Source organism: Capsicum annuum, chromosome 12 (genome assembly GCF_002878395.1).
Source record: "Capsicum annuum cultivar UCD-10X-F1 chromosome 12, UCD10Xv1.1, whole genome shotgun sequence".
Classification (NCBI taxonomy): Eukaryota; Viridiplantae; Streptophyta; class Magnoliopsida; order Solanales; family Solanaceae; genus Capsicum; species Capsicum annuum.
The window spans coordinates 82,592,346-82,664,434 of record NC_061122.1 but is presented as its reverse complement, the minus strand read 5'-3'; the positions used below and the strand labels follow the sequence as shown (position 1 = coordinate 82,664,434).

Sequence of the window (72,089 nt, the reverse complement as noted above, 5' to 3'; positions counted from 1 at the left end):
TAAACAATAACACTAGTATCAGTCCAGTTAATCAGTATCAGTTCAGCTAATCAGTTCAATTCAGTTATTCAGTTCAGCTTAGTTATTCAGTTCAGTGTCCTTCAGATCGGAGTAGAGATTAGCACTGAGTGAATCTAAGGATGGGAACTCACCCGCCAGTTCAGGGTGTGATTCTTAGTAGCAATCCTTGTGTTCCAGAACTACGTAGCCAGCGTAGGTTGAGACATCTTAACCTATCAGATTAGGGTTGATAAGGTGGCTTAACCTGTCAGTTTAGGGTTCCCACCATTCTCACTTGATTACCTGCCAGTATAGGGTTCTCACAGCTGTCCTTACTAGTGGCAAGGTATTGACACCCCTCTAGTTGGGGTAGAGCTTGGACCCCAGCTTAGCTATTATAGCGTATTTGGGGCATGTCGGTTAGATAACTACTTTCTATAGTTTCAGTTACAGATTTTAGGACTGTCAGCTATAGCTACCCAGTCTCAGTAAAGAACTCAGATAGTTCTTCAGATTTTAGTATATTAGGACTGTCAGATACAGTCAACCCAAAATAGAATTAAACTCAGATAGTTTCCTTCAGATTTATGGACTGTCAGATACAGTCACTTATGCTATCAATTACAAAATTTATCAGAACTCATGCTATCAGTACTCAGCTTCAGGACTGTCAGATACAGTCAATCAGACCAGTTCTTCAAAATTTGAACTGTTAGAAACAATCATTTCTTTATCAGTAATATAGTATCAGTCTCTCAGTATTCAGTAATACAGTATCAGATCCATCACTTATTAGTGATTTACATATTAATATCAGTAAACTCAGTCTTTCAGAATCTCATTATCAGTACACTCATGTTATCAGTATTCAGACTCGATAGTCAGTATCTCCACGAGTTCAGTTACAATTACGTATGCATGTATGTACTCTCACGTTTATATCAGTCAGTATTTTTCTACATATAAACCTTTGTATTTAGCCTACCTCACTCATATACTCAATACATTCAGACGTACTGATGAATTTGTGCTATGGTTCTTTTTCTTATGTTACACTATAGGTTCAGAGGCATAAGCTCCAAATCAGTAGTAGATTCCAGGATCAGCAGTCAAAGTTAGACGTGATTTCTCATCCTTCTAGGACATGATGATTTCATTTCTATTTCAGTTTTCACTTTATTTTAGTAGTTGGAGTTAGTTGGGGACATGTCCCATCAACTCCTTATTCAGTTTAGTTAGAGGCTTTCAGACTAGATGTCAGATTAGATGTTCAAACTTTAGTATTTATGTTTTTTTTGGTATTGATATACCATATGTTTCAAATATTTATTAGTATTGAACCTTATGGCCGTACAGTTCATGTTTTTGCATATTTTATGAGATATTATGCAGTTTACAGGTACAAATATCAGTCATGGGTTAGCTTGTGGTCCTTCGGGGTCATGAGCACCGTGTAGCATTTTGGTTCAGAAAATTGGGGCGTTACAAACTTGGTATCAGAGCCTAAGGTTCAACAGTGTCCCAGGAAGTCTGAAAGCTGCATCAAGTAGAGTCTTGTACATAGGCGTGTTGCGCACCGCACTTATGTCCAAGAGGCTATGAGATGTTTTAGGAATAGTTTCCCTTCTTTCATGTCTTAAGATGGTGCTATAGCAAGTTTTTTTAAGGAAACCATGTAGATTCATATCATCCACCCTTCATGTTCAGTTTACCTTACTTTCAAGGTAATAGAAACAATGAAGTTCAAAGTCCTAAAGACAGGACTTTCTCAGACAGTCCCTACGGTTAGTTATGAGATTAGCAATAGACTCAAACAGTATTCCATCAATTCATTATTGTTCTAACATCGGGTAGATTTTATTCATGATCATCAGAACTCATTCTTAAACCCAGAAGTTTAGCAGTAGTAGAGTTGGGATAGTATTATTCTATTTGATCACATTATGTATTCATGGGGAATAGATCAGTAGGCTTGAACAGTACGAGCTAAACACTTAAGTTTATTGACTCAAAATTAAGCATGAAGGTGTGAATGTGATATTAGTAGTATATGAGGAAACAGAATCAGATGAAGTGTTTAGTAAGATAGACAGGTGTTGAACATAATGTAGGTATGTGATGGTAGATCAAGTACCTAAGCCAGGCCCTCAAATTTCAGTAGTAGAGCCAGTATGTATAGAAAGTAGTAAGGGAAGATAATTCCAAACCCATTCTCATATCAGTGCAGAGTTTTTCACTTCAGCTATCATGAAACCAACTCAGGCATTGCATACCAACTCTATGGCCACGAACTATCATCATGTATGAATTCAATTTCCAGCATGAGGAGTCCCTTTAACTCCGCAGTACGAGTCATGTTCCATGAGCACAATCTACTTTCACACACTTTCCATGGGATTATGTGCGCCTTCAGTTCCCAGTATAAGGGGTTCAGTTCCAGCTCCCTCAGTATTCAAATCATGTCCTACGAGTACAGAAAACTCTAGACTTAGTTCATGCAGCTCATGACTCATGTACACATATCATTCTTTCCAGTATACTTAGCTTCCATGACTCATGCTATTCCCCTACAGATCAGATACATTAGACTATGTCATGTATATCCTCAGTTCAGACCTTATTGGTAAATCCAAACTATTGATATTTTATTCCTCAAGTTTCAGTCATGTGTCAAGTTTAGTTTGTATTTATTCATATTTCAGGTCCTCCTGATTTACTCCTCCAGTTAGCTCTCCTTATGGAACAGTGTAGTGATGAGAAGTTGTTTAGATAAGAGAAGATTGTTGCATGTTTACTTTGCACGAGGGTGTGGTTGTGAAGATAGGCTTGAATGTCATGATAAATGTGCAAGTAAACATCTAGCAAGGGGTCATATTTAGAAGTTAGGAAAGTACAAAGTGTAAGTGTACATTTAGATCCTTAACTTATGTCAGTCCCCAGCATGTAGCCATCAAAAACTCAGTTGCCAACTCAATTATAGTTTCAGTATCCAGAACTCTGTGATCAGTGTTTAGTCCTTGAATTCAGTACTTTTGTACTATCTATAGGCTTAGTTATAATGTCATCTTCAGTCCAGTAACCAGATTTGAAACTCAGTTCAGTTCCAGACATGCTTTACCATACTATTCAGGTATTTAGTACTCAGTTATCATGTTTCAGTACCCCAGTTTATAAAATACCTCAGAGCCATGTCGTACGCTTGGTATTGCATTCGCTAATAATACAGACTTTATGAATCCATGCTCAGATACCTCATTCTACTCAGTTAGTCCTTATCTCATATGCATAAAACTCAAAAATCTCAGACAAGCTATTCAGACTAAGTATAGTTTAGCTTTGCAGATCCAGTATTCAGCTATCAGTTATTCAGTTAATCAGATAAGTTAGTATATTTATGCACTCGTGTTCAGCTCAATTCATGTATCATGTCTCAGTTTCAGATCCTAGCTAATCAGTCATGACTTAGTTCCTAGGTGTCTTACGTATCGCCTTAACTTCCCTCAATAGCTCATCTAAGTCAGTATCCTTTGAGGGACATAGTGTCCCAAGGGGGAGATACATCATACCCCCAAAATTTCATGACATAAATATGCTGCTCTATTTTCTTTTGATGAATCTAGTTTGGAGAAGGGGTACTCATAAGTTAACCCTCAAACTCCAACTTCAGTCGTATGCCATGTTTTCAAGATTTAGTTCAGATTATGATATTTAGTATATCTACCGCATCCCAGACTTAGTTATGTTCTCATGTTTGTAACTATTCATATGGAGTAATTAATCTCAAACTTATTGGTATTATCAGTTCAAGGTAACAATTTTCCTAAAACTTACTCATTCTCATGTTCATATTTCAGTTCCCAACTTGGTATTCAGTTCAATGCTCAGTTTTTAGTTCAAACTTGATACCTTTACCATTGCATGTTCATGAGTAAGTTTAGCCATGAATTCACGCATCAGATATGTGTGATCAGCTCATTAGTACTTTCAGTCATGCATTCATGTATTATGTTAGTCATATAATCATGCATCAGATATGCATGGATTCAGCCTTTCAGTTGTGCGTAAGATATGCATTCTCATTTTGAGAAAACTTACTTTATTAGAATCGTCAGTCTTATATTTATGAATCAGCATCCCATGCATCAGATATGCATGTTCAGTAGGTTGTGCTCAGCTTTCAGTCATGCCAGTCATGAACCCATGTTTCAGTAGTGTATGTCTTGTACGTACTTCATCTTATCATCTCTCCCACCTCAGTTAATTTTCATTCGAGGACGAATGTTCCCAAGGGGGAAATATTGTAATACCCCATATGTTTCTAAGCTAGGAGATGAACCATTTTTCCTACGTATGAAACCTCCTATCCAGTGAGTAGTATTTTAGTGCTTAACTTACAATAAGTATCCTATTGATAAGATAGCTTATGATACATTAAGCATGTTCATATGAGCCACTTAAGGTAATAAAAGCTAAGAGTTTTTGAATCCATCAAGTTTTAGTGCTCGATTTTGCAAGGGTCATCTTTGAATGAGTATAACTCGATGTTAATTAGGTATTTCTACATATTTATATCCACCAAATTGTATATAATTGAATTAGCTTTCCAACGATACCAATTTTTCCTTAATCCAATACCTGTGCGAAAAGTTATGCCCATTTTTGTGAGAGACAGTAAGGATAGACGATTGGTTAGGCACCGCCCAACCAAACTTAGGCGATTGGTTAGGCGCCGCCTAAGTCAGTTCCAATGCCAAAAACACTCCGTTTTGAGTTATTTTGAGGGTAATTAAGTCTTTTAACACTCCTTACACGTCTCTAAACTTAACCCTACGAAATATATAGCTTCTAAACACATTACAACCCTATTACCATCTCAAAGATAATCATCCAAGAGCACTAAAAGAGAAAAATAACTAGGGTTGCATAATTAAGCTTGAAGATCAAATTTCAAGGAAATTTCTCCGTCAATCATCAAGAACCTCCCTTTCAAGGTATGCATAGTGTTCATCCATGGATTCCTTTCATTCGTGGAGTTCAAGAATCAATCTCTAAAATTAAAAAGCTTGGTTGATTATGGTGATATGATCATACCCATGTTGATGCTTGTTTGTTTTGCTATATAATAGTATCGTGACTGTATATCTCATGAAAGTTATGTTGTTAGTTGAAAAACATGATCTTTAGATGGATTGGTAGAATGCAAGTATGAAATCCACCTATGCCTTAATGAATGCATGCAAGGTGTTCGATAAAATGCCTAGTATGATAGAACTTCATATTTACATGATTTCATGATATCTAAATAACAAGTTCATGATAGTATACACTCCAATATGAATTTCTATGTAAATTATGTGTTGTTATTGTTGTGGTATAAAGCATGTATGATAATGGAGATATAAATTATGTACACAAAATATATCCATGCTTTCCCTACCATGTTTGAGATGTTGAATAAATACATGAAGCATAATATCCCCAAATCATTACAATATGAACTAAATGTTACATGTTGTCGTTCCCTTATGCTTGAATGGTTTACATGTGATTTCTATGAATAGTATATATTGTCGGAATGCCCATGATATTAGAAAATGAGATTTATGACTTGATTATAAGCATTACTATTCATGATAGATATTATGATGACCATGTACTTCATGAAATCCCCCACTCATGTATTATGGATTTTTATTAATGGTCGTGTACTCAAGAAATTCAAGTTGTGTCAGTTTCCTTCCATCGAGTCCTGGGGGTACTTGCACCCAAAAAATATAGCTGTGTGCCTAGAGCCATGTCATGTTTTCACGATACTCTCAGTCAAGCCATGATTTATAGAATTCAGTCGGTCATGTGACTCAGGAAAACTCAGAAATCTCAGTTATCTCAGTAGTCTAGTAATCTCAGTAATCTCAGTGCTGAGTAACTTCAGTAACCTCAGTATTCACAGTCAATCTCAGTAACTTCAGTACTCTCAACCAGTCCTCAGAACTCAGTACATTTCATCAGTCATTGGAATCCAGTAAACTTAGTTTAGCTCTGCTAAACAATACCACTAGTATCAGTCTAGTTAATCTGTATCAATTCAGCTAATTAGTTTAGTTCAGTTATTCAGTTCAGCTTAGTTATTCAGTTCAGTGTCCTTCAGATGGGAGTAGTGTTTAGCACCGAGTAAACCCAAGGATTGGAACTCACCCACCAGTTCAAGTTGTGATTCTTAGTAGCAATCCTTGTATTCCAGAACTACGTAGCCAATATAGGATGAGACATCTTAACCCATCAGATTAGGGTTGATGAGGTGGCTTAACCCGTCAGTTTAGGGTTCCCACCGTTCTCACTTGAGTACCTACCAGTTTAGGGTTCTCACAGTTGTCCTTACCAGTGGCACGGTATTGACACCCCTCCAGTCGGGGCAGAGATTGGACCCCAGCTTAGATATTATAGCGTATTTGGGGCATGTCAGTTAGATAACTACTTCCCACAGTTTCAGTTATAAATTTTAGGACTGTCAGCTATAGCTACACATTCTCAATAAAGAACTCAGATAATTCTTCAGATTTCAGTAAATCAGGACTGTCAGATATAGTCAACTCAAAAATAGAATTGAACTCAGATAATTTCCTTCAGATTTATGGAATGTCAGCTACAATCACTTATGTTATCAATCACAAAAGTTATCAAACTCATGTTATCAGTACTCAGCTTTAGGACTGTCAGATACAGTGAATCAGACCAGTTCTTCAGAATTTGAACTGTCAGAAACATCATTCCTTTATCAGTAATATAGTATCAGTCTCCCAGTATTCAGTAATACAATATCAGATCCATCACTTATTAGTGATTTACATATCAATATCAGTAAACTCAATTTTTCAAAATCTCATTATCAGTACACTCATGTTGTCAGTATTCAGACTCAGTACTCAGTATCTCCACGAGTTCAGTTACAGTTACGTATGCATGTTTGTACACTCACGGTTATATTAGTCAGTATTTTTCATGCATATAACCCTTTGCATTTATCCTACCTCACTCATATACTCAGTACATTCAGACGTACTGACGTATTTGCGCTATGGTGCTTTCTCTTATGTTATCCATAGGTTCATAGGCATGAGCTCCAAATCAGCAGTAGATTCCAGGATCAGCAGTCAGAGTTAGACGTGAGTCCTCATCCTTTGAGGACATGATGATTTCATTTCTATTTTAGTTTTCACTTTATTTCAGTAGTTGGAGTTAGTTGGGGACATGTCCCATCAACTCCTTATTCAGTTCAGTTAGAGGCTTTCAAACTAGATGTCAGATTAGATGTTCAGACTTTAGTATTTATGTTTCTTTTTGGTATTGATATACCATATTTTTCAAATATCTATTAGTATTGAACCTTATGGCCTTACAGTTCATGTTTTTGCATATTTTATGAGATATTATGCAGTTTACAGGTACAGATATCGGTCATGGGTTAGCTTGTGGTCCTTTGGGGTCATGAGCACCGTGTAGCATTTCAGTTCAGAAAATTAGGGCATTACAGGTTGTTGGTGCATTTACTAAACCCCTTAGAGGCTTCTTCTTTGGTTATTTTAATTATTCTTCCAGTTTTGAGTTTGGATCCTTCTGCTGCACCTACTTCTAGTTTGGGAAACCCTCAGACCTCAAGTCCTATTCTTATTTCAGCACCAATATTGAAGTATGGTATCCCATGTTGGGAAAGTAGCCTTCATCTATGTTACCTCCTCAAATGGGATCTCAGTCTGCCAGATTCACTATGCCTCCTCTTGCTACAAATACTGTTATAACTTTTGGGGCTTAGAAGATATTCGAAATGTTTACTCTTTTGGGTCCTCCTAGATTAAGTAGTGCTATGGATGAGGATGCATATGAGTTCCTGATTGATTGCTGTTACAAATGGAATAATATGGGTTATCTTGAGTCACATAGAGTTGTTTATACTACCTATCAGTTGAGAGATACTAGAGATTCATGGAGGTCACTGGTTAGTTGCAGATCTCTTGATTTTTCTGATATGACTTGGGATCAGTTGTTGATGTATTTTTGGAGAGGTTTGTTCCTTACAGTTTGAGGGATCAGATGTATGAGGAGTTTAATTGCCTGGAGTAGCGCTCTATGACTGCAGTAAAGTATGAGGTACGTTTCTATTCCTTGTACAAATATTTCTATGTGTTGTGACTCGATCGGGGCCTTATCGTAATAGGCATCCCAAGTTCGATCAGGACCGAAGACCACCCCCATTACCCAACCCAACCTCCAACTGCCTGTCTTGAGTTGGCTGAATTTTGAGCATGTAACAAGATAGTGCAACAGCTTACGTGAAGACTATGGGATAAGATCATAACCGTGACTGACCCAACTAAGTCCAACTATCCCATATTAACCATCCAACCGTATTAAACCATACCAAATCCATAAACTCGGCCATAATCAAATAAGTTTGAAAACATAATATAATTAATCCCAAAATGAAATATGATAGAACAACCAACATTATTGTCCAATGATGTCAGGCCTACAGCTTATTCCAATGCCAAGGACAACACCAATACCGATTCTGCCCATTCCAACCCATAGAAGTACTACAAAGCCTCTAACCAAAAGAGTAATAAAATTCGGTTAGGACATGTCCCCAACCATGGCCCAAACCAATATCCAAAATAAAATCAGTGCATCTATAAATATCCATAACATGAAATAGAGTCTTCTGAAAGGACGAAAGCTAACCACTTCAGTCCAAATGCTGATTTCTGAGTCAATCACTATGTAGGAGGAGTAGAATGGTCAGTTCCTGCATAGCGTGGGTATACAGCATCCCAAAGATAGGTTAGCAGTGATTGCTAACATGAACTCGGGATAAGGATAAAATAATGTCATTTATAAAACCAAGTAAAACCATCCATATGCACACAACCATGCATGTATATATATAACCATGTCGAGAAAAGGGACCGAGTTTAGTACTCCCTTAAAACCTTTACCTGGGCTAGCTTTGCCGTCCTAAACCACTCGAGGGCTAGATGGATTTAGCTCCCCCTATTGAAAGTTCCCCAGTGCGTGAAGCCTTATGACCAGGGAATAAAACCTGGGATGACTAGTACATGCCCAAAATATAAAGTGTGACATCATGCACACAGTCACCAAGACCAACCTCACATCGGCAAATATGAGTTTTCAGTTTTGGTCCCCCTTAGGACCTCCATCTTCCACAACTTATCTACACAGCCCGCCATTATTTATCAATTAAAACTATCACCAAGCAATGATAACACTCAACTTACACGTCAATTAAGTGCAAGGCGATCGTCGTTAATACATTTACCCAACTTTGGAGTCGGGGTCGAATCCACAGGGAATAATGTGAGTGGCGATTAAAATAGTTTAAAACTAAAGCTACAAGTTAAATTCAAACAAATGATACAAAAAGATAAAATGGGGGCTTTCAATGATCAAACAAATGTTAAAGTTTTAATTTGCTTCTGAGCTAAAAACTAAAATTCCAATGGTTTAAATCAATGATAGAAAGGAACTAGGGTTGTGATCACTATGATTAGTAATCCTCCATTGAATAATAGTTGTAGTGTTAGATTCTCATGACTTATGGGAAACACCAAATTTTCAGTTTCGACAGTCCATCTAAGTGTTTCTCTACCTACCTAGATGTTGAACTCCCTAATTCTCTCGAACTTAGAAAAGCATTCTATTCATACTGATTTTATCTTGAGTTGATCAATCTTATTACAGCATTAATCATTAGATGAGAACTTAAACTTCCTAAATCCTCATTGATAATTCACTTCTTACTAGGGTTGATTTCTTATCTCAAGCAAATAAAAGTAATCAAGGCCTATTATTTACAACCAACAAAAAATAATTAATATAAAAGAATTATCAAGATGTTCCCACAATCACTCGAACCCTAACCAAATATTAAATCCATGGAGAAATAATCATAGATCCCACAACCCTAGTTGTGGGTTTTAGTTCCACATGAGAAATAAAGAGATAGCAATAATTATATTCATCATTCAAAGTAACTAAACTTACAAAAGATGAAGTATGAAGTTGATTCTCTTCCAAGTTCAAGAGAAAATTCCCACAACTAAATCAAAGAGTTAAAAATTGAATTCTAAGTTTAGAGCCCCCAAAGAGAGGTGAACTCCCTTGCAATATGTTTTTTTCTGCCCCCCGATATGTTTAGCCTCCTTTTATAATTAGAAAACCTTAACATATGCTTTAACTACTTCATCCTAATTATGGAAACAAAATCACAGAGTTTAGTAATTTCTCGAACAGGTGATGACATTTTGTGATGCCTTATCAGGAGCCTAATGACTTATCACAGATGTCGTTAGCTTTTCTCTACTTTTTATAGTTGCTGCCTAAGGTTAACAATGAAACATGATGGCTTATCAGATCTTTGATGACTTATCACAGATGTCGTCGATGATTTACTTCAGCCCTCATGTTCTGCCTTAGGCTAACGATGATCTTGACGGATTATCACAACTCTAACGGCTTATCACATGTCATCGTCACTTCTTCTAGCTGAATCCCAATCTTTATTTTAGGCTAAAGATGAAGCTTATAACTTATCAGAGTACTGACGACTTATCAAGAATGTCGTCAGCCAGACTGTTCTTCTATTTGCTTCAGATTTCAAATATTTTACTTTCATCATTGTTGGTTCTCTTGCATCTTGACTTCCACTACAAAATCAAAGATAAAACAATCAAAAATGACAAAATTTACTTAAGACTTTGCAATTATTCTCAGTTAAAAGCCTCAAATATGTTAGCATCTGCTCACACATCAAGCAACCAATTAATCTATTGACCATTTATTAAACAAGGCAATTAATAGTGGTATGGTCATACCAACAATAACTTGTAAGTATTATCCTTAGCCAAACCTTAGGGGATTCCATGTACCCACATGATTTTTAATTAACCAAAACCATGGCCACCAAGGCTTTTCCAATCCATTTAAAACCATTCAAACCAATTTTATAATTTAGGATTCCATTACCAAGTTTAAACCATGCATAATTTCCATTGAAAAACTAATATTTTAATGAAAACATTGGTAAAGGCATTTTATCAAATACATTGGGGGCATAGTATTTCCAAAACCAAAAAACCAAACCCATGCAACTAATTATCTAAAACTACCATTAATTCATATAAAATTATAATTAAAATATGGGAAATCCATAACCAATCATTTATAACTAAAACACTCAAATCATAGTTAAACCCCCAAAATCATACAATAATGAAATCAAGAAAACCATTCATAAAAACCATGCCTTTAATTGGAACTAACAATGAGGGAAGAGTACATGCCTTACACCAAGGTGATGATGGAAAGAAATCACTAAGACAAGCCCCAAATCAATCCTCTAGTTGAAACCCTAGCTTTCCATGTCCAAAAGCTTTTGAGAGAATTATAGAGTGTTTAGAAGAGTTTCTACGTGTTAATGAATGGAATAATAAGGTAAATAACCTTACAAGTATGTTATAAGTCGTGGAACCTTATTAGGATAAGTGGAGAAATATTTAGAATACCCTCACTTAAGTTGCACCAAAATCCAGTCACAGGGATACCATTGACCCTCACGAGTCGTACCCTTCCAATGCGAGTGATACCCTCCAATTATTTTTTATCCTCGACCTTTGGATTAAACACTGTCCAGAAAATGACTCATACAACCAAGTCGTATCCAAAACATACGATCTGTACCCTTCATCCGTACCCTGGAAGATTTAATCCCAAGGAAGATTTAGACACTTTCCACCATACGAGTCCATGGTATGACTCGTACCCTGGCTTACAGCTCATGGTGAGACATTCGTACTCAGATACAACCTAAGTAACCAAGTCTAAGATTAAGTTAAGGAACCAAATAATCCATAACCACCAATACTACTTGTACCCTAAAGTCGTATCTATTCCAGTAGACAAAATCCATCCCACCAACCGACACTAGTTAGCATACGACTGGACCTTACCATTAGTACCCTAACATACGGCTCATACCCATGAGTCATACTGGGTCCAGAGACTAGAAATCTAGGAAATTTTTTAAGGTCTAGAAACTAAGGTGTTTTGGTTTCCCCTACTAGGGAATTCATCCCCGAATGACAGATAAGGTAGGGGTAACCACACACATGAGTCATTTACATTATCGAACATATTTCCATTCTTTAACAAAGTTTGAAAACAAAGAGGAAAAGATATTAATCTTTTCTTTAACAAACTTTGAAAATAAAGATGTGTTGAGACACATTATTTTCGCATGAATCACAAGAGCAGAAACCAAATGCAGATATTTCAACTTCATGTCATCCTCTACTTACCATGTAGCTTATTCCACCTTATGGTTCTACCAAATAACCTTAAACAAAGCCACATACTTAGTCCACAACTGACAAACCTGCCTATCCAAGATCTCAACAGGGACCTCTTCATAAGATAAAGAATCCAAATACCCGATCCTTCCTAAGAAACAACCGAAGAAGGATCACCAATGCACTTCCTCAACATGGAAACATGAAAGACTATATGAACCAATATCAATCTAGAAGGAAACTCCAGCTCATAAGTAACATTACCAATTCTCCATAATACCTCATATGGACCAACATACCGTGGACTCGGTTGAAGCACTCAAGGATGTGGCCTTGCAAAATATTTCGTTAATTGGCAGTGATCATGATATGTATGTCGTTTTGTAGCCTTATAGTGTGTTTTTTCTTACTTGAGTAAAGATTTATTTGGTATATGTTGAGATGTTAACTTGTATCTATTCTTACCTATCAAAGTGGGATAGAATTGAGACACCTAGAACTTGGACCATTTGGAAAAATAACATCCTTTTTATGACTCAGTGGATACGATTGGGGTGCTTTAGTTGTAACCTAGGTCATGACTCATACCCCTCTTTCCTTCCCTTTAGTATCCTAGCCATTATGTAAGGGTAATGTATTGTCCTCTATATGACAATAACATTCCTTGGTTGTAACCAAATCATATGAGTCATAGACTACTCAACTGTATTGAGTAAAGTTTGAGACTATGTGGACTATTTTGGTCATGAGTAGAGCTCACGATTGAGGCATGAGTCTTACCCTTGGTTACGACTCAAGGGTGCCCTTTCGTACATATAATAGTGTGGTTTACCTAGGGGAAGCCTAGGGTATGACCTAGGATACCAATTTTACCCTATTTTATGATTGCCAAGTGAACCATAAGGAGGATTCATACCCCTGCACTTGTAGGCTTTTCAGCTTTTAACCAAGGACCTTTACGTTATTTCCCATGCCTAAAACCCTAAAACCTCTAACTATATAAGGCAGTGTATCCTCTTAAGTATTCATTTTACAATACTCAAACATTCTAAATACTCTAAAGTCTCTTGAAAAAAGATTAGAGGCCAGGGTTTGAAGGTGTTCATCTTGTGGCAAGAAGGAAGAGTCAAGATTATTGGTGTGTCATTTTTTTAAGGCATGTATCTCTTGTCCTCTTTAAATAACTCTAAACCCATGTATTTCACACTTGTATTTGTAAGTGTACATGGTGGTTTTGAATCAAATGAAAAAGGTCTTGTTACCTAACAATAAATAATGATGATTCTTGCTTATATTTGTGTTGATACATGTTATTGATGATAGATTGTATATATTGGTGCTCGTTGTATGTTTTTTAACATAAGGGTCCATAGTAAACCTAGTCTTGATGGTTTCTACCATTAAAATGACCTTGTCAAAGATATGAACACAAGTATGTGTGAAAACGTCTAAGTAAAATGACTAATGTTATGATTGACAGTGTGTTAAGCCAGGGCAATGGACTAAATGAGTATTAATGATTGTTGAATGATATTGTGAAAGCATTATGAATCATGTATTGTGAAATTCATAACTTTGTTTGTTGATGGCTAATGAGAGGGTAAACCCCTAGACATAAAAATGAACTTGAATTGTGTATGGAACCAAGTGTGGTAAAAATATGATAAAATATTATTAGTGACATGTGAATGGCTTGTGTGGGTCTTGAGGACCTTAAATTAAATTGTATAATGATTTGAATAAAGGAATTACCTATTGAGATAGTTGAGCAATGAAGGCTCCCATGAGGACCATGTGGTCATGTATAATGTTGAATTGGCTAAATGAGCCAAGGCTCTAAATGTGATATGAATCATTTGAATGTAAGTGCATGAACCAATGGATCAACATTCAAATGTCAACTAATAATGGCGAGTGATTTGAGTTCCTTATTTAATGAAATAACTTGTGATTCAAGTTCCTAGTCTAATGAACAATAGGTGATTCGAGCTCCTCATCTAATAACACGGTTAGTAATTCGAGTTCCTAGAGCGGTGATATGGCTAGTGATTTGAGTTCCTAATCTAAAGAGATCTCTTGAGGTTAGAATACCTCGCCAAATGACACAGCTTGTAATTTGAGTTCCTAGACAGGTGACAAGACTAAAGATTCAAGTTCCTAGTTTAATGAAATTAGATGGCTACTGATTTAAGTTCCTAGACCGGTGAAACAATTAGCGATTTAAGTTCCTAGTTTAATAAAATGGCAATGAGATTGACCTAATGGGATAACTCGATTGGAAGTTTTTCACTCCATGTCTTATGAATGAATGATTTGAAAATACATGCTAAGTCTTGTACCCATCATATTTTAATATGAATATATTGTGTATATCTATGTGTAGAGTCTATGTTCAAGAATGATGTTGATCCTTGATATCTTGTTTAGCATTTGGGACACTTATGTTTAAGGATAAGTATATGAATAGGAATGATGATATACCTATATTGACTTATGGTTGAGAGATGATGATACATTAGTTTATTGTTAAGTGATGATGTTATTTTATCCTTACCCTTGAGTTACATGCTACCATTCCAATCGCTAACCATCTTTAAACGCTACATCCCCACACGACATAGAGGTCGGAGAATCTTTTTCTTTACCTACACAATGATTAGATGATCAAGTGATTCGTGCATTGACTTGAAGGGGTAAGCTTTCTTACATCTGGAAGACATTCATTTTAGTCCTTATCTTTAGCCTTAGTCTCTTTAAGACCTAGTTTGGCTATAGTTAGGGGCTTTTCCTGACATATATACTTATTCACTTCGGTTTGTATAGAGGTATTGTGAGCAACTGTGCACGTGGGCGTAGTTGTTATAATGTATCTAATGTTTTCTCATGATATTATTGCAAAATATTAAATTGTTCATTGGAGTTCCCTCAACTTCCATGATATGATGAGGTGTTTAGGTTGGGTTACAGAGAGACCTCTGATACATGTATGCTTGAGGTGCCCATACGACATGGCCTGAAGTTCAAGGCCTATCAAGATGGTATCAGATCCTAGGATCATGGTCAGTTGGGTGTTAACAATACCATTTCAAGTAGAGTCTCTTTTATACGTGTGAAGCACGCCACACTTATAAAAGAGAATCTATGAGACATTTTAGGAAATGTTTCCCTTTCTTGTGTTTCAATATCAAGATATAAAGTCTAAGGTCTTGAATTCCTCTGATTTCATTTGCTATCTTTCAGATCATGCCTTAAAGAAGATTTAAGGCTCAGTAAAACACTTATAAGGGTCCTATGGATGAAGCTCATCCAACTTCTAGAGTTCATACCTGGGCTAAGGTTGTAGCATCTGTCCATCCTTATAGGATTCCATCCACCAATCCTGACTTATTCCCTCAAAGAGATGCTACTAATATGGAGTTTTGTTCCTCTATCAACCTTTTAACTCAATTGGTAGCATTTCAAATAGAGTGTGGTGCTCCAAATATTGTTGCTTCTGAGTCCATGAGATTTAGTTAATTTATGAGGTTGATCCCTCCTATGTTCTCTGGTACAAAGGTTTAGAAGATCCTTAAGGCTTTATTAATAAAATGGAGATGATCTTCGAAATCATGCATGCTTCAAAAATTAAGGGTGTTAAGCTTTTTTCCTATCAATTGAAAGGTATAGTATACCAGTGGTATGAAAGGTGGGAGTTGTCTAGGGGTATTGATGCTAGTCTAGCATCTTGGGTGGATTTCTCTGAGTCTTTACTTGACTGATTTTTTTCTCAAGAGTTGAGGGAGACTAAGGTGGAATAGTTTGTGAACCTAAAGCAAGGGAGAATGTCCGTTCAAGAGTATACCTTAAATTTCCATCAATTGTCAAATTATTCTCCCGAGATGGTCTCTAGCATGAGGGCTAGAATGAGCAAGTTTGTCTCAAGATTGTCTTGTGAGTTAGTCCTAGAGATCAAGGTGGCATTATTAATTGACAACATGGATATCTCTAGGTTAATTATGTATATCCAATAAGTAGAGGATGAGAAAAAAAAAAGCAAGTTGAGCTTAGTGAGAGGCAAGGAAGGAAATTTAGGCCTTCCAGAAGTAGTGGTAGAGATAATGAAAAGTGGCCACAAAAGAAGTGGGGGAGTTTAGGTTCATTCTCCTAGGCTAGTGCTCACACTCCTTACCCGAAGTTCTCAGGTGGTCATCGATCTCAATTTAGTGGTGGGTCCTGAGCATAAGGTGTCCAATTTTAGACTAGTGGTGCTCAGTCGACTCCACCCCACCCTCTTTACAGATTCTGTGGTTAGAGTTATCATGGTGAGTGTGAGATAGGAAAAGGTAGATGTTTTTATTATGGTCAAGTCGAGCATATACAACAAGAGTTCCCCTCTTGAATGGCTGGTTCAGCCAATAAGGTCCTTATTATTACTCCACTCCTCTCATACCAAAGGGTGCTATGTCTGCTTTTGTTTCTTCTTCTGGCACTGGTGTTGGCCAGAACCACTTGTATTCACTTTCTACTCGCCAATATTATGAGGTATCTCCCGATGTTGTCACCGGTATGTTGAGAATATTCTCCTATAATGTGTATTGTTTACTTGATCTAGGGTCCACTCTTTCTTATGTGACCCCATATTTGGCTGTGCATCTTAATTATGGTCCCAAAGTCTATCACTTTCTTTTTCTATTTCTACCCCAATTGGAGACCTTGTGATTATTAGAAGGTTCTATAAAAGGTGTGTGATATCTATTGGTGATAGAGATACTCTTGTTGACCTAATAAAGTTAGACATGGTTGATTTTGATGTCATCTTGGGAATGGATTGGTTGCAATCTTACTATGCTTCTTTAGATTATCGGACCTGTAGGGTTATGTTTAAATTCCTTAGTGAGATGGTTATTGTTTAGAAAGGTGGTCCTTTAGTGCCTAACAGAAGGTTTATTTCTTATCTCAAGTCCCAAAATTTGATTTCAAAGGGGTGTTTGTATCATTTGGTCTGAGTTAAAGATTCTAACTTGGAAGAGCCTTTTCTAGAATCTGTTCTCGTGGTAAATAAATTTCTTGAAGTATTTCTCGATGATATTACCAGTGTTCCTCCCTATAGGGAATTGATTTTAGGATTGATCTTATCCCAAACACTCATCCAATCTCTATCCCTCCTTATAGAATGGCTCTATCAGATATGAAAGAACTTAAGAAGCAACTGAAAGACCTCTTTGATAAGGGTTTTATCTAGCCTAGTATGTCTCCTAGGGGTTCTCCCTTTTTGTTTGTGCGAAAAAAGGATGGTTCCCTTCGTATGTGCATTAATTATCGTTAGTTGAACAAGGTGACCATAAAGAAAGAAAATCCTTTTCCAAGGATCGATGATTTATTTGATCAACTTCAGGGTGTGAAGTATTTCTCTAAGATTGATCTTAGATCGGGTTATCATCAACTTATGATTAGGGAAGTGGATATACATAAGACTGCCTTAAGAACCCGGTATAGTCACTATAAGTTTCCTGTCATGTCCTTTGGGTAAACCAAATGCCCTAGCGGTATTCATGGACTTGATGAATAGGGTCTTCTATCCATTCTTGGATATGTTTGTCATTGTCTTCATTGATGATATCTTAGTATACTCTAAGAGTGAGACGGATCATGTAGATCACCTCCATGCCATGTTATAAACCTTGAGAGATCATTGTTTGTATGCCAAGTTCTCTAAGTGTGAGTTTTGGTTAAAAGTTGTAGCTTTCTTGGTCATGTCATCTCTAGTGAAGGGATCATGGTGGATCCCCAAAAGATTGCAGCAGTTAAGAAGTGGCCTTGACCTACGACTCTAATTGATATTTGGAGCTTCTTGGGTCTAGTCGGTTATTATAGATGGTTTGTCGAGAGATTTTCCACCATAGCCACCCTGTTGACCAAATTAACCCAAAAGAAGGTCAAGTTCTTGTGGTCTAATACATGTGAGGATAGTTTTGAGAAGTTGAAAGATAAATTAACTTTGGGTTCAATTTTAACCTTACCCAAGGGTAGTGATGGTTTTGTAGTTTATTGTGATTTCTCTCGGGTTGATCTTAGTTGCATGTTGATGCAACATAGTAAGGTGATGGCCTATACTTCAAGGCAAATGAAAGTTCACAAAAAGAACTATCCCACCTATACGTAGAATTGTTAGCCGTGGTCTGTGCTTTGAAAATTTGGCGGTATTATCTCTATGGTTTTCATGCTAATATCTTTTCTGATCATAAAAGCCTCCAATATGTATTTACCCAAAAGGAGTTGAATCTCTAACAAAAAAGGTGGCTTGAGATATTGAAAAACTATGATATAAGTCTTCATACCATCCCGATAAGGCGAATGTAGTCAACAATACTCTTAGTAGATTATCTATGGGGAGTTTGGCCCATGTTGATAAGGATAAGTAGGAATTAGAGAAAGATATTTGCTGTTTGGCAAATCTTTAAGTTCAACTTACGGACTCCGAGGATGGTATCTCAATTGTCTCTTATTATTGAGATAAAGGAAAAACAAATATTGGACCCCTATTTGATGAAGATCAAGGGTAATGTTGGTCAACAAAAAATCATGGACTTCGTGATTGGTGGCGATGGTATCTTGAGGTATCAAGTTAGGCTATGTGTTCCCGACATCGATGGATTGAGGAAAAAGGTCATAGCTAAGGCTCATGAACCCTGTTATTCTATCCATCCCGGTTCCACCAAAATATATCATGACCTTACAGATTTATATTGGCTGATAATATTAAGCATGATGTTGCTACCCATATGGCCAAATGTATGGTGTGTCAATAAGTGAAAGTTGAGCAGATGAGGCCCGATGGCCTATACCAAGAAATTGTGTTTCTTGAGTGGAAGTGGGAGTCTATTAATATGTATTTTATTATCGGTCTTCCTAGGTCTCAAAAATAATATGATTCTATTTGGGTCATTTTTGATAGAATGACCAAGTCTGCCCATTTGTTGCCCATGAGGACTAATTACTCGGTAAAAGATTATGCTAAATTATATCTTTCGAAGATCATAAAGTTGCACGGTGCTTCGGTGTCTATTATCTCAGATCATGGTTCTCTATTTTCATCCCACTTTTAGAAGTCATTCCAAAAAGGTTTGGGAACTAAGGCGTGCCTTAGTACCGCTTTCCACCTAAAAATGGATGGTCAAGCAGAGAGAACTAGCCAAACTTTGGAGGAAATGTTGTGGGCTTTCATAATTGATTATGGTAGTAATTGGTAGGACCATTTTCTGTTTATTGAGTTCTCCTATAATAATAGTTACCACTCCAGTATTGGCATGACGCCTTTTGAGGCTTTGTATGGTAGAAGATACCTATCTCCTATTGGGTGGTACAAAGTTGGTGAGGGTAAGTTGCTTGGGCCCGACTTAGTCCACCAAGCCTTAGAGAAGATGAAGGTGATTCATGATAGATTGAAGACCGCTCAAAGTCTCCAAAATTCCTATATGGATATAAGGAGTAGGGATATAGATTTTAGTGTGGGCAATTGGGTATTCTTGAAAGTGTCTTCTATGAAAGAAGTGATACGATTCTATAAAAAGGGAAAGCTTAGTCCCCGGTATGTTGGTCCTTACTTGATTGTAAAGAGGGTTGGAAATGTTGTCTATGAGTTGGAGTTGCCTCCTAGTATGAACTCCAGTCACCCGATTTTCAATGTGTCTATGTTGTGGAAATGTGTGGGTGACCCTTCCTTGGTTGTTCCCTAGGAAGATATTGGTGTCTCGAAATCCTAGTCCTATGAGGAGGTCCCGGTGAGGATCTTGGACCGGCAAGTTCTCCAATTGAAAACAAAAGAAGTGGTCTCGGTGAAGGTTCTATGAAGGAACCAAAAGTCCGAGGAAGCTACTTGGGAGGTGGAAGAGGACATGAAATCCAAGTACCTGCATTTATTTCCCATTTTGGAAGCTTATGATTGAGGTATATGTTAATCATTTTTAATTTAACGTGTGTCTTTGGTTCAAGTTCCTTTTGATAGTGGGCTCGATTCCCTAAACTTTGAAGGAGCCATATGGCCTTGATAAATAATGGGATTGGATTCCCTAATGAATGAAATAAAATGGTTAATTGATGATGATCACGGTATGTGTTGTGTTGTAATGTTGTTGTGTGCTTGGTCCTAACTTTTCTGGAAGGTTGGCTATGATGTGTGCTAATGTGCTGGCTTGTATTCATTCTTGCCTTACCCATAATTCGTGGACGAATGATCCTAAGTGGGGGGAGAATGAAACACCCGAGGATGTGGCCTAGCAAAATTTTTGGTTGATTGGTAGTGATCATGATATGTGTGTCATGTTGTATCCTTGTAGTGTGTTGTTTCTAACTTGAGTAAATATTTCTTTGGGGTATATTGAGATGCTAACTTGTATCTATGCTTACCTATCAAAGTGGAAGTTAATTGAAACACCTAGACCTTGGACCATTTGGAAAAACGATAACCTTTCTGTGTCTATGGAGTGGATATGGTTGAGGTGCTTGAGTCATACCCTAGGTGATGACTCATACCCCTCTCCCCCTTCCCTTTTGTATCATAAACAGTATGTTAGGTTAATCTACTATGCTCTATATGACAAGGCCATTCCTTGGTCATAACCAATGCATACGAGTCGTGTACTACTCAACCGTATAGAGTAAAGTCTAAAACTGTATGGACTATTTTGGTCACGAGTGGAGCTCAAGATTGGGAATGAGTCGTAACCTTGGTTATGAATATAAGGTTCCCTTTCGTACCCACAAAAATATGATTAACCTAGGGGAATCCTAGGGTATGAGTTAGGGTACCACTAGTACCCTAGGTCACGATTGCCAAGTGAACCATAAGGAGGAGTCATACCCCTGCACGTGTGGGCTCTTTAGTTTTTAACCAAGGACCTTTTTGTCATTTCCCATACCTAAAACCCTAAACTCTCTCATAAGGCATTTTAGCCTCCTGAGTCTTCATTTTACAATACACAAACATCCTAAACACTCTAAAGGCTCTTGAAGCAAAATTGGAAGCTAGGGGTTAAAGTTTTCATCTTGTGTCAAGAAGGAGAGTCAAGATTCTTAGTGTGTAATTTTTATTAAGGAATGAATCTGTTGACCTCTTTAAATAACTCTAAACCCTTGTATTTCACACTTGGATTAGTTAGTATACATGATGGTTTTGAATCAAATGAAAAGGGTTTTGTTACCTAACAATAAATAATGATGATTCTTGCTTATATTTGTGTTGATACATGTCATTGATGGTAGATTTTATATGATGGTGCTTTTTGTATGTTTTTTAACATAAGGATCTTAAGTAACCCTAGTCTTGATGGTTTTTACCATGATAATGACCTTGTCAAAGGTATGAACACAAGGTTTTTGTGAAAATGTCTAAGTGAAATGACTAGTTGTATGATTGACAATGTGTTGAGCTAGGGCAATGGCCTAAATGAGTATGAATGATTGTTGAATAATATTGTGAAAGTATTATGAGTCATGTATTTTGAAATCCATAACCTTGTTGGTTGATGGCTAACAAGAGGGTAAAGCCCTAGACATGAAAATGAACTTGAATTGTATATGGAACTAAGTGTGGTGAAAATGTGATAGAATGTTGTTAGTGATATGTGAATGGATTATGAGGGTCTTGAAGACCACAAATAGAATTTTATAATGATTTGGATGAAGGCATTGTCCTATTAAGATGGTTGAGCAATGAAGGCTCCCATGGGGACCTTGTGGTCATGTGTGATATGAATCGAATGAACGTAAGTGCATGAACCAATGGGTCAAGAGTTAAAATTTCTACTAATAATGGAGAGTGATTCAAGCTCCTCGTTTAATGAGATAACCAGCAATTTGAGTTCCTATTCCAATGAACAATAGGTGATTCTAGTTCCTTGTCTAATGAGACCGCTAGTGATTTGAGTTCCTAGACCGGTGATATAGCTAGTGATTTGAGTTCCTAGTCTGAAGAGATCTCTTGAGGTTAGAATACCTTGCCAAATGAGACGCTAGCGATTTGAGTTCCTAGACTGGAGATAAGACTAGATATTCAAGTTCCTAGTTCAATGAAATGAGATGGCTAGTGATTCGAGTTCCTAGACCAGTGAAATAATCAGCCATTTTAGTTCCTAGTTTACTGAAATGGCAATGAGATTGACCTAATGGGATAACTCGGTTGGAAGTTCTTCACTCCGTGTCTTATGAATGAATGATTTGAGAATGTATGCTAAGTCTTGTACCTATCGTGGTTTAATATGAATATGTTGTGTATATCCATGTGTCTGAGTATATGTTCAAGAATAATGTTGAGCCTTGATCTGTTGTTTAGCATGTGGGACACTTATGAATAAGGATAGGTATTTGAATATGAATGATGATATATCTATATTGACTTGTGGTTGAGAGATGATGATATATTGTCTTGTTGTAAAATGATGTTATTTTATCCTTACCCTTGAGTTACATACTAGTGTTCCAACCTCTAACCATCTTCAAACACAATGTCCCCACGAGACGTAGGGCCGGAGAATCTTTTTCTTTACCTGCGCAGTGATCAGATGATCAAGCAGTTCGTGCATTGATTCATCTTAGTCCTTATCTTTAGACTTAGTCTCTTTAAGACTTGGTTTGGCTATAGTCGGGGTTTTGTCCCGACATATAAACTTATTGACTTTAGTTTGTATAAAGGTATTGTGAACAACTGTGAACTTGGCATAGTTGTTATAATGTATCTAATGTTGACTTATTATAATATTCCGCGATCTTAAATTGTTCATTAGAGTTCCCTCGAATCCCATGATATGATGCAGTGTTTAGGTTGGGTTACAGGGTGAACTCTGGTATATGTGTGCTTGAGGTGCCCATATGACATGGTCCGAAGTTTGTGGTTTTTCATAAGCTTCCCCTTCTTTCCAAACTGCACTACCCCTTACATGGGAGATACCTTGAGGAAAACCTTATCCCTAACCTCAAACTCTAAGTCTCTACACCTAACATCCACATAAGACTTTTGGAGACTTTGGCCAGGTTTAAGCCTATCCCGAATCACCTTCACCTTCTCCATAGCCTGGTAAACCAAGTCAGGACCAAACATGTCTGCCTCACCAAGCTCAAACCAACCAATAGGAGATCTAAACCTCCTACTATACAATGCCTCAAAAGAGGCCATACTAATACTAGAATGATAGCTATTGTTGTAAGCAAACTCCACCGAAGTAATATGCTCAACCCAATTTCCACCATAATCAATCACACAAGCCCAAAGCATATCCTCCAATGTCTGAATAGTTCTCTCTGCTTGCTCATCCGTCTATGGATGGAAAGTAGTAATCAAACTAACCTTATTCCCCAACCCTCTCTAAAAAGATCACCAGAAGTGAGACATAAACGGCATGCCACAACTAGAAATAATCGAAACAGTCACCCCATGCAGCTTTACAATCTCCTAAAGATACAGCTTCACATAATCCTCCACCAAGAAGGTATCCGCATTGGCAAAAAGTGAGAAAACTTAGTCATCGTATCCACAATGACCCAAATCAAATCATATTGATTTTGAGACTTAGGAAGACTAGTAACGAAGACCATATTAATCACTACACACTTCCATTTGGTAAAATCAATTTCTTCATACAACCCTCCTGGCCTTATGAGCTCAACCTTAACCTATTGACACACTATGCACTTGGCCACAAAATTAGCCATATCCCTCTACATGCCATTACACCAATAGATCTCCTTGAGATCATCATACATCTTAGTCAAGAAGGGATGAACAACATAGAGTGACTCAGGTGCCTCAGCCAAAATTCTTTGTCGCAACCCATCGATATCAGGAAGACACAACCTCCCTTGGTACTGTAAAATATCATCACCACCGATCTCAAACACGACTATCTTTTGCCGACCAACGTCACTCTTGATTTGCATCAAGATAGGATATAACAGTTGTTTCTCCTTAATATCTGCACCAAAAGATGATCAAACCATTTCTTGCACCACCACACCACCATCCTTGGATTCCAAGAAGCGAACTCCAAGTTTAGCCAAGCGGTGAATATCCATCACCAACTCCCATTTTCCTTCCACCAAATGAGCCAAACTCCCCATGGATAACCTGCTAAGAGCATCAACAAACATGTTAGCCTTACCTGGATGGTAGTGAAGGCTCATATCATAGTCCTTGAGAAGCTCGAGCCATCTCCTCTACCTGAGATTAAGCTCCATCTGAGTGAACACATACAGTAGACTTATGGTTAGAAAATATATCCACGTGCACATCATACAAAAAATGCCGTCATATTTTTAAAGCAAACACAACCTCCAACAGATCCAAATCATGAGTATGATAATTTCTCTCATGTACCTTCAACTGCCTGGAAGCATATACAATCACCTTCCCATGTTGTATCAAAAGACAACCAAGACCTAATAATAGACAACAAACCCCTCACTACCCTCAGGCAATGTTAAAGCGGAGCCGAGGTTAGCTTATCCTTCAACTTCTTAAAACTCCCTTCACAAGCATCAAACCAAGAAAACTTGACTTTTTTCTAAGTTAACTTAGTAAAAAGAGAAGCTATCGATGAAAATCTTTCCACAAACTACCTATAATACCCGGCTAAACCCAAGAAGCTCCAAATGTCAAATGGAGTCGCGGGTCTAGGCCACCTCTTTACCACATCAATCTTTTATGGATCCACCATGAACCCCTCACTAGAAATAATCTGACCCAAGAAAGTTACAGTGTTCAAGCAAAACTCTCGCTTGGAGAATATGGCATACAACTATTGTTCCTTTAAGGTCTGCAGAACCATATGTAGGTAATTAGCATGCTCCACCTTACTCTTAGAATAGACCAGAATGTAATCAATAAATAGTATATCTAAAAAATCCAAATAATAATGAAAAGCCCTGTACATCAGATCCATAAATAACACCAGAGCATTTGTCAACCCAAATAAAATTACCAAAAACTTAAAGTGCCCATACTGAGTACGAAAAGTCGTTTTAAGGATATTCACCTCCCTAATATTTAGTTGATGGTACCCAGACCGAAGATCTATCTTAAAAGAAAACTTGACATATGAACAAATTATCTATCCTTGGAAGAGGATACTTATTCTTGACTGTCACCTTGTTCAAATGCCTATAGTCAATGCACATCCGAAGGGAACCATCCTTCTTGCACACAAACAACACCGGTGCTCCCCATGGGGACACACTAGGATGAATAAACCCCTTATCCAGAAGATCCTTAAGTTGTTTCTTAAGTTTTCTCAACTCAGTCAGAGCCATTCTATACAGAGGAATAGAAATTGGACGAGTGTCTGAAACTAGATCAATACCAAAGTCTATTTCCCTATCCAGAGAAACACCAAGAAAATTATCTAGAAAGACCTCTAAAAACTCATTAACCACCGGAGCTAACTGGAAATAAGGACCTTCCAAGTTAGAATCTTTAACTTAGACCAAGTGATAATGACAACCTTTAGAGATTAACCTCCGAGCTCTAAGATAAGAAATAAATCTCCCCCTAGGAGCTAAAGAACCACCCTTCCATTCTATAACCAGTTCACTAGGGAACCTAAAAATAACCCTACAAGTTCGACAATCCAAGGAAACGTAAAAAGAGTGCAACCAATCCATACCCAGAATGACATCAAAATCTGTCATACCCAGCTCAAACAGATCCAGCAAGGTCTACTTTTCACCAATAGATACCACACCCCTCTATGGACTCTCTTAGTAATAATTGAGTCACCTACTAGGTAGAAATAGGAAAAGGATCCAAAATAACTTTTGGATTGAAACCAAATGATACAAAAATATAAGGAGTCATATAAGAGAGAGTGGACCGCAGATCAAGCAAATAATATACATTATGAGAGAAAAGATATAACATACCACTAACGACATCAGGTGATGCCTCGAAATCCTATTGGGACGCCAAAGAATACAACTTATTCCGACCAACACTAGAATAAGGAGCAGTAACAGAAGTAGATGCGACACTACCAAGTGTAGGAGCAGAAAATAAAGCCACAGGAATCTTATTCGCCCCCGTAGAAACCTTATTAACTAGGAAATCCCTAAGTCGATGCGCCTGGCCACACTTAAATCATTTGTCCCTTCCTTCATTGCAATAACCCGAATGAGGATGACCACAGAACCAAAAAGTAGGGCATGAAGAAATTGACTGACCTCTACTTTCATGAGATTGACCACCTTGTGCTTGGAAATTGTCACCACCATGATGTGTATATCACCAGACTATTAAGAAGCACTAGCAGAAGTATATGAACCAGAACTCCACCACTTTTTGATGTCATTTTCCACCATTCCAACCAACCTGAGACTGAGCACCACCCTGATCAGAAAACTTGCTCCTCTTACCTTATCTATACCCGAACTTTGCTTACTTCTTCTTTTCATTATCCACTTGCTGCATATGAATAATCAACCTAGAGATGTCCATATCTTTAATTAGCAAGGAAGTTTTTCTCTCTAAAATCAAATCCTAATTTAACCAAAAAGCAAACTTCCCTATTTTTTCTCGCACGTCGACCACTAAATCAGGAGCATACCTTGATAATTGGTAAAACTATAGGGCATATTCCTTGATAGACATCCTCTCCTGCTTGAGGTTTAAACTCCTCCATCTTTGCTTCTCTCAATTTTTGAAAAAGAAGTGATCTAAGAAGGCCTTAGAAAAAGTATCCCACAAGATTGATTCTATCACATCACCCCCATCCTTGTACCACTCCCCATACCACTGATATGTAACCTCTTTAGAATGATAAACTACAAAGTTTACCCCTTCCACATTGGTAGCCTCACCCAAAATATCTTTTCCATTTTATCCAAAAAGCCATGTGGATCCTCCTCCACCTTTACTTTAGAAAAGTGAGAGGACCCATGTTCATAAATTGGCCAACCTTTGTGGCCTTAGCAGACAAAGCACCAGTCATACCCACTCAGCCTGAGCAGCAACTATTTGAGCAATAACATAAATAGACTAATAGAATTCTGCATTGGTCACCTCGCCTTGAGAAGGAGTAGGATACACCGGTGAAACTCTAGAACTATCAAGGATAGGACCGTGATATAGAAAATAAACCCCAGAAGTAGGATGTACCCCTTCATCATTACCCCTAGATAGGATTGAAGAATTTTTGTGTGTTCCAAATCTACGAGGCATGTCTGAAAGACGAACAAATAAAGATTAGAGAAGATTCTAGGACTGAGACTCCAAGATTGAAAATAGAATACCAAGAATGTGAAATATTTCTAAATGCCTTGTAGCCTTTCCCTTATGAGTGTGGAGTGCTACACACCCCTAAAAGAGACTCTACTCGACATGGCTTTGTGGAATCTCAATTAGCCAAGAACCTAGGCTCTGATACTAACTTCTCGCATCCCGACTGGGGGACTTAACGTAATGGGCATCCCAAGTTCGACTGGGACTAGAGACCACCCCTGTTACCCAACCCAACCTCCAGTCACCTGCCCTAAGTTGGATAAATTTAGAGCATATAGCAAGATAGTGCAACAGCTTATGTGAAGACTATGGGATAAGATCACAACTATGATCTACCCAACCGTGTCTAACCATCCCATACCAACTACACCTAAGCATACCAAAGGCCATAAACTAGGTCATAACCAAATAAGTACCAAAACATAATATAATTAATCCCAAAATGAAATATGATAGAACAACTAATAATATCATCCAATGATGTTAGCCCTCTGGCTTATTCCAATGCCTAGGATGACACCAATACCGATCTTGCTCATTCCAACCCATAGAAGAACCACAAAGTCTCTAACTAAAAGAGTACTAAAATCTGGTTGGGACATGCCCCTAACCATGGACAAAATCAATATCCAAAATAAAATCAAAGTTTCTAGAAATATCCAAAACATGAAATAGAGCCTTCCAAAAGGCTGGAAACTCACCACTTTAGTCCAAATGTTGATCCCTGAGTCAATCACTACGTAGGAAGAGTAGAATGATTAATTCCTACATAGCATGGGTATACGTCCGCCCAAAGATGGGTTAGCAAGTGATCGCTAGCATAAACTTAGGATAAGGATAAAATAATGTTATTTATAAAAGCAAGTAAATCCATTTATATGCACACAACCATACATATATATATAACTATGTCGGGAAAAGGGACCGGGTTTAGCATGCCTTTAAAACCTTTAACTGGGCTATTTAGATTTGTCATCCTAAACCACCCATGGGTTTTATGGGTTCAGCTCTCCTTACTGAAAGAGCCCCAGTGCATGAAGCAGCATAATCAGGGAATAAAAACTGGGATGACTAGTACATCCTCCAAATATAAAGAGTGACATCATGCACATAGTCACCAAGACCAACCTCACATTGGTAAATATGAATTTCCAGTTTTGGTCCTTCTGGGACCTCCACCTTCCATGGCTTTGCTACACACTCTGCCATTATTATCCAGTTAAAACCACTACCAAGAAACAAACCAATTCATTAACCATTTATTAACCATGGCCATTAATAGTGGTATCATCATACCAATAATAACTTGCAAGTACTATCCTTAGACAAACGTTAGAGGATTTTATGTACCCCACATGATTTCCAATAAACCAAAACCATAGCCACCGAGTACTTTCCAATCAATTTAAAACCATTTAAACTATTCATATCATTTAGGGTTCAATTAATAATTTAAAACATGCATAAGATCCATTGAAAAATTAATATTTTAATGAAAACATTGTTAAAGGTATTTTATCAAACATATTGGGGACATAGAATTTCCAAAATCAAAGTCCATTACCAAAGAACCATTCCCATGCAACCAATTATCCAAAACCATCAATAATTCATATAAAAGCATAGTTGAAACATGGAAAAATCACAACCAAGCTTTTATAACCAAAACCCCAAGTCATAGTTAAAATCCCAAAATCATACAACAACGAAATCATGAAAACCATTCATAAAAACTATGAATTTAATTGAAACTAATAATGAGGGAAAAACATGACTTAAATCAAGATTATGATGGAATAAAATCACCAAGACAAGCCCCAAATCAATCCTCTAGTTGAAACCCCAGTTTCCCATGCCCAAAAACTTTTTGAGAGAATTATAGAATATTTAGAAGAGGTTCTAAGTATTAATAAATGGAATAATAGGTTAAATAACCTTCCAAGTAGTTTAGAAGTCGTGGGACCTTATTAGGATAAGTAGGGAAATTTTCAGAATACCTCCACTTAAGTTGCACCAAAATCCCATCACAGGGATACGACTAACCCTCATGAGTTATACCCATCCAATATGAGTCATCCAACCAAGTTGTATCCAACGCATACAATCTGTACCCTTCATCCATACCCCTAGCAGATTTAAACGCCAGGAAGATTTAGAAATTGTCCACTATATGATTCCATGGTATGACTCGTACACTGGCTTACGACTCATGGTAAACCACTCGTACTCAGATCCAACCTAAGTAACAAAGTCTAAGATTAATTTAAGAAACCAAACGATCTGTAACCACTAATATGACTCGTACCCCTAAGTCGTATCCATTCCAGTAGCTAAAATTTATCCCACCAACCAACACTGGTCAGCATACGACTGGACCTTACCATTTGTACCCCAACATATGGCTCATAACCATAAGTCATATTGGGTCCAGAGACCAAAATTCTCAAAAATTTTCTAAGATCTAAAAACTAAGGTATTTCACTCTACTAGTATCTCCATCAAGTCTGAGAAGATTCAAAAGTTTGTGTAGGGTTTGGATGTCTCCCTCTAATAGCTACATCATAGATGGTTGTATTTCAGACATCTTTTTGGAGTATATTAGATCATACTAAGATGACTGAGGGTATTCTTCGGGCATCTTGGGGAAGCGCTAAGTAAGTGCACTATTTTGGTGAGTTCAGAGGTCAGGTTTCTTATAGTAGATATTTTAGAGGTTCTTGTGGATATTAGGGTAGGCCAGTACAGGCGGCTTTACAGAGTTTAGGTGATAGATCTTTTGGTTCAATAGTTCTAGGTATTTGATGGGACCTAGTTGTACCTTCTTCTATTGAATCAGGTCGTAAAGGTTGCTTTATGTGTGATGAGATTACCATATGGATAAGGACTACCATTACCGTGTCATTAGACCCACGTATATTCTAGGTGTGAGAGGTAAGGGTGCTGTGCTACCATAGGTGCGATGGGCAGAGATAGTGGAGCTCATAGTGGTAGTGATGGGGCCACTCAGGCAGTTGGTGATCGTGGGCAGTGCTATGCTATACCAACCAGACCTAAGGCAAAGGCTTTAGATATTGTGATCATAGGATTATCCTCTTTTGTTTAAGACTTGAATCTGTGTTATTTGATCCTGGATTAACTTTCTCCTATGTGTTTATGTATTTTTCTTTGGGTTTTGATTCTATTAGTGAGCCTCTTGCCAAGCCTATTCATGTATCTAACCTGGTAGGTGATTATTTAGTGATGGATCAAGTGTACTGATATTTTTTCATGACTTTTATTGGGCGTGAGACCTTGGTAGATCTGTTTGTGTTAGATATAGTTGACTTTGATGTTATTTTAGGTATGGATTGATTGGATATTTATCATGATGTCCAATATTATTTTGCTGAGATTATGTTTTTAGCTTTACCGGGTATGCTGGGATAGCTTGGAAAGGTGAGATTTATTCAGGTTCTAAGAGAATCATATCTTATGTTCAATCTCGTAGATTGATTGAGAGAGGATGTTTATTTTATTTTACTCATATTTTAATACTAGAGTTTCTTCACCTCTCTTTTGATTTTGTTTGCCTGGTCTACGGGGTGGGGGTGGAGGGCTGGAAAGGAGAAGAACGGAGGTGGAGGCTAGAAGGGGAGAAAGAGTAGGAGGTAGGGGTGGGGCTGGAAGGGGAGAAAGAATGGACGGTGGAGGGATGGAAGGGGAGAAAGAGTGGGGAGTGGGGAGTGGGGATGGGGCTGGAAGGAGAGAAAGAACGAGGGTTGGAGGGGTTGGAAGGAGAGAAAGAGTGGGGGGAGGGGGGCTAGAATGAAGAGGGGGGTTTAATTTAATATATGAATATAAAATATATATTATTTAAATATATATATATATATATATATTTTATTTTTAAAAAAATACATAAAAATAATTATATAAAATATATATTATTTAAATGAAAATGGGATGGGGTGGAAGCGGTGGGTGCATTTTTTATCATATATATATATATATATATATAGTAAATATATATTTTTTACTTTTTAAAACAAAATACATAAAATAGTATGTGTGATGAATTATTTTTTTAAAAAAAATTCTAATTTATTACGTGGCAAAAATCTGGCACTGATGTGGCACAGATTTGGCACTGACATGGAGCGTGTAACACATTCTTCATTATGAGAGTGGTATTCAGTTTTGAGGAGTGAAATAAATTCACTATAAAGATGTTAGGGGAGTAAATAAATAGAAGTTTAGTTTAAGTGCTAAAGTAAGTTGAGCGGACAAGTTCGGGGGAGGGGGAGGAATGATGTCTTTTCTTTTATATATTTCATTAATTTTTGACGGATGAAGTAAAAAATTTGGGAGGGAATAAATTACAACCTATATATGCAATAGCTTTTATTGGTCAGTGAAGTGTTGTCGTAGGTGACTTTTATGGCAATGGTTCTAGCAACCGTTGTTATAAGGTACCCTATTACAATGGTTATCCAACAATAGCAACAATTATAGCACAAAGTAGTTCTATTAAAATAATTATTATAGAGCAATGGATTCTCTATAACAATGCTTTTGGAACCATTGTCAAAAAGTCTGTTTCAATAGGAGTAATTTCTAGTAGTGAGAACAAAATTTATCCTATCAAGCAATATCACGAAATTCCCTACTTTGGAAAGATAATATTTTCATTGTGCCATTTTTCCAGGGCTATATACAATTATACTCATCTGTTTTTCATCTTATTGGTGATATCAACATATGACTTAAAGACCCACAATTATACTCATCCATTATTCCTTTTTAGGTGGTGTCAAACAACCAAAGATTAGGTCTAGATATTATAGCGCACCATTTTGAAGTAACAAATGGAGATCCAACAAAAACAGAAGTTAAAGACCCACCTTTGCCTAAAAACTAAACATGGTCAATCCATCAAAAGTTGTGAGGCATTATTGTAGGAGCTGACACTCAAAATTCATGATACACACATTCAAAAGTCAAATCTTAAACGTGCAAAGAGTAATAAAGAGTTTCAACAAAAACATTTTGATTGTTAAAACTATGGGACTCCACAACCTCACACACATTAAGGATTAAGCTTTGGACAAATTTAGAGTCCCAGAAACTTTTGTTCATACCCTTTTCACTTCACACCTCTCCTTTCTTCCCCAAAATTTGTATGTTCAGAAACAAAGATCTAACTTAAAATAAGAGATTACATCAATTCTTTTCTTCTTTTGAGGAGGGAAAAGTAAATAACATATATTCAGGATATCATCAATAAATACTCCTAATCACATACAATAACCCATGAAAGCAGATACGTTAACTCATCCAAAGGTCAAACCCATTGACGGCCTCCTAAACTTGGCACGATCTTTTACTTTGGCACCTTAACTGGACCATGTTCATTTTTGGCACCTCAAGTAGCTATAAGTGTATCATTTTGACACTTTTCGCTAACATGGCAAAGAGAGTGCATTACACTCTCTATAGGCGCGTGAATGATGAATTTAGTTGATTTTTAATTTTTTTTTCCTCTTCTTCTTCTCAATTACTCTAGTCATTTCCCATACTTTTTCACCATTTTTTCACCTTTTGCATCAACCTTAAACTCAAATATGTTCTTCAAATCTCTCAATAGTTGTAGTCCCTCTCTCCCAACACTATTATTTCTTAATGTTTTGATTAAAAAAAATCATCTTTTCAACATAAAAGAAAAAAATTATAGACTCAAAAATCATCTTGAAAATTATTTTTGTTGGTCATCGATGGCGAATTCATTAACAAGGCAACTATGGGCATCATCCTTTACAGAAAATTTTAATTTCTCCGACGCCTCCTTGATGATTTATTGTTGCAGAAAATCTCAATCACAGACCCCATTTATGGGTATATTGGTTGTTGCAATGATGGATTATTGAGGGCTTAGATTTGTTGTATTTTAAACAAAGCAAAAGAGAAAAGAGACGGGATTTTGCTATTGCAATCACTTATGATCATTATTATTGATGAAATCAGAAAAAATTTTGAATATAATTTTTAGAGATGAAAATTGGAGAAGATGATCGAGGAGGGGGGAGGGGGCTGCATTGTTGCAGCATTAGTTTGTGGGGAGGGAGGGGGTTGCTGCAGCAATCTTGGGATGGTGATGGGGTGGCAAGAACAATCTTGGGATGGTGATGGGGTGGGGGTATTTGAAGAAGATGATGTTTTGTTGAAGGTGGCAGTGGGGGGTCATTTATTTATTGATTTTTTATTTAAAATTAAAGTTAATTATTTAAATATTAATTTTTTAAATTATAATTTATTTAAAATTATTATTTTAAACAAGAACACCACATGCCTTTTTTTATTGGTCGTATGCCATATCAGTAAACGTGTGTATTACACACACATTGTAAAATCAGTTGATTGTAAAAAAAATATTAAAATGACAATTAATAGCTGGTTGAGGTGTCAAAAATGAACATAGTCCAGTTGAGGTGCCAAAGTGAAAAATCATGCCAAATTCAAGGGGCTGCCGATGGATTTGACCTCATCCAAATGTGAATATGACGGACCTAACAAGACACACTTTGTCTGCAATCAAAGTAACTGGCAGAGGAAAGAGGAAAGAGGAAAAAGGGAGTGGGTAGGAAATTAATAACACATTACAATGATCAAGATTCATGAATAGTAACAAACTTAAAACAAGAGACTACAACAATTCTTTTTTTTTATTTGAGGAGGAAAATGTAAGTGCAGGGCATTACCTCTTACCATATCTAGTAAATCTGTATAAGTATTCAACATTTAACATTGAAAATCATTCTCGTACTACTCTGGATACTTCATATCTAGCATATTCTAAAAAATATTTGTGGTTCACGTCTTCACGATGTGCAAAGATAAAATATCCTTATTGTTTTTGACAAATGCTTAAAAATAAAATTGAACAAATTAACTCACTATTGAGCCATGGTTGCTGTGCAGTTCTGACAATCTCAAGCGCAAAATCGAGCAGAAAAAACTCTCCTTCCGACACATCAAGCGTAAAAGACATAGCTGCCTATCTCATTCTTGAAAGATGGCTAATATTTACTGAAAAACGTTCTGAATCATTGCTTTTACATGTGCTGTTCATGTTCAAGATTTTGTTTGGAACATATAAACATGTTTTTACTCAAGTAAACTAGTGTAGAAGTGCTCTCTAAGCTTCGGGATCAAATTCACTGTCGTCTTCCATTTCTGAGCCAAGTTCACCTCCAGTTATCATATTCATGAATCTTCTCGTGGCTTGGCTAACTGCATAAGAAGTCTTCTTTGCTGCCCCAGTTACAACTGGCTGCAAAGATATGACAGGAAGATCTGCTCTCTCCTGAATCATTGCTAATTGACACAATCAAACAGAAAGTAAGTAGAGCTCTTCAGTTGGGAAGAAATCACATGGTCTGCCTTTCTGAAAGGAATAATATTAGAGAGCATACACATTGTTTGCTGGTGAGCACGAGACCCAAGTTGTCTGATTCCATCTTCTGCTGCTTGCACAGCTCGAGCAGATTTGTTGACACCATCAGCTATCTCTTGACTGAGCATCACAAAAAACAACAACATTACTCTCGGTAACATACATTGAGTCGTAGCTTAAACATACTGACTGAAAATCGATGGGCAAAGGGTGCAGTTTAAAGAAAAATTATGGATCTGACAATGGACATGAGTTCATACATTTACCCAAGACTCTGCCTCACGAAAGAGTCTCAAAGTTTATTACATTTTGTCCACAAAAGAAATGGCCTAAAGCTTCCGAAATACTGTTGCCCAGGTTCCTCGAGTTTGACTGATTAGATATTTTGATATTTAAAACATGAGCCTTCATAACCACAAGCTGCAATTCCACCGGGCACCTGTACCTCCCACTTTAGGTTGTCTCAATGTGTTATAGGAGTTGCTTTTGAATTTGACATGGTCTCTTCTTAATTCACATTTTTCATGAGCTCTTAGTTGATATCTTAACATTTCTTTACATTGTTCTTTTTTCCTATTCTTATTAACAGCTATACTCCAGGAATTTACAACAGCATACCAAGTGTATTCCCACACAGTGGGGTCGGGGAGGGGTAGAGTGTACGCAGTCCATACCACTACCTCAGAAGTGAGGTAGAGAGGCTATTTCCGTGAGACCCTCGGCTCAAGACAAAATACAATGTAATAGAGGCACTAAAGACAATAAGGAGTACACAACAACCGTTAGTAACAAAGCAATGCTACCATAAGTTAATACTACAAGCAATCTACCTGAAACAACATATATCAACAAGAATCCACGTACAAGAAACTACAAGCGTAGCCCTACAACCACTAACAAGGACAACACTCCTACCTACTAGCATGGACGCACTTCGTCCTCCTACCTTCTACCTTAATACATGTTTGCCACGCCTTTCTATCTAAAGGCCATGTCATCGGTAAGCTGCAACCGTGCCATATCCAGTCTAATCTCCTCTTCCCAATATGTCTTCGATCTAACTCCACCTCTCCTAAATCCATCCATAGGCTAATTTGATCCATAATTAATGGCATAAATAGCAACAACAAACAACTTATTCCATGGGATCTTAGGAGGGTGGAGTGTACGGATAATCTTACCCCCACCTTGTGCGAGGTAGCGAAGATATTCTCGATAAGAATTTTAATCTAGACTCATCCATTCATTCCATCAAGGCCACCATGGCCGGTGGGGCTATCCCACCGGACAGTAATAACAACAATTGGAGTGTAGAGGATCGTAATCAAACCATCCAAAAAAGAGCAGGCAATACAAAATATGCAGATTTATTGAAATCGAAAGGGGTGGATTCTATTAACATTAGGGTTCCACCTAAACCAATTATTATGCTACATGGGGAGCCTACAATTACGTGAAAGACTTCAGAAGTGCAAAAAACCTCAGGAGAATCTTCAGTATGCTATCATTGGTAAATTCTCATATGATAAGCCACAAATTGAAGTATTACGTAAAATTATTCCATCTCAATGTGGGATCAAGAGTCGATGCACAATAGGGGTTATGGATGAAAGGCATATTTTAATAAGGTTGCAAGCGTTTGAGGACTATGTTCAATTATTGTCAACAACAGCTTTTTACATTGGATCCATGGATAGATATTGGCAGATGAGGACGCTGAAATGGGATCCATGGTTTGAACCAGATGTTGAAACCACAGTGGCAATAGCTTGGATCTCAATGCCAGATCTACCCCCAAACTTTTTTGCCAAAGATGCAATTTTTTCTATTGCTTCAGCAGTTGGCAAACCTCTTACAGTTGATATGGCTACTAAATATCCCACTAGACCCAGCTGTGCAAGAGTGAAAGTAGAGGTTGATTTAGTAGCAAAACTACCCCAAAGGATCCGAATTAATGAGGAGAATGAATCTACAGGAGAAATTAAATCAAAATGGGTACACATTGAGTATGATTATATGCCAAAGTATTGTACTGAATGTTGTCTATAAGGACATGATGAAGGAAGTTGTTGGAATAAGCACCCAGAATTATATGACAAGCAAAAGGAAGAACAAAAGGAAGCAGTGGCAATCAATAAGGAAAAAGAGAATAACAAGCAGGGGAATCAAACACAGAAACCAGATAATGTAGCAAGAGGAAGAATTAATAATCAACAGTGGCTCACAAGGAAAAATAGATACAAGAAGGACAGGTATGGTCATATTATGGGTGAGGTTAATAAGAATAAAGAAAAAGTGAAGACCTCTAATGCATTTGAAGCTTTAGAAGGTGAGGATGACAAGCAGCAAAATAACAAGGATGAAGAGGGGGTTCTTAAGGCTGGTCAACAGGAAGGAGAAAAGATGAGCACAAAAGAATGGGTTACTAAAAGTTTTGGCAAAGGAACAGAGGATGCTCAAGATATTACTACAACAGCTGAGGAGAAAGCTACGCAGGAGAAAGGAATCAGTGGTGCAAATAATTCCCAATGTCAGCAACAAATAATTCAGTACTATCCTGAGGATCAGAAAGGAGTAGAAGATCATAACAAGAATCAGATTGAAGATAGCAGGAATGACAAGAAATCACAAAGTGTTAGCAGTCAGCATGTGCAGGAAGAGGAAGATGATCAGAATGCAGACAAAGGGAGCATAAACAGAACAGATGAAAACATGCAAATGCAGGTATATGATGAGGAACTGAAGGAGTTGATGATACTAGAGGGGATTAAACCAATAGTAATGCAGGCTGAGAATCTGCTGGAAAGTAGTAATAATACAAAGGAAACCTTGATGAGAATGACTTGGAATAAAACATCAATCAAGTTGCAAAAGCAGCAGACATGTCACCTAAGCAAGTAGAAGCTTTGAAGGAGAAACAAGGAAGAAATAAGAAGAAAAAAAAAAGGTGAAAGTACCAAGGTAGCTGATGACAAATCATTAACAATGCATAAAAGAAGCTTCTAACACACAGCAGGCCTTTACCAGACTAATAACAATGCAAAGAAGATATCCGTTTTATTTTATTGTGCTTATGGAACCTTTTCAAGGTGGACAGCACATTGAGGAGTATAGAAGTAGGCTGGGTATGAAGCATGCTGTTCTAAATGTTTCTGGAAAGATCTGGGTGTTTATTGAAGAGAATGTGGAGTTTAGTATTTTAAAAGATGAAGACCAGGACCAGGAACTAACTTTGAAGTTGGCCAATCAGAATGCAGGTATATCTTTGTTAGTGACTTTAGTGTATGCAAAATGTCGTGCTAATGAGAGGTTGGCACTGTGGGATTCATTAGTTGATTTGTCAGATTCATATCAAATGCCATGGATAATAGGTGGGGACTTCAATGTGATAAGAACTGATGAGGAAAAGTTGGGGGGACTACCTGTTACATTTAATGAGATACAGGATTTTAATCACTGTATTAATTTATGTAATATGGAAGAAATCCAATTTAAAGGAAGTAAATTCACATGGTGGAATGGAAGAACTGATGAAGATTGCATATTCAAGAGATTAGATAGGGTTCTGTGCAATGATAGAATGCAAAATTTATTCCAAAGGATGGAAGTGGAACATCTAGCCAGGAGTGGATCAGATCATTCTCCCTTATTGATCCAATGCAGAGTAGAGAGTGAGCAGATAGTTAGATCTTTTAAATTTCTAAATTTCTGGCTCAAGGAGGAATCTTGTATGGAGGTGATCAAACAAAGCTGGACTTCTCAGATTGAAGGTAATCCATTTAGAGTGTTCCAACAGAAATTGAAAAACACTAAGTCAGCATTAGCTAAGTGGAGCAAAGACCAGTTTGGTAATATATTCCAGGAAATAGGAAATAGCTACACTGGAAGATGTTATCAAGGTAAAAGAGAAGCAGTTTGAAGAGAATCCTAGTGGAATAAATAGAACTAATTTGTTTAAGGCTCATGTTGAATTAAACATGCAACTTAAGAGAGAAGAAGATTTTTGGAGGCAAAAGGCTGGATATGAATGGTTCAAGGATGGAGAAAGGAATACCAAGTCTTTTCACACTATTGTCAAAGGAAGGAGAAGCAGACTTAGGATTAATAGAATTCAAAATGAGCAGGGAGAATGGATGGAAGATGTACAAGATATTGCAGATACAACAGTTAATTTTTTCCAGGATCAGTTTACTAAGCAACAGAATGCAGAAGATTTCTCTATGATGAATTACCAAAGCTTGGGACAGAAGATCAGAATAAGGACATTATAAGACTACCAGAGTTGGAAGAAATCAGAGTTGTCATGGGATTGAATAGAAATAGTGCAGGGGGACCAGATGGAATGACAGGAGCATTTTATCAAGATGCATCAGAGATTATTAAGCAAGACATTCATAAAATGGTAACTGCTTTCTTTTGTGGTTTTCATCTTCCTAGATTCATTACTCAAACAAATTTGGTATTGATACCAAAAAAGTTAGTAGTGAATACTTTTTCTGATATAAGGCCTATATCCCTTAGTAATTTTGTGAACAAGATTTTTTCAAGAATAGTTCATGAAAGAATTAAAGGAATACTACCTTAATTGATATCACCAGAACAAGCTGGTTTTGTTCAGGGAAAAAGTATTGCTGAAAATGTTCTAGTGGTTCGGAAGATTGTGGCTGAAATTAGAAAGAGAGGCAAACCACCTAACATGGTTATGAAGCTAGACATGATGAAGGCATATGACAGAGTGCAGTGGTTGTATTTAACTAAGGTATTGAGGGATTTGATTTTTCAGAGGTGATGATAGACATGATCTTCAGATTACTGGAAAACAATTGGTATTCCATTATTTTGAATGGTCAACCAAAAGGATTTTTTAGGTCAACAAGAGGACTGAAACAAGGGGATCCATTGGCACCAACATTGTTCATCATAGCAGCAGAGGTGTTGTCAAGGTCATTGAAGAAGATGATGCAGAATAAGAATTTTAAATTTTTTGGGATGCCAAGAGGAAGTCCAAAACTGAATCATCTGGCTTTTGCATATGATATGATAATCCTATGAAAAGCTGAGGTGAAGACTTTGCAGTTGGTCACTACAACATTGGATAAATATGAGGAAGTCTCTGGGCAAAAAATAAACAAGGAAAAGAGTGCAATTTATGTGCACAAAGGAGTATCCAATGGAGTAAGGATTATAGCAGATATTGCTACTGGCATCATGAGAAGAGATTTCCCTTTCATATACTTAGGATGTCCAATCTTTTATATGAGAAGGAAGAAGGGTTATTATCAGCAATTACTGAATAAAATTGCTAGTAAGGTGCAGTCATGGAAAGGAAAATTGTTATCTTATGGAGGAAGGGCTGTGTTGATTAAACATGTTTTGCAAAGTACTCCTATACATTTGTTTATCAGTGATGAACCCTCCCTTGAAAGTGTTGAATATTCTTCAAAAAATAATAGCTCAATTTTTTTTGTAGTAAAATTGGAGAAAAGGGTAAGACATTGGGTGAAATGGCAAATAGTATGTTTACCACAAGATGAAGGTGGCTTGGGTTTTAGAAGGATTGGTGATATTTCTATGGCATTATTTTGCAAATTGTGGTGGAATTTCAGGACCACAAAGTCAATATGGAAGGACTATATGTTCAATAAATATTGCAAAAAAGAGCATCCAAAACTAGTCATGTGGAAAACTGGTGCAGGTGGATCTCAAATGTGGAAGAAGATGCTTATTGCCAGGGATTTAGTGGAACATCTTATTATATGGCAACTGAATCAAGGAAATTCTGATATCTGGTTAGATAACTGGACTGAGCAAGGTGATCTGTATTCCATAATGGAAGGAGGACAAGGGGAGCATGAACAATATAAGCAGGTAAAGGAGTTGGTAAGAGAAGGAAAGTGGGATGAACAGCTGATTAGAGTATTATTCACAGAGGAGATGGCAGATCATATTCTTAATAGGGTGGTACCTCCATCAAAAGAAGGGTAATACTGGACAATATGGAGTATTGAACCAAAAGGTCTGTTTACAGTGAAATCAGCTTGGCAGTATATAAGGAATAGGGAAAGTATTGATAACACATTCAAGAGGATATGGGTGAAAGGTTTGCCTTTCAAGATATGTTTTTTCATGCGGAAGTTATGGAGAAGGAGAGTCCCAGTAAATGATACAACAAGGAGATTTGGATTGCAAGGTCCTTCTAACAAGGAGATTTGGATTGCAAGGTCCTTCTAAGTGCTGGTGTTGTGAGGAACCAGAAGTGGAGACAATAGCACATGTCTTTGGGAATTCTTTCTATGCTAATAGGACCTGGTCCTACTTTTCTTCTTTTGCAGGTATTCATATTCAACATCTGACATTGAGAGGAACAATACTACGTTGGTGGAATGCTGAAGTAAAAGGGAGGGAACAACCATACTACTTTGCTATGCCTAGCATTATTCTATGGGAGTTGTGGAAGAGAAGGAATAGGAAAAAACATGATAACAAGGAAACTTCAGGATTGAGGATACCATACAATGTTACAACGAACCTGAGAATGTTGTTGAAGGTCAGAAAACCAAATTTGGATTTCCAAATGAATGGCCAAATATAATTAAGGAGATGGGCAAGTTAATGATGAAAATTAAGGCTATTAAAGTCTTATGGAAGGCACCAGAGGAGGGATGGGTTAAGTACAACACAGATGGAGCAGTTAGAAGGGAAGATGGAGGAAGCTCATATGCATTTTGTTTAAGGGATGAGAATGGTGATGTCTTATTTGCTAAAGGAGAACCACAATATTATGCTAATAGTATGCAAGCAGAGAGGCCTATGCAATCTTCTATGCAGCTAAGCATGGTACACAATCTCAGCACAATAAGATTATCTTTCAGATGGACTCACTACTTATGCAGAAGGTGTTAGTGCTAACAGGTGAATGACCTTGCCCATGGAATATAGCACACAGTCAAACAAATTCACAAATTTATGAAAAATAAGCAAGTACAGTATCAACACATATTCAGGGAGGGTAATCAACTGGCCGATCATCAAGCAAATTTGGCCATAGATATTGGTGCTTTTACCATTACAAATTACCAGCAGTTACAGAGTAAAGGAAAAGCTATCCTAAACAGTGACAAATGGCAGAGTCCATACTTGAGGATCATGCAAGTCAAGGGATAAAGAGGAAAAGGAAATTTAAACTGAATGTTTTACATGTAATGTATATACAAGAGTTAGTAGCATTTATAGCAGTTCATGTGCTATTTCTAAGTTATTACAGCCATCACAAAGGTTCCTTAGCAACATGGGAGGGTCGATGGATTAGATGGAGCAACATAAACCTGAGAGGGAGATAGAAAGCTGAACAATTGTGGGTCCCAGCAATTCATTTTCTTCATCCCTTTTACAGCTATGGAATACAAGCAAGAGAAAGAGAAGTCAAGACAAGTAGATCTAGAAATTACAAAGGAAGACAAGAAGATGGCAACATACTTGGTTGGTATGGCTTTACTCAGAAGACCGAATCCATATTAGCTGAACAAAAACATTCAATTTTTTCCATCTATTGGGGAAAGTAGCTGTAGCAAAAGCAATACCTTCATTCAGCTGGAATGAGAAATTGTAAAGCACAGAATCGAAGGAGTACTTACTTGCTCGAAGGAGGTGAGCATTCAAGAGGAGGTACAGTATTGACCTTCCAAAGCATCAACAGGATGAACCTCGGATTTGAGAAAGGAGTCACTAAGGTTGAAGGAGGCAGACACAAGGTTAGAACTAGGAAACTAGTTCTTTTAGGAAACCCTACAATTTGTATTTGTCAATAAATGGATACCGGGTTGGGCCGGGTTAAATGAATAGGACTAGGCTGTTTTTTATTTTTGTTGTATGGTGGGTTGGTCCATCAAGTGATGATTATTAATAAAATACAAAATTAACCCCCCCAAAAAAAATCCATAAGCATCCACTCACAATTCCGCACAGGGACATCCGTGCATCTCCCTATCACATGCTTGAACCATCTCAATCTCGCACCCCGCATCGTGTATTCCACCGAAGTCACTCCCACCTTATCTCGGATATCCTCATTTCTAATCTTATCTCATTGTCACACCCCTATTTTTACTCATCCCCCCTAATGGTTGGTGGTTTTGAGAAAAATGGATTTTTTCAATTAAAGTGCATCTCCAACTTTTGCTATGTCATCTGACTTAGATCTTTAGCAGTGTGCTAAGGGAGGTTGGGCCAAAAGAAGGACGTGCATTTATGCACTCAAAATGATGTAGGCTAAGATACAGGCATCCCATAAATGGTTTTAGGCTCAAAATAGGAAGTCTAAAGATTACATTTTATTTGGTAGGTTTCAAAGGCACAATCGAGTCCAAAAAAAAAAAAAATCCTCTCCCAAGTTAAGTGTTGCTCAAAATTTTGCATCAACATTGCAGCCAAGTTCTAGATCAACAGAGCGATCCTCTTCAGAAAACAACCCAAAAATATATATATCTTGAGGTTTTATTAGTGGTTTTGAGTTCGTGGCTTTTGAACGCTAACTAGTGGAAATTAATTTTCGCAAGAGGTAGTCCTCAATCTTACTATCTTTGATATAATTTCAAATGTCAGGATTGTATGAAATCTAATTCCAATATAACAAAGTTGTTCGGGTTTCAAGTATGTCTTATTTGGTTATCACATTTTGTAAGGGAAAATGGTCAAATTTACCCCTCTACAAATATGCCTTATTTGGTTATCACATTTTGTCGTTATTAAAGGGTAAATGGTCAAATTTACTCTACTTTGAAAAAAGGCTAAATATACCCTTCGTCATTCTTTGAGGCCAAATTTACCCTTGTTGTCATACTTTGGGACCAAATTTACCCCCATACTTCGAAAAATTGTCTAAATATATCCTTCATCATACTTTGGGGTCAAATTTACCCTCGATGTCATATATTGTGGTCAAATTTATCCTCATTGTTAAGAAACTTTTCACATGTACCCTTCCTTTAATAGAAAAACTCAAATCAACGTTAAATGACCTATTTTTTAAAAATAAAAGACACCATAATGTAATCCGCCCGATTTGACTCGAGCCACAAAATAGACACAAATAAATATACACCCACTTCAGTTTTGTTGGTTAAATTTTTCCAACGAGATTAAGACATTAAATATTTATCAGTGCATAGCTCATGAAAAATTCATTTGCATCCGTGCAAATACAAAGAAATATACCCCTCTTTCAGTTCATCCGTTTGCTTAAGTGTAGAGCTCGTGAAAAATGACACTTGACAATCAATTGCAATAGATTAGACCCATAGGATATTTCTCTGGATGATTAAGCTAAGAGGTCTCCCTACGTGTCAATTGTGACATATCTTCATTCATATGTCTTTATATGCAATTTAGATCTGCACAAATTTCTCATTATTTTTTGGCTTAGAAAACTTATTCACTGATTCTAGAGTCTAGATTTACATAGAATTGCATACCAAAATTTGAAATTTGAACATAACTAAACAGGACCAGAGTTTGTAATAGAACTTTTTCTAGTTCCATGCTTCTACGTTATCCTATTCCATTTTATTTTTTTTCATTTGTAAACAACCTACCAGTATTGCATGTTGAAAGAGAAGTGTTTTTGTTCGTTGAAAAAATTCAACCATTAGAATTGAGGGAGGGGTATATTTGTTTATGTATTTTTATGGATTGAATCGGGCGAAATAGATTAGTATGTGATTTATTTTGAAAAAAAAATAAGTAATTTAACGTTGATTTGGAATTTTCTATTAAAGGAGGGATACAGTTGAAATGTTTCTTAAAATGAGGGTAATTATTGCCCCAAAGTATGACATCGAGGGTAAATTTGGCATCGAGGGTAAATTTGGCCCTAAAGTATGACACTGAGGGTAAATTTAGCTCCCAAGTATAACGAAGAGTATATTTAGCCAATTTTTCAAAGTAGAGAGGTAAATTTGACCCTTTTCCCTTTATTAAATGAATTAAGTTCATATTTTAATTCTATGAGATTTCGAGTAAGTTAGGTGTAATATGTCATAATTTAGACATGCAAATTATCGAGTATATGCCAATATTATTCTCATTTAACAGTTTAATTTTTTATTTCTTAGTTGAACTCCAGAAACAAAACTATATTTGTTAAGCATTAGTTTTAGTTTAAGCAATTTAAAGAGTGAGTTATGGGAATGAGTTAACGTTGTTGTAAAAATGGACATAAATATTGAGTTTAGTCTACTACTAATAATTTGGTGTTCACGAAGATCGGAGAATCTATTCAAACACAAAGTAATTAGTTAGTGCAAAAATATTTTTAATATTGATTAGTAAAAAATGTTAGGTACCGTTTTTGTTTGCCTAGAGTCAATCTAATGCTTATTTTAATGAGTTTACTCCTTATTTTTGGTGGGGGAATAATTATTACTCATGTCTTTTATTGTTAGATTGACGTATGAATTTTCATTTATTTGTTTGTTTGTTTCGATATTAGAAGAGTAAAATAATTTATAGTACATAATAATTTGTTATCGAATATTAATTTGTAAAACTGTAAGTGTTTGATCTATTGAGTATTAGATAATTATTTAGTGAAAAACATTTGATGTTCAAGTGCTGTTGGTTTAATTTCACGTTTTTAACTTATTAATTTCTTTGATATTAATCAATACATAATAGCGTGTTAGGCCTTAGATTTACTAAGCTCCTAATTTAGTCATTTACCTAACAAGAACGAGTTTGGTTGTTTTTAACCGAAAATTTAAGTAATAATCGTGGTAAGACTGAAAAGTACTGCTACAGATAAGCCACACATTTTATATAATAAGACAGTTTTAAATAAATTCAAAATAAATAAAAGTGGGATATAAGTAATTCCTAAGCTAACAAATATTTCTTATCCAAAAGATTAATTTAAGCCAAACATAAATCATTAAAGCGATCGTGCTAAAACTACGAGACTCAAGGGATGCCCCACACCTTCCCCTTGATTAATAGAATTCCTTAAACAGATTTCTAGTTCGCGTACCGATAGTAAAGAGTCATTTTCTTTTGACTAAGGATTCAATAAGGTGACTTGGAACACCCAAACTTAATTTCAAGTGACGAGTCTATAAAATAAATAATCTCATTTTCAAAACATCACTTTAATTAAAAAAAAAAGAACCATTTTTTCCAAAAACACAGCCCTTAGAGGGGATGGGTAAAAATAGTGCGTGACAGCTAGGATAGGGAAGTTAGGATAAGGTTTTCTTTTTTTTAAAAAAAAAAAATGCTTTAAAATAAATTAATAAAATATAAATTACTTATTTTATATTTCAAAATATTTAAAAGTTAAAAGGGTAGTAAAAAAAATATATGTAACTAAAAAACTTACTAAAATTACTAGCTTATTTATTAAAACCTAAATTAAAAGAAACTATATTTGTTGAAAGTTTTCTTTCCTTTTGAAACAATAAAAACATACAACAACAACAACAACAAATAGTCCCAGTGTATTCCCACAAAGTGAGGTCTGGGAGGGTAAAATGTACGCAGTTCATACCGCTACCTCCGAGGAAGTAGAGAGGTTGTTTCCGATAGACCCCTGGCTCAAGATATAGAATAATATACCAAGGTCATAATGAAATATAAAAATGGATGGGTAGCCTAACAAAATAAAAGGTAAGAAATAATAACACTAGATATCCAAGAAAAGGAAATAACAGAACTACGAACAATATGTAATAAAAAATAAGGAAAACGGATACCCATGTAGTAGTCACACACATTCACAGACCTAAAACACCTATCACACCCAAACTCTCCTAACACCTCTAGCCACAATCCACACGCTCACACTAGCCTTCTACCCTAATCCACTACCTCCACACCTTCCTGTCTAGGGTCATGTCCTCAGTAAGCTGAAATAGCTCCATGTCCTGCCTAATTACGTCCCTCCAGTATTTCTTTGGTCTACCTCTGCTCCTCCTGAAGCCATACAAAGCTAGCCTCTCGCACCTCCGAACTGGGGCATCCGTGCCCCTCCTCCTCACATGCCCAAACCATCTCAACCTTCCTTCTCTCATCTTATCCTCCACCAAAGCCACTTCCACCTTCTTCCGGATAGTCTCATTCATAACTTTATCCCTCTAGTAAGGCCACACATCCAGCGCAACATTCTCATTTCCGTCACCTTCAATCTTTGAATATGTGATTTCTTAACTGGCCAACACTCAGCTCATACAATATGGTCGGACGGACTGTCTCTATAGAATTTGCCTTTAAGCTTAAGGGGTACCTTCTTATCACACAACACTCCCGAGGCGAGCCTCCATTTCATCCAGCCTGCTCCAATACATTTAGAGACATCCTCATCAATCTCGCCATTCCCCTGAATCATAGATCCAAGATACTTAAAACTATCCTTCTTACAAACATCCTGAGAATCCACCCTCACCATCACACCGTCCTCCATACACGAGTCACTAAACTTGTATTCCAACTACCCTGTCTTGGACCTACTCAACCTGAAACCCTTAGATTCAAGGGTTTGCCTCCAAACCTCCAATTTTTCATTCACACCCCTCCGCATCTCGTCAATCAGCACTACATCATCCGCAACTAACATACACCACAACACCTCACCTTGATTCCTCCGTGTCAGCACGTCCAACACCAACGCAAAAAGGAATGGGCTAAGAGTCGATCCCTGATGCAAACCAGTCTTGATTGGAAAATGCCCTGAGTCACCTCCCGCCGTCCTCACCCGAATGCAAATCCTTTCTCTAGATCGATGAACACTATGTGTAAATCCCTCTTCATTTCCCTATACTGCTCCACCAATCTTCTCACCAGGTGGATTGCTTCTGTCGTCGAGCGACCAGGCATAAAACCAAACTGATTCTCCGAAATGGACACAACCTTTCTCAATCTCCGTTCAACCACCCTCTCTCAAATCTTCATAGTGTGACTCAAAAGTTTAATACCCCTATAATTGTTGCAACTCTGAACGTCACCCTTATTTTTATATAACGGAATCACCGTACTCCATCTCCAAGCCTCAGGCATCCTCGCAGTCTTGAAAATGACGTTGAACAAATCAGTCAACCATTTCAAGCCTGCCCCACCAGCATACTTCCAAAAATCCACTGGAATCTCGTCAGGCGCCGTCGCTCTACCCCTCCGCATCTTACGAACAGCCTCTCTGACCTCCTCCACTTTAAAACGTCTACAATAACAGAAAACTCGACTCTCCTCCGAGCGCTCCAACTCCCCTAACACAATACCCCTGTCCCCCTCCTCGTTTAAAAGTCTATGAAAATACTCCTGCCATCTCTTCTTAATGTGAACATCCTCCACCAAAACTCTACCGTCCTCCCCCTTAATGCACTTCACTTGATCGAGGTCACGACCCTTCCTCTCTCTAGCCTTAGCAAGCCTATACAACCTTTTTTTTCCCCCCTTTCTCCTTTAACCCAGCATACAAGCTCTCAAACGCTACTATCTTAGCAGCCATAACTGCTAACTTAGCCTCTTTCCTAGCAACTTTGTAGACCTCCCTATTCACCCGTTTCTCTTTATCCTTACTTTCAATCAACCTAACATACGCCCCCTTCTTAATCTCTACTTTCTTCTTAACTTCATCATTCCACCACCAATCACCCTTATGTCGATCGGCAGGACCCCTTGAAACCCCCAAACCTCTTTAGCCACCTCCCTGATGCAGTTGGCTGCCTTGTCCTACATAACATCCACGTCCCCCCTACACTCCCACACCCTCATTCCCGCTACCTTCTCCTCTATCTCTAGCGCACTAATTGGCGTCAAGCCACCCCACTTAATTCTGGGGTGACCCACTCCGGCCCTACTCTTCTTGCTCCTCTTGATAAACAAGTCCATAACCAGAAGCCTGTGCTGAGTCGAAAGATGCTCACTCGGGATAACTTTACAATCCTTACAAAGCACCCTATCCCCCTTCCGAAGCAGCAGAAAGTCAATTTAAGTCTTGGCTGATGCGCTTCGAAAGGTAATCAGGTGCTCCTCCTTCTTTGGAAAGCTCGAATTCACAACCACTAGCCCAAATGCCTTCGCAAAATCCAACAGAGCAACCCCTTCACCATTTCTGTCGCCGAAACCAAACCCTCCATGCACATCCTCATAACCTCCCGGGACAATACCAATGTGCCCATTGAAGTCCCCCACTATGACAATCTTCTCCGAGCTAGACACGCTTCTCACCACCTCGTCCAAAGCCTCCCAAAAACTCGCTTTCACCTCCTCTTCCAGGCCCACCTACGGCGCATAAGCACTACACACATGCAGCGTAAACCCCCCAATGACCAATTTAATCGTCATCAACCTATCACAGACCCTTTTAACCTCCACCACCTGCCCTCTTAGCTCCTCATCCACTAAGATGCCCACTCTATTACGATGCCTCTCACTGCCAGAGTACCACAACTTGTACTCATCCACATCTCTAGCCTTAGAACCTACCCACTTAGTCTCCTGAACGCATGCAATATTAATCCTCCTCTTCTTAAGGATCTTCACCAACTCTACAGACTTACCCTGAAGGGTCCCTATGTTCCAAGACCCTACCCTTAACCTATCTTCTCTCGCCTCTCGCCTACTTTTTTCACCCCTCCCGGGACCATCCTGACCACCTATCCTAGACCCCACACCCACCCCTACTCCCCCCTCTACCCCCCCTCCCAAAACTTCCCCCCACACCCAATCCCCTCGATCATGACCCTACTTCATCAACAACCCTCACAGCCACTACTCAATGATCGTAACAAAGCCCCAAACAGACTAACAGACTGACTGACAAACAAAGAAAGCAACAGTATGAAAAACAGTAGGCGAACAACAGATATGTACAAGAAAAAAAGATGCTATCCGGCCTAATTAGCTAGACCCACACAACAATGATAGTCACAAGAAGCCAGCAGCAGAAAAACAAAAAAAAAAAAAAAATTAAAAGATAAAACAATACAATACAAGGAAACTAAACTATACGAGGAAACTAAACTGTAAAGTGTAGGTAAAGAAATAGGTTCAGATGTCACCCGACACTGTGTTTGCTGGTTACGGCAAAGTTGCTGTCGAAACTGAGTTGCCCAAATAGAGCTGCTGAAAAATAGGCCGCCGAGTGTCACCAGAAATACCGCCGGAGTATCCTGTTGTTGCCGGAAATCTGTTCACCGGTCATCGTCTAGTCCATTTTTTTAACCGGATCTGAGCGTTGCTGCACCTTACGTCGTCACCGGAGTTTAGCAGGCTGAAACGCTAGATCCTCCGGCGTGCTAGTGACGATGTGGAAAAGGAAATTTAGGGTAGAGAGAGAGCCGGGGAGAGAGAAAACTTAGGTAGGGTTTGAAAAGTTGGGTGGGTGGGTAGGGAGTGAGGGTGGGGTAAGAATATTTCTTTAAAGTTTAATTTTTTTAAAAATACAACAACAATAACAAACACAGTATATTCCCACAAAAGTGGGGTCTGGGGAGGATAAAATGTACGCAGTCCATACCGCTACCTCCAAAGAAGTAGAGAGGTTGTTTCCAATAGACCCCCGGCTCAAGATAGAGAATAGTAAACAGGAGCGTAATGAAACATGAAGCATGATGGATGGCATAACATAAAAGGAATAAGACATAATAAAATAGAAATCAGAGTAATACGAAAATAAAGTAAATAAGCGCAATATGAGATAAGAGGTAAGCCATAGGACATCTGGAATACGACCCCCACCTAGCAGTAACCTCACATTGAAAGCAAATAGTAAGGCACCTCACATTGAATTTGTCGCATCAAAACATCCATCACTAAGGCAAAAAGAAACGGGCTAAGCGTGGATCCTTAGTGTAACCCCATCAAGACGGGAAAGTGCTCCGAGTCCCCTCCCCCAGTCCTAACCCAAGCGCCCTGGGAACTTTATCATAGGCCTTCCCTATACTGCTCCACCAGTCTCCTAACGAGATGGATAGTTTCAGTAGTCGAGCGCCCTGACATAAATTCAAACTGATTTTCAGAAATAGTAACAATCCTCCACAACCTCAACTCTACCACCCTCTCCCAAACCTTTATAGTGTGACTCAACAACTTGATACCCCTATAATTGTTGCAATCTTGAATGTCACCCTTATTCTTATACAACGGAATCATCGTACTCCACCTTCAAGCTTCAGGCATCCTCGCCATCTTGAAAATTATGTTAAACAATCGAGTCAACCATTCCATACTAGCCTCTCCTGTACACTTCCAAAAATCCACCGGAATCTCATCTGGTCGGCTGGCCCCATCGCTCTACCTCTGCGCATCCTACAATAGCCCCCTTAACCTCCTCAAACTTAGTGCACCTACAATAACCATAATCGCGAAAACCTCTCGGAATGCTAAAAATCCCCCAAAACAATGCTAGTATCCCTTCCTTCGTTCAGGAGCTTATGGAAGTAAAACTGTTATCTCTTTCTAATACGACCCTCCTTCACGAAAACTTTGTCATCCACATCCTTAATACAATTAATTAGACAATGCCGTAAAATAATTCAGCGTGTTGGCGCTGTTACATCTGAACTTTTTCAGCACCTAAACACTCAATGCTTTAGAAAAAAAATAAAAATCTCAAATCGAAATACAAGCCGAATTCACAGCAAAAAGCAACCGGAGCTCAATCGAACAACTTGATACATGAAAATTTAAATAATTAATCATGCAAACACACAAATAACGAAGCTCAATACCTCAGATCCTGATTTTTTGTTCGTTTTGAGATTTATTCATTTTCTTTATGCAAAAACATATGAATCTAAATGAGATACAATTAATTCGACAAAGATGTAAACGAATTCCTAATATTACATCTCAACTATTTCAGCACCGAAACTCAATTTCTTACAAAAAATAAAATAAAAAATCTCAAATCGAAATACAAGGCGTACATAGAATTCAGTGCAAAAAGCATGTGAATACTGAAACAGCTGAAGCAAACACTTGATATATGAAACTTAAAACATGCAAACACAGAAATTATGAAGCTCAATTTCCTCAAATTTCGGTGGTAAAATTCACCTTATGATCTAGGTCTTTGAATAAAGGGGAAGAAGAAACAATTACCTTTTTATAGAAAATGAGCTTTAACTTTCTGGTGTTTTTATGTGGATTGCTTCTTATTTTTATTCGGTGTTTGTAACTGTTATTGCTGCTTACTCATGAGACGAGTTTTTACCAAAACCGTAACTTTCTACTCTCACTTGCTGTTACCTTGTATTTCTGTCATATCCTTTAATTATGAGTAATATCTTTAGAATTCTACAATAATATATTCAACGTATTTTTATAAAGTAAAGTCTGAAAAAGATAATACTATATATAAATGCAAATTTTACTCCAATCTCAAAATAGAAACGACTAATTTCGACTTGAGATTTTACTGAATATTAACACTGGCAGTCAACAGTAAAAAAATATGGTGGTAGAAATTTCTTGTTTCCCTTTCAGTTTTCTTAAAATAAAAATTTATTTTTTAGGGAAGGGTCAGGGGGGAGGAAGGGTGGGTTTTAGGATGGGGGTTGAGGTAAAAAAAAATTTAAAAGAAATTTAATTTAAAAAAAAAAATTCTTAAAAAACAATTTGGAAGCGGGCGAGGTAAGTTCTATAGAGTGGCAGTCTGAACGGCTATGTTGTATGGAGCTGAGTATTGGCCAGTTAAGAACTCCCACATTCAAAAGTTAAAGGTGGTGGAGATGAGGTTGTTGCGTTGGATGTGTGGTCATACCAGCAAAGAATAGGGTGAGGAATGAGATTATTCGAGAGAAGGTGGGAGTGGATTCGATGAAGGACAAAATGCGAGAAGTGAGGTTACGTTGGTTCGGGCGCGTGATGAGGAAGGGGTCTAATGCTCCAGTGCGGAGGTGTGAGACACTGGCTATGGATGATTTTAGGCGGGGTAGAGGTAGGCCGAAGAAATATTGGAGGGAGATGATTAAGCATGATATGGAGCAGTTACAGCTTACAGAGGACATAACCCTTGATAGGAAGGTGTGGAGAATGTGGATTAGGGTAGAGGGTTAGGGGGTGAGAGGGTATCGGTCGCAGTAGGAGGCCTTCCTTATTTGTGTCTGAAGTTTCTTGTTTGTGGGTTGTGTGTTGTCTATGGTTTCGGATAAGTAGTATCTTGTGGCACTAGTACTATCTTGTGGCTAGCGGTAGTTTACTTTGCCTGTATAAGTTTATATGCATTTATGTTTTGTTGCTATACTGTTAATGATTCTAAGCCGGGGGTCTATCAGAAACAGCCTCTCTACTTCTTCTGAGGTAGTGGTATAGTCTGCGAACACTCTACCCTCCCCAGACCCCACTAAGTGGGAATACACCGGGTATGTTGTTGTTGTTGTAGGGTGGGGGTTCGAGGTAGGAAGGGGGAATGGTGATGAGATGGGTGGGGACAAGACGAAAATTTATAAAGTGATTTTTAAGAAATAAAAATAATTTATTTAGGGGGGGGGGGGGGGGGGGGGGGTAAGTTGGCTTGTGGTGGGGTTGGGGTAAGGTGGGGGTGAGGTGAGGTGGTGATTTTGAGAGTGGGAAGACACATTTTCACTTTTTTCCCTACTTTCATTAAGAAAATAATTTTTCTATTAAATGGGTTGAAGTAGAGATTGATTGGGCTCATTTGAACCCAATTTGAAAATGGCTTGTGGCTTAATGGGTTGAGATTTACCCAATAACAAATTATCTTGAACCCAACCCATTAAGTTTTGGGCGGGTCAACTCAATTTGGGTTCATTTTGACACCCCTAACTATAACTTAATAATTTGGAGAACTCCAACATGTATTGCAGAATGTCATATTAGTTCTCTTGAAGCTCTTAAAAATATGGCACACCAGATTATATTGCAAAACCAGCAGCATGGCGTATAAAGCACGAACTAACCAAATTTTTCTTTTAGTTTCTCATACTAATATCCATCACATTGAGAGTCTCTGTCTACGAGATTTGATCCCACGAATTACATACGTCAACACGACATAAGGCTCTCTCCAAAATACATGAAGAATTAGCTTTTAAATCATAAACCATAATAAGTATGTATTAATTTGAAGTAACTTAGCCATTGAGATATCTAGGAAATGATTATTCCCTTCGGAATACCAAAACTATCTCGCTTCTAGATATTTCACATCTTCAAAGAATTTCAGTGAGTTTTATCCTACGAGAAGCTGATCAGTCCACTTTAGAGTGAGGAAAATTGTTACCTTAAATCACTCAATTCCAGTGTAAGGTCACTGATTTCCATCCCAGACAGCCTGATAGCAGCCATTGTACTTGGAAGCTCCTCCCGAGCAGTATCTGCCAACTTTGACAGAGATATTGCAGCTCTACGCATCGCCTACAGAAAAAGCTCATATGAGTTGAACTAAGGCATTTTGAAACTATCGGCTCCACATGAATTGAAAAAAAAAAAAAAAAGAGAGAGAGAAATTGGTTCCACATTCACACAGTAATCAGCATTTTCCTTGAAATTCCTAACTTATAGGCCGTGATGTTAATAATTTGTGTTAGTCTCAAGTATCCTTTTCTGAAAAGGGATATGCAAAAACTTAAGACCCAAGTTCTATGAGTATTCCACTTGTCCTTTGAATAAGAAGAGCAGATCTTTAAGACAATTATTTTTGTATCAAGCACAAATGCACCACAAGCACCACGAAAAGAATGTCTTCCGTCTCACTAGGTGCAAATCCTTCCGATTTTTATGAAGAAAACTTTTTTCTTTTGCCTCGGTGTAAGAACAGGTGTTTAGGGTTTGACTGGTAGGCAGATAGTGTTAGATAGTGTAACATCCGGTTATAAACTTCTAAGTTGAAATCACAAATATAAGGACTAGAGATAGAACCAAGTTTCTAGACATGATGTTTGTTTCATAAAATTCAGAAATTCTATCTTAAATACAAAGAAAAAAATGAATTGCAAGCACCAACCAATAATCTTTAACTATATTACAATCTTGGTAAAATCAGCAAGGTCTAATACAGAAAAAAGGCAGCCTTGCGTCAAACTTTGAAACAATAAATAAAGAGCTTAAGGTTGCTATGACTTATGAAGCTATGTTAAAAAATAATACAATAGTTTAAAAAAAAAAAAGTGAATATGACTAAGAGATGGTTTAGAGGACAGCCAGCACAGGGGTGACATGGAGAGGACAAAGCGGAAGGTCACGAAGGGTAAGTTCAAGATTCAAAGGGGAAGGTTAAAATTATCCCTAAGGTCACTTAGTACTTAGGTGGTCAGTTCCGATAATAGCCTTTATTCCCATATCTTGTAAGAAGGCAGGTTTTTTTTCCCTCAGCTCTACTCTTTCGCTAAAGAACTATCATTAACTTTAAGTAGGACTCTAAGAGCTCTACTTTAAAATGAGAGAGATTTTCTGTTTTAACAAGAAGGAATGACAGAAAGCTAAAGAGATGGCTATGAGACTACTACTAGTGCAACCAGGTAATTGACCAAGTAATCTACATACATGCTAAAAGAGCGTTTCAATGCCAATGTACTTATCTTCTGGCATTGAAGGGAGAAGGAACGACAAGGTCTGCTTCCATAGTAAGGATTATTGCTTAATCCAATCCAAGAGCAAACAAAGGACGCCTCATTAAGGTTCAAGCTAAGAGCGCGGCAGTTTAATTAAGGTATAGAGTAAGCTTAAAGCAGTTAAACTTGATCAACCTTATTTAGGCACATCAATCAAAGATCTTGATCTTGCTTACTGGATAACTTTCATGCTCCCAACAAGAATTTTCATTTCCAAGGTAGTTGGTACGAGTTATAGAAGCATTTGATGTAGTTGATTCGCAAATCTACGTTAGGGCAGTTGGTGGGGAGTCAGATCAGGACAATGTTTAGCTTACTTGGGCATTAACTCGACATGGAGAATGATGCAGTCTGATTGAGAACTTTCAACTTTCACTAAGCAAAATGTGATTCCTTTTTGATGATGGTGTTGTCTGGAGCAGCTTGTGCACATCTTTATTATTTCACCGGGTACCTTCTACCTCCCACCACCACAAGCACCGGATAACTCTATCTACTAATACTTAGGCAGAGAGGAAGAATTACGAACCTAAAACCGCATGATTCTCCTCCCACTTCATTGATCACTGCGCCACACCCTTGGGTAACACAATGACATCCGTTTTGATCTTGATTAGCTGCCTAATCACTTTATAAAACAAACTCTTCATTGTCATTCAATCTCTTCATTGTAATGCTTAGAGGTTACTCAAGTAAGACGACTCATAAATTAATTGATGTAGACCACAATATATGTGTACTCATACGTTATCATTTTTTTACTAAAATTAGAAAATCAACATATAGCATATTCCAGCAAATTAAATAACTATAGGATCTTATGATGACACTTTTGGAGCTTGTATAGCACAGTGTTATCTCTCAAGGACTATTGAACCTTCTAGAGACTATTTACACCCTAAATGAATGCAAGTGAAAGAAGAGAAAGCTAAACTATGCAAGTGAAAGAAGAGAAAGCTAAACTATCTTTGTTTTAAGATGTACAAGGATGGGAAGGCTTCTAACATGTTATGACATTTTTAAAGGGTCAAAAATGCCCCAAACATATTGAAAATGGTTCAAATATTAGCCCTCCTTTCTCCTATTGGACCATAATTGTCGTTGACGCTAATTTCGAGTTAAAAATGCCCCTCCTTCCACTATTGGACCCCAATTTCCCTTTACGGTTAAAAGTAACACTCCTTTTAATGGAATTATACGATGACATAAGTAGGACTTTAATTATATAGGTGGAACTGATTTATTAAAGCCCCATAACTCCATTAAAAGACGTTAATTATATAGGTGGAACTGATTTATTAAATCCCCATAACTCCATTAAAAGACGAGGCATTTTGGCTCCAAAATTAACGTTAAGGGAAAATGTGTTCCAATAGGTAGAAGGAGGGTGATTTTTAACCGGAAAATTAATGTTGAGGGAAATTATAGTCCACTAGGTTGAAGAAGGGAAAACATAAACCATTTTCAATACATTATGGGCATTTTTGACCCTTTTCAGTTTAAAATTTAATGTATCTGTACATTCAATGGAGCCACGACTCATAGCATTAAACTAACTACTAAACGAATTTGAGCAATCTTCAATAACATTGTCATCTCAGAAAAATATTTGTTCACTCAAGCCAAAAGGAAACAAAACCAATAGCTTCTGAAGCAAACATAGGGAGGTTTGCACATAACTGTTTTTCTTTTCTCAAAACAAGGATCGCACATAACTTTTTATATTGCATCCAATTATAACATTTATACAGTATATCATGGCAAGGCATTTTCACCACACAATCGCACAGAATCCCTAAAATCATATTCATAGTAGCATAAGAACCAGTCCTTCTACCGCAAACACACACTTAGCTTCTAATTACTACCAGAGATGCCCGGCTTATGTAAGTTCCACGCAAAAGTTTATACATATAAATGCCATACACAGAAAGAGTAGCAAACACCCTTGCAATACGACCTCAATATAAGGGAAGAAAACTAAGAACGCTCAAATCAAAGTAATAAGAAATTGCCAGGCAAGAGATGAAGAGAACTCACAGACAGTGTCGGTACAGCTACAACTACCAGACTGGTGAAAGCCACCGACGTCTGCATTTACCAAACATCCAATCTCATAAAATGTATTTACACTTTAAAAATGCAATCACAATACTATTCAAATTCCAGAAAAAAAATGACAAAAAAAATGTAATCACTGTTTTAATCGCAAATATTAACGAAACAAAAGAAGATAGTTAAGAGTACCGTGCTAGCAATGAAGGCCAAGAGAAAGAAAGCTTGGTCACTTAAGCTTAATTTGGGAGAGACAAAAATTGGTCGAATTTTAGGGCTTCCGATTTCAACATTGAACGATTCATTAACCTCAGGCGACGAAATTTCTCCATCTAATGTTTGATTTTCTGTTTCGGCACCGGCAGAATCAACGGTGGATAATGATGATGATGATTTGGACGAACAAATTGTGAGGGAGAAGCTGGAGAATTTATAGCCGTAGTTGAGTCTGAAGGAAGAGGGAAACATCGGCGTTTTAGCACGGAGATTGCCGGAGATGAGTGTGACGGTGGTTGGAGAAGAAGGGGTATATGCAGTAATCACACCCGACTTCATGGTCTGTATTTCAAAGCCTTGGGACTAACGGTGAAATCTACCGTTATAAAATTACCCTATAATTAGATAGTGCTCCAAAATAAATTGGCAAAACCAAAAAAAAAAATCAATAATCACCCCCTTTTCCCAATAATTAATTTTAAATAAAAAAATACTCAAATAATTTATAAATAATTAATTTAAATAAAAAATACTCATCCCCTTAACCCACCCACCCCACCAACCTTCTTCTTCAAACATCCCACCCACTCACCCACCACCTCCACCCCCACCTCATCCACCCCATCAATCCACCCACCCTACCCCACCAGTCCTCCCATCCCGCCGCCCCTCCTACCCCACCCACCCCATCAGTCAATTTTAAATATTTTAATTGATTTTATTTTAATTTTTCTTCACGGATTTAGCTTTATTTTTTAATTTCTTTCATCAATTTTGCTTCGATTTTCAATTTTCCTTCACTGATTTTTCTTGATTTTTATGCTTCGATTTTAATTTTTTTATTAATTTTGTTTAAATTCAATTTTTCTTCACTTATTTAGCTTTATTTCTTAAGCATTCTTATTTCTTGATTTAATCATTCTTGTTTTTTGATTTCTTCTTTCATAAAAGAGTAAGATTCTTGATTTGACCATCTTAGCATAAGGATGTGTTAAGGAAAAAAATGGTGGTAAGTTACTGAATTGAAGAAAGAACAAGAAGAAGAAAAGAGAAGAAAAATAAAAATTACGAAAATGTCACTAAAAAATTATGAAAATACCACCTAAACGCGCCTTCAATGCGTGTGTCACACGCACTTTGTCAACTCAGTAAAAAGTGTCAAAGTGGCAACACTTGAAGGTCACTTGAGGTGCCAAAATGGACTAATGACCACTTGAGGTACGTAAGTGAAAGATGGTGCGTACTTGAGGGACCTGCGTATGTATTCTGCCAAATAAATTTGTTTTTGTTATGACATTTAGTAAATGTCCATTAAGATATAGATGAGATCTATTTGATTAATTATTAGCATATGAAGCATCTATTTTTAGAGAGAAACTAATAGTATTTTACCCTTATAAATAGAGAGGTTCTGTTCATTGTATTCTCAATAATATTATGATCTCTTACCCCTCAAAAGAAATAAAGAAACCTCTCATCTTCTCTCTATTTATTCTTTGTTATTCTTACTTTATATTTCATAATACGTTATCAGCACGAGCCTCTAGCCAATTTAGTGAAATTATTTCTCTTCTTTGAGAAAATCAACAAATCGTTCAGTGGAGAAAATCATGAGGCTAAAGAAAGAGAATAATGATCATCTAGACTATTCCCCGGTAAGTATATATTGAATTACAAAACATATGAATGTAGCAGTAACATACCATTCATGATAAGGATGGCCCAAAGTGTATATACGGTCATTGTGGTTATTGTGTTTAATTAATTTTTAAGTTTCTTTTACACTTTAACAACCAAATTGTTTATAATATTTCATGTTTAATTTGTTAACCATTAGAAGGTATTTGGTCAAATTTGCTAGAAGCTTATATATTTTATATTATTGGATAATTGACTTTTCAATATACATTTGGCCATTATATTATTGATTGAGCATAAGATGGTGAATTTTAGTTTCATCGCATAAAAAAGATCAAACATCGGGTTAAAGTCCTGATGCATCATGATTATAAGATGTTGGATTCAAGCCCCATCAATTTATGCCTAAAACGCCTTTATATGGATAAGACGTTGAGTTTGAATGTCAATGCATCATATTGATGATATTATGATGGCTAAGGCAAAATAATGTATTTTGATGAAAAATCATGAAATTTGTTCCATTGATTATGCTCGTTCCTAGAAGTGAATGTGGTAGCAATATATGATAAGTCTGAAAAAAGAAAAATTGATCCACTCTTGAAGTGAATGTTGTATCAATATACGATATACTCTCTAAGATATGTTAGAGAAAAATTCTCGACACTATATGTATGCCTCGATTTGCTCTCGAAATAGCAATATCATGAGAGAGGTTATAAGTTATCATAATTTGATATTTCTAAAGCACGATTATATTTTATTTATGGGAAATGAGAATTTCGATTGTTATAAGCACAAATCCATTTCTTGTGGTGAATGTGCTAATAATTAGTTAAGCTTATTAATACAAACGTGCACTTGATTGTGATGGTAATACAACTCACCTCCGAAGAGGCTGAATAATTGAGAAGAGTTATTTTGAAATCTACTTCTAAAGTAGTAAATCTAAAATTTATTCATGTAATAGTAAATCTAAAATTTACTAAAGTAAAAGGTACATGTCATGGTAAACTTGAAGTTTACTAACACAAAAGTTCATAAATTGACATGAACGATTGCGATATCCCAAAAATGTGTATAGTAAGTATTATACATATATTGAAGAACTAAAAAATTCTTCATGAACTTTTAATGTTGATTGTTCTCATGATAAGTTGGTTGGACCAACTAATATTGGGATTTGATCCCTCAAAATCTAAAAATTATAAAAGGTGAATAAGAGCCCGTTCATCTATCATGTGATATGTTGAAAAGATGCATCAATAAGATGATCACATGTACATTCATTGTCAACCTGCAGTTTGACATTCATAAAGTTGTTTGCTTTATAAAATTGAGTTAAGAGCATGATTTTCAGATTGTGTAATCAAGATAATTCATCTTGATGATGATGGTTTAGAATTGAATGCCTTTGATAAATAGTTAAACTATTGCTAATCAGAACAACGCTTCATGTGTTGATTTGAAATATGAAATACTATATACAAAAGTACTTGTATGCATCAAACCAAAAAATTATGATTAATTTCCCCTTAAAGTTGCTTCTAATTTAGGAACCATACGTTGTCCATCTAATAGTTTTGATGTGCAGTATACGATAAATGAATATACCATAATGCACAAAGATGGATTCCTCAAAGAAGATAGAGAATGTATGTTAGTTTTCCTAACATAAGGGGATATTATAAGAGGTTATGAAATATTAGGAATTGTCATCATATCCTCATTCAAAAGACAATTCAAGTCAAATGTCGAAAGCATCTCATATTAAGTTACAAGTTCTCCTATATTGTATCCCTAAAGGACAAAGTCTATGCATGCATGAAGCATGGGGGACCAATCGATTCTAAATGAAATAATCCTTGAAAAGGATAAAGAGTTTAAATAGTCATAATAAGAAGGCAATGTGCTCTTGAAAAGCCCATGACATAACACATCATGAAACCTTATGAAAGGTTCAGGTACTTGAAAATAATGAAGTGATAAGATCTCAAAATGTTATATCACAGTATGAATCGATGTAAAATGATATATTATCAATAATATCTTTAATACAATATTGGAGCAATATTGTAAAAGATTACAAGGATTTGAATTCTACATTTATTTAAGCATGATGACATAGAAATATTTATCAAGTGACATGAAAGGATGCATTTTGATAAGCGCAAAACTTATTTGATTTGCAGTCTAGACAGTTGAAGATGTCGCACATGATATGCTGAATATTGTCACTTGAAAAAAATCCATATGAAAATTTCTAAAAGATTCAAAATGCCTGAAGCATATAAAGTTTCTGGGAAACTTGTTTATTATCCTTATAAGGGATAAATTGATAGTCTGAATATTGTTGAAACTATTGGAGAGTTTCCAAAATCAATAGATTATTTGCTGGAATGAGAAATATACTGAATTTAATTGGTTATATATCTTAGTGCAATTGGTGTGCTAATGTATCTTGTAATTACTACACGACCGATATAACCTTTCGATCAATTTGTTAACAACGTATAGTTCTGACCGATATAACCTTTCGATCAATTTGTTAACAAGGTATAGTTCTGCTCCTACTAGAAGGCATCAGAATGAGATCAAATATATGAGCTTATTTTATTCTAAATATTGTAGTCTCAATCTTGTTGGTTTTGTTGATGTTGGGTACTTATCTGACCTATTGGTCTCAAATAAGCAATGTGTTCACATATGGGGATACTGTCATATCTTGGAGATATAGAAAGCAGTCTATCTATCTACTTCATCGAACCATGCTGAGATAATAGTTAATCATAAAGCAAGCCAAGAGTATGTATAGTTATGGTCCATGATACATCTCATTTGTAAAAAATGTTGTTTGAAATATGATAAAGTACCTATGATTTTTATGAGAATAATACAACATACACAACACAACTTAAGGGAGGACTCAAAGAGATAAAACGAAGCACACTTCATCAAAACTTTTCTATATATATGAGCTCCAAAAGAATGGTGGTATTAACATGCAACAGATTCACTCAAGTGATAATATGGTTGATATATTCACCAAGTCTCTTTCAATTGCAAATTTCAAGAAGATGGTGTACAAGAACGAGAAGCAAAGGTTCATTGATGTTCTCATCAGGGGGAGCTAATACACATTGTACTCTTTTTCCATTTCAAGGTTTTGTCCCACTAGGTTTTTCTTGTAAGTTTTTTAATGAGACAGCCAAAATGCGTATTATTGGAGATGTGTACTCTTTTTCCTTCAGTAGCTTTTTTTCCACTAGGTTTTTACTAGAAAGCTTTTAACGAGGCACATTATCTATCAATTAGACATTGAAGGAAGAGTGTTATGAATGTATTTACATTATAGTGAATGTCTATCAAGGATATAGATAAGATCTATCAAGATCTATTTGATATCTATTAGGATATAAAGTATCTATCTTTTAAAGAGAAACTAAGAGAATTTTTCCCTACAAATAGAGAGATTTTGTTCATTGTATTCTCAAGAATCTTATGGCTTCTCATCCCTCAAGAGAAATAAAGAAACCTCTCATCTTCTCTTTATTTATTCTTTGTTATTCTTACTTTATATTTCACAACAGTTTTTGTTATGTAATTGGATGTCCGTTTTTGTAGAAGGCTACTTAATGCCTAAGTACGAAAACGTAGTTGCCAAGTACTTATTCCCTATATATATATGTTTCTTCTCCCATTTGTATTGATACTAGATAGGTAATGACCCGTACTTAGAACAGGCAGAATATATTATATTTTGATGCAGAGTTTTCATAGTTATATTTAGATTGTATGAATAACAAAGCTAAAATAGTTAACAATACTTAGCCAAAATAATATTACTAACATACATAGAACATGACATTAATCTTTTCATAGTTCTTTTGAAAACAAAAAAAAAAAGATAAAAGGAAAAATGACGACTTCACCTGATCTAAACAAGTGGTAATAGCGTGAAGAGAAATGTACATTATATACAAGGTGAGATATTTTTATGTACAATAAGTACAGAAGTAGATAAAGAAGAGTGTATAGGAGCCTCCAAGAAGATATAGGGAAGTGCATGAAAGCTTTCTCCTTGTTATACCTATAATCATCTGTAGGTATACCACATACTATAGAGCTCCAAGATCTTGTGCAATCACTCCACCTAGAGAATTTGTTAACAGTTATAGTATCATGAAAACCCTCAAGAACAAGTTGAATTAAGTGATAACTGATAAGATATCGATAGTTATTAGCTTATAAATGGTTTATTTAATTAATTTTCACCAAGTATTACTAGAATTTTTTTCAAAGTTAAGCCTGCCTGCAAATATTTCAGCCAAGAGGTAATTTGCATTCCAAAGATCAATACCTACTCCGTGATTTGTAACACTTAGTAGTTCTTAAGTTCTTAACTAAAGTGTGACAACTCGACTTGAAAGAGGATTCTCTTTTTCAGGATTGAAGTCATTTGCAAATTCAAAGTAAACAATAGCGAACATCAAACATAACCTCTATAGAAATTTAATCTCAAATGATATCTCTTTATCATTACTGAGCAGTTTTTCATCAAATAATCAACAGAGAATGGGGTATTCTCACTACCCTTTTTCTATCTCTATCCCAAGAAAGTGATACTGATCCCTCTATGCTCACTAGTCAATGAAAAGACTCAAAGAAGGAAATATTTTATCTTCAAAAAGCGAAAGCCAAGGAAAATACAGAGAAGCTCCAATAACATTATTTTGACTTCACATGAAAAAAACAAGGTTAGAGCAGAACGCTCCTGAGTGATGCAAGCTACTGAATGCTAGCTTACAGTTTTGTACTAAAGATGGATTTATTTCCAGTAGAAAAAGGTTCCAAGCAAGGTAGGTTGCTTTCTATAATTAGCAAGTATGAAGTAGGAGGAAAAAAAGACAATTAAAAAGCTATTGTGAAACTATGTCTATTCAAAATTCAGAGGAATCAAACTTAACAGTTGAAAAAATAAATTCTGTGATGGCTTATTGGCTAAATTTTTTTTAAAGTCTATTTTCTCCCCCTCTTGCAGTCACCAATCTCTTTATCAGCCATTGTCATGGCCCGAGACTGCCCCTAGTCGTAACACGGTACCTAAGTTCACAAGTGACCCCAAGCTAACCCATGGCTTGACGTGTATTAGAATAATGGATAAATAAACAAAACACTAGGCGGAAGCTAACTGAAATAACCGGTGGAAATCATAATAAGGTAAAACTGAATACCTAATAAAATTGAAAATAAAACAAAGAACTGTCTAACAACCAATCATGCTAAAAATCTAAACATTCGTCTGAAAGTTTCTACTTATGAGTTGTTGGGACAAGTCCCTAACTAAATCCAACTGACTAAAACTGAAATAAACTGATAAGAAAATCTAGTCCTCGAATGATGAGGATTCACCAAAAGCTGTTGTTGAATGTGGCTTAGGAACGTGCTAAGTGTGGTCTGGGTATTGAGGTCCGAACCTATATTATGAGACAATGTAACGCAAAAAAGTATGAGATCAGTACTTTGAATGTACTGAGCATGTGACATGGGAAACTAGATAACATAAATTAAACATGAATGCATAAACATGTAAACTGAATACAAAACTAAGTATAAACATGTGTTGGATAAAAATTAATACTGGATAACTGAATAATTGGTCCAACAAACCTGAACTGAACATAAACTAAAAATAAACTGAGGATTGTGGGAGCTAACAATAACCGACATACCCAAATCTAAGCATAATCATGGTACACCCTGTAACCCTAGTTGGAAGAGTTCTAGTACTAAGGGTTTCACTGGTGTTCTGAAGGACTAATGTAATACCCCAAGAACCTATCCCGAGATGTCACATGGTGATCAAGGCCACATGTGGCCTCAAGATAACCCTCTAAGCCTGTTATCACTTTCAGAACTCTCTACGACATGAATCATCATAAAGTAGGGAAGAATAATCATGACATGAACATACTGAGATAAGAAGTAATACGGTTCTGTACAAATAAAATATTGAAATCTCTGTACATGTGGCACACTAGTCTGACAAAGCCTCTACTACATAGGATTGAGGAGTCATTAGGACAGATCCCTAACTGACTCGTACTGAACTGAAAGTAAACAATCATCTATTACCATGACAAAATTGGAGACACAGGTCCTCAAACCATAAGGACTCCCCAACCGCAGAAATATAGATGAAGGTACTCAAAGATCACTATCGCTGCTGAGACTAAGCACTTGAACCTATATCATGAGGAAATATAGAATACAAAAGAGTATGTGAGTTAGTACTTGGGAATGTACTGAGTATATGGGGGTGGATGCAACATTTTAAATAATATCATAAATGTATAAGAAAATCATGCATGCTGACAATAATAACTCTCTTCGCTTGAATTATCTAAAACATTATTTCCATAAGTCATCAGTAATAACATATGCTTCATAAATCTCATAAATCATTTAACTCAACTCAAACCCTTCGACTCATGACTTAGAGTGACTCGGTAACTCATGGTACTTAGATCATTATAGACGTGAGAGTTTCTTATAACCGACATAACTACACCATGTGAGTCGCATGGAGTCCAACATTTTGCCCTCTTAAGGAGAGAACCCCACATTGGCAGGGGTGTTGTACTCTTGCCAGGAAGTACAACCTCAATCTCGTTATCAAAATCCCATACTCGTCCTCTGGCCCATAATTATAAACATCAATCCTACGGTGGAACGTAGTTTTGGGGAAATACCATATTTCCCGCTCGGTGCTAAATACTCCTCCCAGACTTAGCTCAGAACGCGTTAGAAAATCCACCTTAATCAATATCAACTCATGGGTCTATTTTAAAGACCAAAAAATAAATATATATCTCATCTATAAATCATAAACATCTTGTGGATTCCTAACCCGACTCAACTCAACACAATCCTTCTCAACATCAAGTACATTTGCTTTTTGAATCATTTTCAAATATCAAAGTTTCAAGGAAACATCATAGGACTCATTCTTGACTTTCAATCTCAAATATCGATATATATTCAATAGTCAAATTTCTCATGGAAAGGTATAACTCATGACACTTGTCTTAAATCGCTTAGAAATCATCAATACATAATGACAATATACAACTCATGGAATAAATTCTCAATTTAAGAAATATGATGGTGAAATAATCATAAATATTAAAATTATTCAACTCAAATCTCATAAATCATAAATAAAGAAATTGGATGTAAACCTACTTGCAAAGTCATGTAAATCAATAATAGAAAGTAAATCTTTAGGCACAAGAACAAAAGGAGTGCTCTTGTTCAAACCCCACATACCTTAGATTATAATTTTAGAGATGTAGAAACTTGTTTGGAACGTCTTTCTCACACTTTTAGACCAAGATTCTTGATGCTCTTGACTTGGGGAACTTAATTCTCGAACAACTTGGAGAAATCCAAGGAAGATCCTTGAATTTCTTGGAAGAAGATTGAGTTTTTTGGATTTTGGAATAAACCCTAATTTCTAGATGTTTCTTGGAAGAGGAAGGAGAAAAATGAATTGCTATTCTCTACTAGGATATATATATAAAACCATATAGGGCGGAAATGACCTAAATACCCTTTTGAAAAAGCTGAAATTCGTTGATTGCGGCCTATGACTGTCGACCTGATGGTCCATCAAGTCTTCTGATGGTCCACCAGATCGTCCGTTACTTGAGTGCCAAAACTGGAATGTTCTGCCTCGACGTGACGATTGAAGTGATGGTTCGTCAGGAAATTGACGGACCACCAAGTTGTCCGTCACTGAGGGCCAGAAATGAGATATTCTGTCTCGACCTGACGGACCCCTTGACAGTCCGTCAATTTTTTGATGGTCTACCAACTTGGCCGCCGCATGATGGCCTAAAAAAGAAGTTACTGCCTTGGCTTGATGGGGCACTTGACGGTCCACCAAGGACCTGACGGTCCGCCAGGTCAATCGTCAGACCTGGGCAATCCGATATCGCTGAGTAAAACAACTATAAATCCCTCGTCCAAATTCGGATTTCAAAGAAATTGGTATCGATGGGAAGCTTATTCAATGCTCTAAATGACACAATACGACCTAAATATGACAATTCTACTATGATAGCATAATCGACAGGAAAAAAAACATGGCAAGAAAAAGACTATTATGGTACACCCTCACCCCCAACTAAAGACTATGCACTGCCTCCAGTGTATAACTTTAATGTAAAATAAAGGAATGAAGACATACCTGGGGCACAAGGAACTAAATTATGATGTCTCAATAAGTGGGGCATCAGAATGTGCCCCATGACACGACCTGAATTAGGGCCCGGTCATGATGGGCATTTCAAGTCCAATAAAAATTGGAGACCACCCTTAACACCGAACCATCGACTAACTTACACCCATGTCAGATGAATTCCAAACATATAACAAGATAAGAGAACTTAAAATTAAAGACATTATGGTATGTGTACAACCAAACCAAACCAATAACCAAATCATCCTAAGTCCATAGTAGTCCTACAAAGCCTCAACCAAATTAATTATCAATAAAGTGTCAGGACATGCTCCCAACTATAGCCAAAAACAGTATCCAATAGTCCATAACTCAAAAGAAAAACATAATCCTAAAATAGAGCCTCACAAAGCATGAAAGCTTACCACTTCAAGTCGACTCTTGATCAATCCACAATCATTAAGCAGGAGAAGTAGAGGTATGGTCAAATCCTGCATTGCATGGGAATACAACATCTGAAGACGGTTAGCAGGGTGGACACTAGAAGGTAACTCAGGGATAAAGATAAAATAATACCATGATCTTCAGTTTCAAATCATTCAAATCCAATGAATATACATATACTTATAACATGTCGGTATAAGGAACGGGGCTTAACATGCACTTTAAAACTTTACCCTGGATTGTGTAGCTCAACTATCATATAATAGTACCCATGGGATATATGGGCCCAACTTTCACCCATTGATCGGGCCTCAGTGCATGTAGCCTCACGAACTGGAGAATAATCTCATATATATGCACAAGGGACTCGAACCCTCCAATCATATACTAACGTGACTTAAGCACCCGGTCATAAAATATGAGTTTGGGGACTCGAACCCTCCAATCATAATACTAACAATAAGATGGACTCAAACCACCTGGTTAAGTAAGGGGTCTTAAACCTTAAATCTATAATGACCCTGCACTGGCTAGCACAGTTTCCAGTATTGGTCACTTGGACCTCCACTTTCACAACTCAGCTACAAAACCCTATTTTAAAGCCCAATTAAAGACATTTATCACACATTCCTATTCACTAAACCATATTTCACATTAAGGCATATATTGTTGGTATCGTCATACCAACTACACTTGCAAAGTAATGACAACATGCCCAAACAATTACATCACTTGGGGAATTCACAACCCTTTTGGTCCAATTAGGCCATAACTTGTGAAAACATAATCTTATAAGGTTTAATTTAATATCATGATGCAATAGTTTAAGAATAGTTCAATTCCCATATTCCTTATAACAAAATCAATATCATAATTAGAGTTTAGGTCATAACCACTTCAAAAGTCACAAGTTTAGGAAAAATCACAATCCCTAATTCATTCACCATACTCATGCACCCGCATGTTCAAAACCATATTTAAAGCACAAAAAATTATAAATAAACCATGGAAAATATTGTTCAACAATAAGCGTTTAAGACCCACAACCCTTGTTTTCGGAACCAAATAAATACCATTTGAACAATGCTTTAATACATATGCATTTTAACAAATTAGCAACAAGGGAAGAGTTACATACCTGAAATTGTAAGATATACAAAGAGAACTCACCCTAAAAAGCCCTAATTGATCAACCTCTTGGAAACCCTAAGTGTTCTTTACCTTGAGGAAGTTGAGAGTATTAAGAAGTTACTCTCAAATTCTCTCAAGGCTCTTGGGTCAAGAAAGGCTGTAGTTTCATTAATAAGATCAATTTGGGACTTAGAATGGTGATTTCTCTTCGTTATCTTCTTAATCTTAGGCATGTTACTCCTCCATCATTGTTAGTTCCAACTAAAGGCATGTTTTATGAATTTTTTTCATGGCATAAATGTTATATGATTTTGGGTTTTCAAATACATATTGGGGTTTTTGTTACAATGGTTGGTTATGGTTTGCCCATGTCTTTTACTTATGATTTTCATGTTATAATGGTAGTTTAAACATTTATTTGCATTGGAATGGTTAATTGGTACTTGGTTTTGACTTTGAAAATACTATGCACCCAACATGTTTGATAAAATGCCTATGAGAATGTTTTTGTTTAAATTATTGGACTTTCATTGAACTATGCATGTTATAACTTGGTAATGGAACTCTAAATGGTATAGATGGTTTAAATGGTTTGGAATGGTTAAATAGTAAGGTCTTGGTAGTTATGGTTGGTCTAGTTGAAATCCTTGTTGGGTATAAGGAAATACCCCAAGCAAACTTAATAACAAACATCTTGTAGGGTACATGGGATTCCCCTAAGTCAACTTAATAATGTAATTTATGGTACATGGGAATCCCTTCTTATTAAAAAGGATTGCTAAGGACATTGCTTGCAAGCTATAGTTGGTATGGTGATACCACTACTTATAGACTTAGTTAATAATAAATAGAATGATGGTTTAGTTATATGGTAATGGTTTTAATTGGGAAATAATGGCGGGGTGTAATATCTAATCGTGAAGGTGTGAGTCTAATGGACGGACACTGGAAACTATTTTTTTCAGACATGAGGATTGGTCATGGAGACCATATATGATACTTATAGGGTATATAGGAATCCCTAAAGTACACTCATACATATGTATCATGGAGAGCGAATGGTACGTGAGAATCCCCTACTCCTATGGTATATTTGGTTCGTGCGACTACATAAATTGGGCCCATTCAGAGGGTTACACTAGACCCATATAGTCTGTGGGTGGTTCAAGGACAGTTAAGCTACACATACCTGGGTTAATGGTTTTATAGAAATGATAAACTCAATTCCTTTTCCCAGCATGGTTATATATATGTATGTATATATGTATGGTTGTGAATGTATATGGTTGGTTTACTTGGTTTTAAAGGTTGGAATTATTTTATCCTTATCTTGAGTGCATGCTAGCGTTCACCCGCTAACCTATGTTTGGGTGGCTACAGCTCCACGTGATATAGGAACCGACTGTTCAACTCCTTCTACTTAGTGATTGGATTCAAAATCAACTGTTGGATTAAAATGGTGAGCTTCCATATTTAGGCAGGTCATGGATGTCTTTACATACTCTGGTTATTTCATAGACATTGATGTTGGCTATGGTTGGGGCCATGTCCTAACCAGATATTGTTTTACTTTTGGTTAGAGGTTTTGTGGAACTACAATGGGTAAGTTGTAAGACCCCACAAAAAAATTTCTAGCTTAAATCAGTCCTTTAAGCTTGTTAGGGGTCCCAAACTTAGAATATATTAATTAAGTATTCAGACTTAGTGCCATTTTAGCCTTCAAAAGTTGGCAGTCTTATTTCATGACCTTTAAGTCCTTTAAATATTGATATTTGAGTTAATTCATCATCAAGAATATCAATAGAGGTTCTTGGATAAGTTTCAGATTTTTCAGACCCCATTTAGATCAAGTTTGAGTGCCCAAAATAGTGGGTCAATGCGATCTTAACGCATCGCGTCAACCATCGCGTCGCTAAGATAGTTTTTCCCCAACTTCAATTCAAATTCCAGTAAACCTACCCGGAATTGACACGGTGCGTTGGCTATCGTGTCGATGCCTATATGCAGCGACCTACGCGTTGGTAATACAGTTTACAAACATTAAAAGGCCGTGTCCTCAGGGTTAATAAGGTCTTTTTCCCACACCCTTCAGCCCCCAAAATATGAAATTAAACCCTTTGGGGAGCAATTATATTCATTCTTTCACAAATTTCTAAAGAACAAGAACCCTAGGTGTTCAAATTTCAAATTAAGAACTCAAGACCTCACCATTAACTTTTAGAAATTCATCAACTAAGGTATGTGAAGTGTTCATCCAAGGATCCCTTCCACCCTTGGAGTCCAAGAAACTATTTTTAAACTTCAAGTTTATGGATTACATGAATTCCATGTTGAGTTTGATTATGTGTTCATGTTCATAATGATTAAATGGGATTCTAATCCATGTTTTATAATACTCTTCATGTGAGGTTAATTGATATGTATGTAATATCATGAGGATCCATGTAAAACCATTGAAATTTCCAATGGGGATTTGAATTATGATGCCTACTTGTTGTTTAGTGTTATGTGCATATGTATGCTCACCAAGTGCTTGATGAATTGTTCATGTGAACTAATAAGAAAAAGAAATCATGTCATGCTAGCTTATTTGCAAGTTATACTATGCAAGAGTTTGGTAAGATGTATTTATAGATGCGTTATGAATTTAATGTGCATGCTTATGCTAAGCAAGATCATGTGATGCTTTATTTTCATGCTATCAAGTCCTGGGGGTATTTAATATATGACAATTTAGATATTTACTTAGAGCCAGTTTCAATTACGAAATAAT

General features: G+C 36.8%; 1 protein-coding gene across 2 annotated transcripts; it reads right to left on the bottom strand.

The window, feature by feature from the left end:
* Window positions 1-34,638: 34,638 nt before the first annotated feature.
* LOC107850713 lies at window positions 34,639-58,290 on the bottom strand. Of its 2 annotated transcripts, XM_016695431.2 has the most exons (5): window positions 57,838-58,290; window positions 57,631-57,681; window positions 54,261-54,394; window positions 35,049-35,149; window positions 34,639-34,950 (listed from the first exon to the last, which is right to left on the bottom strand). In XM_016695431.2, exons 1-5 carry the CDS (start codon window positions 58,198-58,200, stop codon window positions 34,772-34,774), a joined length of 828 nt encoding a protein of 275 aa, XP_016550917.1. In that variant the 5' UTR covers window positions 58,201-58,290; the 3' UTR covers window positions 34,639-34,771. The 2 variants fall into 2 exon arrangements, with proteins under 2 accessions (XP_016550917.1, XP_016550918.1); XM_016695432.2 differs by lacking the exon at window positions 57,631-57,681 and having other exon boundaries at window positions 57,838-58,251.
* Between the last annotated feature and the right edge of the window lie 13,799 nt (window positions 58,291-72,089).

Coding starts and splice junctions, on each gene's coding strand:
- LOC107850713 (XM_016695431.2), bottom strand. CDS start 58,200: ATGAAGTCGGGTGTGATTACTGCATATACCCCTTCTTCTCCAACCACC. Junction 54,395..57,630: donor TAGCTGTACCGACACTGTCT/GTGAGTTCTCTT, acceptor CTTTTTCTGTAG/GCGATGCGTAGAGCTGCAAT. Junction 35,150..54,260: donor CTGGAATTGAGTGATTTAAG/GTAACAATTTTC, acceptor TGTGATGCTCAG/TCAAGAGATAGCTGATGGTG.